Here is a 71,483-nt window from a genome sequence, read left to right on the forward strand (position 1 = left end):
GACTAAAGGGGGTGGATTTAATTTGGTACATCATAAGAATCTGCTGAAGGTTTGGGGTTGGTGTTTGGGGTTGGTATTTGGGGATAGGAACGGGGGTGTCTATATAGTCAGAGCTGAGTTTTAAGACAGATAAGTGAAACTATTTAAAGAGCTAAGTGAAAAAGACACTCATTGGATTTGTTAATATGAAACTTCAGAGGGCCAATGACTGGAAGATCAATAGCAGAAAACGCTAACATAACCACTTCCTAAAGACTAAATTGCTTACTAAATGAAACCTGCTTTTTTGAGATACCCATTAAGGAATACTTAAAGCACAGTCTTGAAGATCAGCTGTCAGCTGTGTTACAGAGGAGATTCCTGAATTGGATAGAAAAGGAAGTTGGAGAGCCTCAAAGTCTCTTCCAAACCAGAAGCCTATTAAAGTGCTTTCTTTGCCAGCATTATAGAAATGCAAAATAGTATTTTCATTTGATGCAGAAATAAGTGAATCTCCGCTATGTAAGTCCAGAAAGGAAAAGCACAGGAGTGCTAAATATAAATAAGATCTGAATATTAATGTAATGAATATGTTTTTGTTATAGAACAGGAGTTGCTCTGGGCTGCTGTCTCCTTCACTTCGCCTCACCCCACCTCCTCAAAAAGGGCTCAAGAACTTTTTCTCTCTTCCATTCCTTGCCACTTGTTTGTTTCTCCCTTAAGTCGTAGTTCTCTGGAAGTGACTGCTGCGCCAGGTTTCCTCAAAACTGCTTTCCTGCATACAAATCAAAGCGAGTTCTCCCCCACCCTCACCCCAGGTTCTTCTGGCAGTGGGTGTCGCCCACATAGCCCTGAAACAAGGAACAAGGGAGCGCTGTTGTTAGTGGGCATCTAGCTTATGTGGCAGCTCAAGGCCAGGAATTGTGAGACATAAAGCTCATGGAGGTGGCTAGAGGATGCTTCCCATCCTCGGGAATAGTGGTCTGGGAGGGTCTCTCCCCCACGGATCCCAACTTGTGCACTATTTCTGGTGAAGAAGATTCACATAAGAATGGGAAGGAGCCCCAAGTATCTCTACTAAACTTTTTAAAAATTTAAGTATAGTTGATTTACAAAATTGTGCTAGTTTCTAGTATGCAGCAAAGTGATTCAGTCATGTATCTAGTCATATATAAATATATATATTCTTTTCCATATGGTTTATTACAGGATATTGAATGTAGCTCTCTATGCAGTAGGATCTTCTTGGTTATCTATTTTATATATAGTTAATTTATATCTGCTAGTCCCAAACTCCTAATTTATTCCACCCCCACCTCCATTTGGTAATTAAACATTTGTTGTCTACGTGTTTCTGTTCTGTAAATAAGTTCATCTGTATCATATTTTAGATTCCACATATAAATGATACCCTATTTGTCTTCCTGACTTACTTCCCTTAGTATGCTAATCTCTCGGTTCATCCACGTTGGGTAAACCCAAAGTATCTTTGCCCTCGGTGTGTCAATCATCCTATAAGACACGTTTTTAGTCCCACCTGGGAGGGGGAAGGAGTGGAACTAGACTAAGACGTCTTCAGTGAACAATCTAGGCAGGTCCTCTGTTTTGTGGGGCTGAACAAATGAGTGTGTACAGCGGTGAAATGTGCACTGCAGAACCTGAGCCAGCCGCAATTCTCCCGAAATTCTGTCACTTTAAAATAGAAGCCCGCTAAGACCGAAAAAGGCCGACACCAGAAGAGCAGACAAAACCAGCCAACAAACAACCCAGCACGAGCCCAGTCCTTTAAAATAGTCGGTGCAGTCATGTGACGGAAGCCCCGCCCCTCCCGCCCAGAGGCGGTGGGGCCGTCGGCGTCACTTCCGTCAGGCCGGAACCCAAGATGGCGGCGCTCTTGTTGAGGTGACTTTAGTTTGGGGCTGGGAGTCCGTGCCGGCGGCCTTCAGGGGACCTGTATTGGCCCCTCACGTCTTGCTGAGAGCCGTTTACCCCGTGCTTGGGCACCGAAAGGAGCCGTGGGTGGCGGCGACGCAGTCTAGAATCCTAGAGACCACTTCCCCTCCCCCAGCCGCTTCTGTACACCGTGGAGAGCTTCGGGGTCACTGGCTTGGTCCTTACTCCGTTTTACGGAGGGGTCACGGGGCTCTCGCTTCTTTTGCTTTCCCTGCTTCTAATAGTTCTTCCCCCGCTTGCTCTCTGGGCCACGGCCAGAGCCGAGCTCCAAGGAAATAGCTTTAACTTTTTTATTTAGGGCTTGGGCTTCGAGGAGGAAAATCTTGGTGTACTTTACTTCTGCATTTTACTCCTGGAAACACCAGCTGCTGGCAGTGGGTGGCACTGCTCGAGTTCCTAACCGGCCCCTGGTAGAAAGTGCAGGAGGCCTGCACCCCCACCGGGCTGACGATTAGTAACAGCGCCTATAGCTGTTGCTCTGCTGCGCCAGAGCAGCCCGGAAATTCAATTTTAGTTTATTTTTTTTGTTTGGTGGGTGAGAGAAGTAGATATCTCAGTTTTTCTCTGCAGTGTCAACTCGTCCAGAGAAATGCCCTGGATTTTCTTCCATTCTGAATTGTCCACTTTTTAAGAGGCCTCGTTCTCAGAGCCTTTATAGCTGTAGCCGCATTGGTGACTTTAGACGCTCTTGGTACAAATCCCAGCACAGTTTCGTGGCAGCACTATTTTTGGAAACTATTTGTTATGGAAAGTTAGCTTAAATGCTGTTGAGATTTAATTCCTAATTTCCCCAAATATCTTCTCCTTCTCTTTCCACTTCAGTCACCCGGCATAAAAATAGACGGACTTTATTTAGTTTTTCTCTGTGACAAAATGATTCCTCTTGGGAGTTGAGATCAGGATTGGTTTATCTTGATCCTTCATTTTTTCCCCTGTCTGTTATTTCCAGTTGTGTCTCTTTCTAAAATGTGTCAGGGCTTGTCTTGCCAGATTGCCTCCTTTATTACAGGTGGTTTGATCATAATTTAATGCTTTTGAATTCCTTGGTATATACATTTTAGTAGATGTCATAGGCTTTTTGGTGGCATTACCGTAGCTCTTGTAATGATCCTGTTGGGTCTGAACAGTTCATTTTAGGAGTTTCATGTTTAGTACTTAGAAAGTGAGGATCACTGTATTCATTGAGTATGTCCAAACTCTAATTTTGAGCTATGTAGGACTGTCATCATTAGGATTCATTAGTGGTAGTACAAAACTCTTATGGGAGGGACACCTCTCTTCATTTCTCACAAGGGCTTTTTAAAAGGAGAAATAGGAGATTTTAAAAAAGTTTTTTCTTGATGGAAGTTCTGGGGTCTACATTTCACTAGAGGGATTTGTTTATAATGTGCTGATTTCACCTCAAAGGAAAATACCTTCTAAGAAATTCTAGGAGCTGGTTTCTAGTTCTAGTAGTGTCACTAATTCCATTTATTTTAGACAAGTGTGGGTCATTGATTACATGATTGTCATTTCTTTGCAAATGAAAATAGTAATAACTTGAACTCAGGAGAAATATTTTCTAAATGTTTTTAATGCTTGGTTAACTAAAAATTATTAGTATGGCAGTACTGTATGTTATGGGTTTTGAATAGTACTCTGTATTTTGTATAGTCCCTGAACAGTTCATAAACTAGCTAGGGATGAATAACCAGCTATGTAGCACAAACTCCATTGATAGTCAGGGAATGATTTGCCAGAGCCAAGAAGACCTAGATGGAGAACTAAGCTAAGAATAGCTAGGCTTCTGTCTAGTAATAGTCATGCAACTTAAGTGCAAACCCTCCAAGAGTCATTAACCCTCTGGGCATTGCCCATCATATTAAATACTACATGTGAAGCCCCTCTAAAAACAAGGCTTAGTTTATTTAAAGTCTGAATTCTTAAGACTAATTTTTATTTTTATTTTTTTCCATTTATTTTTATTAGTTGGAGGCTAATTACGTTACAATATTGTAGTGATTTTTGCCATACATTGACATGAATCAGCCATGGATTTACATGTATTCCCCATTCCCATCCCCCCTCCCAAGACTGCTTTTTAAAATAAGCATACTCATTCACAGACCATTTTTTTGAGCCTGTTCTATGAGTCATGTTGTTATAGGCGCTGTAGATGTAAAGTATTCCATTCTATTTTGGGGGAACTCAAAGTTTAGCAAAGGAGATAATTAATAAGCAACCTAATTTTGATGTAGAGATAGGAACAATTGCTTTGGGAGCATGGCAGGTGCAGCAGGTAAGGCTAAAGAGGTGAAGTTGCCATTTGGGAGTTGCTGGGTCTTGAAGGATGAGTTTATCAGACTGTAAGGGAGGCCCACTCAGAACAGCCTGAGCAAAGGCATGTGATCAGAAGAAACTACTGCTCTGTCTGTGGGTAATGTAACTTTCAGTTTGGTAGTATAGAGGACTGAAGGGAACTTGTGGGGGAATAGTTCTACAGAATTGGATTGGGTCATGTTGAGAAGGACCTTGACTGTGGTATGAACCTTGTAATCAGTGGGGAGCTGTTAAAGACCTTTAGGCAGATGATTGATGAAGTCAGCTTTCTTTTTCAGTAACTTAACTGGTTATATTGAATGATAGGGAAGAAATCGGTGGTGGTAGGAGATAATTCAGGAGTTCTTGCTAGAGTTGGTTGGATGCTCATGCAGCTAATCAGAACTTTTGTGTATAAATGATTGCTCTTCATTGTGTCCTTCAAGATTATGTGTTTTAATGTTGTTGTTAACCTCAGACATTTATGAAACTAAGTTTTTGTGTGCCATCAGATCAGGTGTAGAGGATGTGCAAAAGAAAGTCATCATATTATACTCATATCTTGTTTTGGACTAAAAATGGTTTTTATTTAATTTGATGACATAGCCTTGGCTTTGAATAACTTTTGTTTTTTTCCAGAAGTCAGATCCATTTTCAGCAGATGAAGATTTTTACACCACAAAGAATTTTAAAGAGAATGTGATGTGAATTCTAAAGACCTTTGGGAAACCAGTAAAATATTAATAAACTACATATGTATGGTATAGTGCAGTTTAGAGAGTGCTTTCCTATACATTTTATCATGTTATCCTCCTAGTAATCAATAATGTAGGTTTTATCAATCCCATTTTATAAATGAAAAAGCTGAAGCTCAGTTACCCACTATACAATTTAGGGCAATCTAGACCTCCAGTCTGGCTTTTATTACTTTGTCCAGTGTTCTTTCTACATTACTGTTGTTGCCTTGATACAGGGAAGAGCTTCAGAAACAATTTGAGCAATGATTACATTTAGGGGGAGACATATATAGTGCATTTCCAGCACTAACTGGAAATTATAAGTTCTGGTTTGTTAAAAACAAAACAAGGCAACTACTGTTACTTTCTAGCTGTAACATAAAGTGCTATTCCTGGTTTGGAAAAGAAATCTTTTCGGTTTCTGGTTTCACATGAAAGGTAGGGATAGATTAGATATCTACTCTTGTCATATTTCAAATAAGGTTATGTAGTTGTGCAACCAGATTCTGTTAGGGCCTTGTGGAAACTTTATATTGGTATTTGTCTGGGAAACAATAGCACTAGACAGAGAGTGCTGTAGATTCCAACCCACATCTGAAAACTCTTGCTGGGTAGCTGAGTGACTGGACCTAGCCTGGTGTGAGGAATGTGTGCCCTGCAACTTCAGAGTCACAATTACTTCAATTGATATAAAGAGATTTGTTCCCACTTCTTTCTTTCTGGGAGTCTTGGGTGCACAATGTCTGTATTTACCCCTTGCCTCCAAAGCTGGGAAGAGGGAAGAGCTGAAGGAAGTGTTGGTTGGATTATTTTTCTTCCAGTAGTGGGCCCTTCTAGTTTTCTAGTGTAAAAAAACATAAGGTTCTTGAAATGTTTATGCCTCTAATATCAATGGTGTGAGGGACATCATGCACTTTTTTTAGAAGTGTTGGATCTTAACGTGATCTTGTATCCCCCATGGTACATAGTGGATATATGGTAAAGTTTTGTAGAATCTCAGTATATTTTTAGTTTTGGCCCCGGAGCTTCATTCTGATGCCTTTCTTAAATAAAGATTCGATATAATGTGAATTAAAGGGGTGTAGTGATCATGTGTTTTTCATGATACCATGTAAACTCTGGATCAGAGCCTCTTTAGGTAGAATAGGTGGGCACATTTTAGTCTTGGACTTGAAAAGCAGTTCTGGTATTAATGGCTGTTTAAAAAATAGCAGCGTTTTAGTGGCAAGCTTCTGTGTCCTCTTTAAGTACCTTTTCATGTGGATAGCAGAGAAATCTTCATTCTCATATTTTTTGCATTATTGTATGACGGCCTTTTTCACTTCAGGTTCATCCGGGTTGTCTAGAACCTGATGGTAGTTCCCTGAAAAAACAGTTTAATACTTAAGACCCTCACTCTTCAAACCCCTGTTCTTTAAACCTTCTAAATCCATCCATTTGCAGCAGGTGTCTGCTTTAGCTAAGCTGTATAGTACTTGGGGGGCTTCCCGGGTGGCGGTAGTGCTAAAAGAACCCACCTGCGGATGCAGAAGATATAAAGAGATGTGGGTTCAGTCTCTGGGTGGGGAAGGTCCCATGGAGGAGGGCACAGCAACCCACTCCAGTATTCTTGCCTGGAGAATCCCTTGGACAGAGGAGCCCGGTGGGCTCGGAAAGAGTCGGACATGACTGAAGTGACTTAGCACAGCACAGCACACACACAGTTCTTGGTGTTGCCTGTGGCTTATTCTGTCCGTCTGCCCTTTTTTTTTCTTTCTTTTTTTTTTTTTTTTTAAGAAAAAAACCCTGTCTTTTAACCGTCACCTCCTTTAAGACCTAGCTTGAAAAAAAATTGCTTTCTATATTTCTTTTTTTGGCCGTCCCTTGTGGCATGTAGGACCCTGGTTCCCTAATCAGGGATTGAACCTGTGCCTCTTACATTGGGAGTATGGAGTCTCAACCACTGGACCACCAGAGAAGTCCCACTGTCTATATTTCTTTGTTGAGTATTAACCAACTCTGATTATTCTTTTACCTTGTATTATTTGTGTTTAGCTAAAACCTTATTTTGCATTTGAAAATAATAGTTGTGATTATTCTCAAGTTATTAAAGTTGAAGCTTTTCAACTAGAAGAAAAATCTCAAAATCCTGATATTGTCCTTGTTTTCATCTTATTCCTAATTTTCCCCTCCACCCTAAAGTCTTACACAGTACAAAAATAGAGAAGTTGATATACTAAATATATACTAAATGTATATATACTATATATGTACTAATGTATATATATGTATACTATATATACTATATGTATACTATATATATGTACTAAATGTATATATACTATATATATACTAAATATACTAAATGTTTATTGACTGTTGGTTCTCTTATCTTGCAGACATGTTGGCCGTCATTGCCTCCGTGCCCACCTTAGTCCTCAGCTTTGTATCAGAAAGTAAGTTCCTCAATCTGTGGAGATTATTATTATTATTAAACTTTTTCTCATCTGAGAAAATCAGTAGGTTTTTGACTGAGATTTTGGGGATGTGTGCAAAAGCCAGTAATTGTAGATGGTTGGCTGAAAATTTAGTGACGATGGTCTCTATTTTTCTTATCTGGTAGTAGAAGAAAGAAGGAATTTTTTAATATATCTTTGGTCTTTTGTTAGTTTTCCTCACTTTAAGCTTTTCTGCTTTTTTTAACTTCATTTATTTGCTCCATTTTTTGGTTCCTTTCTTGATATTTAATTCTCTTCTGTCTAGTCTTTCTTCCTTTTGTACTTCCTTTTTCTTGTAACCTTTAATTTTGGGCTGCTCCCAGGAGTTAGTATTTAAATCTGTTTCTTCTTACAATATTTATTTTTAGTCTGTTAACCTTAACAGTTGCCTCTGTATGTTTTTTTTTTTTTTGGTTATAAAAATTGTTTAAATATTTATGGCCACGCCCCACAGCATGTGGAAGTTCCCTGACCAGGGATTGAACCCATGCACCTGCATTGAAAGGGTGGAGTGTTAACTGGACTACCAGGGAAGTCCCCCTTAACTTTTTTTTAATTTACTTATTTTTATCTGTACTGGATCCTCACTGCTATGTGGGCTTTTCTCTAGTTGTGACAAGCAGGGGCTACTCTAGTTGCAGTGCAAGCGCATCTCACTGCAGTGACTTCTCTTAGCACAGAGCACAGGCTCTAGGGCATGAGGGTTTCAGTAGTTGCAGCATAACTTTTTAACTTTTTTTTTTAATCCCCCTTTAACTTTTAATTTTAGAAATGTTTTGTACTTTTAGGGAGTTCCTTGGTTGCCTAGTGGTTAGGATTGCAGGCTTTCCCTGTTGTGGCCTGGATTCAATCCCTGTTCCATGAACTGAGATTCTGCAAGCTGAGCAACGCAACTGGGAAAAAAAAAAAAGAGAGTAGAAATATGTTGTATTTTCAGAAAAGTTGGAAAAATAGTACAAGGAAGTTCTACATACCTTTCACCTATATTCTCAGTTAATGTTTTGCTATGTTTACATATTGCTCTATATTTTTGGTTGTGCCGTATGAAATTATATTTTTGTAGCTCAAAACTTGTGTAATACTGACAATTTAGTGTGGTTCGGCACAATTTAATTATTGTGATTTTCTCTGCATTCTTTGAGATTAAGTTGCAGACATCATGACCTCTTACTTCTAAATACTTCTTCTAAGGGAATTCCTGGCATTCTGGTAATCAGGACTCCACACTTCCACTGCAGGGAGCATGGGTTTGATCCCTTGTCAGGGAACTAAGATCTCACATACCTCACAGCGCAGCAAAATAAACCCCAATTTCTCCTAAGAACAAGAAAATTATTGTATAAAACACAGAATAATTATACAAATGCAGTTATCAAACTCAGGAAATTTAACTTTGACCTAATCTTACTTGATACACAGTCAATTTTTGGATTTTTGATTTGTCCCAAACTGTCTGTCCCCTATCCAGGATCTGATTAGGCTCACATATTATATTTAGTTGTCATATTTCTGTAGTATCCTTTAATCTGGAACTATTTCTTAGCCTTCTTTGTCTTTTATGACATTGACATTTTTCAAGAATATAGGTCAGTTATTTTTCAGAGTTTCTCTCAAGTTAGATTTGTCTGATTGTTTTCTGATGATTTAGGTTATGCATTTTTGGCAGGAGTAATACGTTAATGATGTTTTATCCTCAGTATATCACATCAGGGACATATGATATCATTTGTCTCATTGTCAGTGATTTTAACTTTGGCAATTTGAATATGGAAATGTGTGCTAAGTTTTTTCCAAGTATGGAGTTACTGTTTTTAACTTCTATAATTTATAAGTAATATATGGGGAAATATTTTTCTTGAGGGGGATGGATCATGTTTAATGTAGGTATATAGTAAATTAAATTGTTGAACATAGCTGTCTAAGAATTGGCTTCAGCCTAGCCTCAGTTCAGTTAAGTCGCTCAGTCGTCTGACTCTTTGCAACCCCGTGGACTGCAGTACGCCACACTTCACTGTCCATCACCAACTCCAGGAGCTTTCTCAAACTCATGTCCATTGAGTTGGTGATGCCATCCAACCATCTCATCCTCTGTCGTCCCCTTCTCCTCCTGCCCCCAATCCCTCCCAGCATCAGGGTCTTTTCCAATGAGTCAACTCTTCTCATGAGGTGGCCAAAGTATTGGAGTTTCAGCTTCAGCATCAGTCCTTCCAATGAACACCCAGGACTGATCTCCTTTAGGATGGACTGGTTGGATCTCCTTGCAGTCCAAGGGACTCTCAAGAGTCTTCTCCAACACCACAGTTCAAAAGCATCAATTCTTCTGCGCTAAGCTTTCTTTATAGTCCAACTCTCACATCTGTATATGACTACTGGAAAAACCATAGCTTTGACTAGATGGACCTTTGTTGGCAAAGTAATGTCTCTGCTTTTTAATATGCTGTCTAGGTTGGTCATAATTGTTCTTCCAAGGAGCAAGCATCTTTTAATTTCATGGCTGCAGTCACCATCTGCAGTGATTTTGGAGCCTCAAAAAATAAAGTCTGACACTGTTTCCATTGTTTCCCCACCTATTTGCCCTAAAGTGATGGAACCAGGTGCCATGATCTTAGTTTTCTGAATGTTGAGTTTGAAGCCAACTTTTTCACTCTCCTCTTTGACTTTCTTCAGCCTAGCCTAGTGACAAAAAAAATCATGAAACTATTTAGAGGTACTGAATTGAATCTAGTTCTCAGTTTTTGAGAACTTGGAAAGGAGTCTTGAAGAGCTGAATGAAAGCAGGTGGTAATGTATGAGATATCACACATGACCTGGGTGATATGTAAATGGTTTTGAAATACTGTATTTGCCCTGCTGCCCAACAAGAAAGTTAATCTTCCATTACAGTACTTGGGTGTTGGGGGATTGAAAAGAAGAGTTGCTTTCTAATATGCCTCATTGGGTGGTTGAGGTTATTAGTAGCTGAGTCATACTTGGCAGAAAGATAAGGTGAGTGGACAGACATGTTTTCTTAATATATGGGTTCATCTAGCCCAGCTTACCTTTAACTTTTTATTATGTAAAATTTTAAACCAAGTTTACTTTTAATCATTTAAACCTTTTGGTTTTATTTTAGTGCTGTTCCTTTGGGAACCACAGCCAAAGAAGAGATGGAGAGGTTCTGGAGTAAGAACACTAGTTCAAACCGTCCTTTGTCACCCCATATCAGCATCTACAGGTAAGGGCTCTGGAACCAGGGAATTTAGTAGTAGCAGGTAAAAGTTCTGGAGGTAAGTCAAAATGTAATTCTTATTAATTAAAAATTATTTTGAAATCATTTGAAATTTGCATAAATGTTGCAGAAATAGTGTGCTGTGTTACTGTATACCTTTATGCAGATTCCCAATGTGTTAACTTGTCTGAATGATTTTAAAAGAGTGCAGCGATGATGATACTCCATTACTCCTGTGTTAGTTTTCTATTGCTGCTGTCATAAGTGATCACAAACTTAGTAACTTAAAATGACACATTTATTATCTTATAGTCCTGTAGTTCAAAGTCTGGCTTAGGTCTAACAGGGCTAAAATTAAGGTGTTGGCAGGGCTGCATTCATTTCTGGAGGCTCTGGGGGAGAGTGTTACGTTACTTTCTCCAGCTTCTGAAGGCTGTTTTGAATTCCTTGGCTTGGAACCTGTTTCCTCCATCTTCAAAACCAGCAGTGATGTGTCAGGTTCTACCATCATATCACTTTGAACTTGCTTCATTGTCACATTTCTTCTCTGACTCCCTCCTTCTGCCAGCCCCTTCCACTTTTAAGGACCCTTTGTATTATATCTGGCCCATCCAGATAATCCAGGATAGCCTTCTTATCTTAAAGTGAGCTTATTAGCAACTTTAATTCCACTTGCAACCTTAATTCCCCTTTGCTATTTAAGGTAAATATTCACAAGTTTCAGGAATTAGAGTGTGGACATCTTCTGTCTGCTGCAGTCCCTTAATACTTGAGTGTATGTTTCTTAATTCGAGGAAACTCTCCATACTACAGCCATCACAGTCAGAAAATTAACATTGATCCTGTGTTAATCACGTAATCCTCAGATCCTATTCAGATTTTTCCAGATGTCCCAAAATGTCCTTTATAGGTCCAGGATCCAACTGAGGATCATGTATTACATTTAGTTGTTTAACTATTTGGAGTTAGCACAAACCCCACAGGTAGGGGTTCAGTTCCACAAGACTGCCTCCCACTTCAGATGCCAATCCCAAATCCCAGCTTTTCATTTGTACTTCTAACTGAAAGTGTTAGTCGCTCAGTCGTGTCTGACTGTACATGACCCCATAGACTGTAGCCCACCAGGCTCCTCTGTCCATGGGGTTCTTTAGGCAAGAATACTGGAGTGGGTAGCCTTTCCCGTCTCCAGGGGTTCTTCCTGACCCAGGGATCGAACACATGTTTCTTAGGTCTCCTGCATTGGCAGGCAGGTTTTTTTTTTTAACCACTAGCACCACCTGGTACTTCTGGCTAACCATCTATAAATCAAGAGTTCTCATAACCTCCTCCTTGGGTTCAGTGATTTGTTAAAATGGCTCAAGAAACTTGGAAACATTTACTTAAGTTTACTATGATTATAAAGGGTATTACAGATGCTACAGATGAATAGCCAGGTGCCCTTTTAGGTCCCTCTGTGTCTAGAAGGATCCTGAGCACAGGAGCTTCTGTCTCTATGGAGTTGGGGTGCATTATCCTTCTGATATGTGGACGTATTTACCAATCTGAAAACTTCCCAAACCCTGTACTTTGGAAATTTTTATAGAGGCTTCATCATGTAGTCATGATCAGTTATTAACTTAATCTCTAGCCCTTCCTTCCCTGGAAGGAGGTGGGGTTGGGGCAGAAAGGTCTAAGCTTGTGGTCATGGTTTGGTCTTTCTGGTGACCAGCCCCCATCCAGAGTCACCTCATTAGAACAGAGGTCACTCTTACCTCCCAGGAAATTCTAAGGGATTTAGGAACTGTGTGTTGGGAGCCAGAGTCAAAGACCAAATAAAAAGATACTCCTAGCACCCATATCAGTGAGGAGATTGATAAGGGTTTTAAGAGCTCTGTGTCAGAAACTAGGAATAGATATGTTTTATACACACACACACACACACACACACTCCTCCCCCACCACATTACTTCACAGTTCTTTTTTTACCCAGAGTTACACTGTTACTCTGATTTATTTTGATGTTCAGATTGTCCCAGACTTGGCTGGTGGAAATTTTTCAAGATGTCTCCTGTGAAATCAAGATCTGGGTGCTAGATGTGCTCACTGCTAACAGGATATCATTGCTTTAGACTTTTTCTGACAGAGCTATGATATATATGTATGAACACACAGACACGTACAAATACATGTACATGTGTATATATGAGTATATACATATATGTACATCTATTTCTGTTAATTTGTTGTCCTCAGAAGTAGCATTGATGGCTGTTATGCTAGTGTCTTCCCAAAAAACTCCTAACCCAGCAAAGCATCTTGAGTCCTGCTACCGTATTTTCTTGGGTTCCTGCCAGGGAAGCTGGTCATTTTTTAACCACCTCCACAAATACCACAACCCTTCAGATTTTTTCCAAACTAGATTCCTGAAATAATTCTGATTGTAGAAATTGGACAGTCTACTAAAACAGAAGAAGACAAATAAGTGATCTCAATCTTTGCTACTTTGTGGTAAAACTTTTTTTTAAGAGATGAAAGATTTGAGGGAGGATTATAATGAAGAAGAACTTGTCAAATTATGCTGAGTCTATATTTAAAGCTCTGGCCTTTTTTCACAAGTCATATTAACAAATGATAATAAGCTAGTGGGATGAGACTTAAACTACTTTGTTTGCTCTTCTGATTATGAAGCTCTGGACATACTCATGGGAAAAAAAAGAAAAGAAATAGCAGGAACCATGGGGCTGTTTCCAAGGTGATATGTCTGGGTAAGATATCTGAGATATCTGGAGTCATATTTTCTGTTACTAACTTTTATAAATTTTTGGAGGTAGCATGGAAATATATGGTTAAGTTAGCCTTTCTGAAGTATTCTTTATCTCTTAGTAAATTGTCACTATCAAAGCAAAAGTATATATAGGGAATTACATTTTCAGGAAAACAAGTCATTTTAAAAGATGTTAGAAAAATATTTTAAATATTTAGAGTTGGAAGAGTTCTTAGGTTTTAATTTAATTTTCAACCACATTGGTTTTAAGAATACTGCTTGGGGCTTGGGATACTTCATTAGGTATCACAATTACCCACTTCTGTGAGTAGTTGTGTGGGACTGGCCAACATGCAGATTGTACTGTAGGCCCTTAGACCTGGCTGTAACCAAAGCAACTTGACAAAGGATTTTGTTTTTGAAGAAAGGGTGCTACTCAAAAAAAGAAAAAAGTTTAAAAGCCACAAATGAGTAAATTTCCTCTGCAATATTTTTGTAAACAAATGTCTACTTATGCTTGCATACCTCCAGTGACAAGAAACTCACATCACCCTTTTCCAGTTTGGAAATTTCTCTTACTATCAGAAAGACCCTTATTTTATTGAACTTACTATAACTTATATCTTCTGCACAGTGGCTTTAGTTCTACCATGAACTATGTAAAATAGATCTAAGCCCATTTTTTTCCCCCCTGACAACTTTTATTGATGTTGAACATCTTTTCATGTGTTTGCTGGCCATCTGTATATCTTCTTTAGAGAAATGAATATTCAAGTCCTATGCTCATTTTTATGTTGGGTTGCCTTTTAACCTTGTTTAAAATTTGTGGTAAAATATACATAACAAACTTAAGCAGTTTATTGATTTATTGATTTTTAAGTGTACAATTCAGTGGCATTAAGTACATTCACATTGTTGTGCAACCATCACTACTATTTATCTCCAGAATCTTTTAATCTTCCCGAACCAAAACTCTGTACAGTAATTCCTATTACCCCTGCCACTGGCAACCACCATTCGCGTTTCCGTCTTTATAAATTTGACTGCCCTGTGTGCTGTGCGTAGTTACTCAGTTGTGTCTGACTCTTTGCGACCCCGTGGACTGTAGCCCACCAAGCTTCTCTCTCCGTGGGGATTCTGCAGGCAAGAATACTGGAATGCATTGCTATTTCCTTCTCCAGGGGATCTTCCCAACTCAGGGATCAAACCCAGGTCTCCCACATTGCAGGCGGATTGTTTACCCCCTGAGCCACCAGGGACCTCATAAAGTAGAATCATATGATGTTTGTGTTTTTGTATCTGGCTTATTGCATCTGGTATAATGTCCTCAAGGTTAACCTGTGTTGAAGAATCTATCAGAATTCCGTTTCTTTTTAAGGCTGAATAATATCCCATTGTACATATGTGCCACTTTTTGCTTATCTATTCATTTGAATTGTTTCTATCTTTTGGCTATTGTGAGTAATGCTGCTACGAACATGGGCACACAGATATCTCTTTGAACCTCTGCTTTCAATTCTTTGGGGGTATATCCTAGAAGTGGAATTGCTGGATTATGGTAATTCTATACTTAATTTTTTGAGAAAACAATGTATTGACCGTAGGGGCAGTAGCACTTTTTACATTTCCACCAGCAGTGTGCACAAGGGTTCCAGTTTTTCCACATCCTCACCAACACTTGTGATTTACTGTTTTTGTTGTTGTTTTAATAATAACCATCCTAATGAATGTGAAGAGGTATTTCATTGTGATTTCGATGTGCATTTTTCTAATGATTGATGATGTTGAACATCTTTGCATATACTTACTGGCCATTTATATATCTTCTTTCCTTTTTGCTTTTTTGATGGTATTGTTTGCAGCATGATTGTTAGATCACTGGCTGAAATTCGTATAGCCTATGTCTCTAGCTTTTTCTTGGTTAACATTCTACTAACAGTCAAAAAAAGGGGAAAAATCAACACTCTTCAAATCAGGAGCTGTTTGTTAATTGCTCAGTGCACTTGGTACTCTTTTTGAAGTTGAAATACAAAGGTGAATAAGAGAATAAGATATAACCTGTGTTGAAAAGGATCTCAGTATTTCCTGAAAAAAAATTTTCCTAAAGGAAATCTTACTGGCTTCTAGTCGTCACTTTTCTCTAACTGAGTTAAATCAGTCTTGATTTTCTGTGCTAGATTCTTACATGTGTTCAGAAGGAAATACTGGTGGTGACCTATTAGTCTCTGCCTCATGATGTCTGAGGCCTCAACGAAAAAACACAAACTGGGGCTGAAATAATTTGAAGATTCATTTACTCACATGTCTTGGATTGATTCTGGCTTTTAGAGTTGGCCTTCATTTTCTCTCTGCATGGATCTTTCTACTTGATCTCTCTGCATAGACTATTTCAGGCTTCCTTACAGCATGAGAGAAGGATGGAGCGATGGAAGGAGCGCAAGTGATTTGGAAGTCGTGCAGTGCCAGATCTGCTGTGCTCTGTATCATGAGGTAGTCGGTCATGAAGTCCTGCCCAGAGTCAAGGGGCTAAATATAAATACGGTGTGATGAGGAGTGACAAGATTCTAGAAGATCATATGGGACTGGAAATACTATCATGATTATTTAGAAAATAAAATTTCCTTTAGCAGCTCTGTACTAGGCTAACCAGCCTATGATTTTAACCATTTTTTAAAGTTAGGTTAACATTTGACTTCATATCATTCCGGTTTTCCATTCAGTATTTCTTAAAGATTACAAGATCAGTGGTTATATTTCATGTGTTAGCCCTTGGGGTTTAATTCATCTGGCCAGGAGTCCTAATTGCATTTGGAATGCTAAGTAGTGTCTTATTATTTCCCCACTTTTCCCCTCCCCGGTTCTCTCAAATCAATATTTGTTCTCTCTTTTTTAGTCTAATAATCATTCTCTTTGACAAATAAAGTAGTTGAGCAATCTGCTTTGCACTCTGTTATCCATTAACATAAAATTGTCAACCCTAGTTAGGAGGCTTTCTTTCCCTGAGTACAATCTTAAAAGCCCCTTTTTGTTGTCCTTGACATTTTTGCAAGCCTCAGCTCATTCTGGGTTTTAGTCTCCTGATTCTTCTGATCAAATTATGCCATTGTTCTCTCCTTGTCCTTTGTTATGAGGCTCTTCTTCTGCCTTTTATATTTATCTTGTTAGTCTGAGTTAATCTAGAGTGGTGTCTAGCCAGTTTTCTTGGTTTCTTTAGACATTATTCTTTTTTTTTAAATACTGTAACCATTACATAGAATTTTTTTTACATAGACATTATTTATTACACTTATTATTGTGATCATTTTTATTACATAGACATTGCTCTTTTTTTTACTGTGGCCATTTTTATTACATAGAATTTATTTTCATGATCTTTTCAATCTACTGGAATTCCTTTCCTTTAGAGTGTGGATTATATGGTCTGATTATGCTCAACATTCTCTAAGCTGACTTTTCAGGATGAATGTTAACTTTATTCAAAGATGCCTGTTCTTCCCATTTTACTAATCAATTCTCTCTTGAGCAAGAGAACTAGGTCCAGAATATAGAAGTATTGCTTATCCTTCTAAGGAAAAGCATTGGCAGATAGACAGATGAGAACATGATTTTTAAAAGGGTTTGATGACAGAGTATTTCAAAACACTTGTGGATTTAAGAAATATATACTAAATCCAGCAAAATTAGATTTTAAATTTGGGATAAGTAATTTATTAGGGAGTGAATGATATGCTCAATTTGAATATTTTTGGTTGTATAATAATAAAGTTCATGGATGACTATGTTATGTGAAACAGTAGATAAATAAAACTCAAGTTTTCTTCTACTTCTGTCTTAATACTGGAGGAAAGGAACGCCCCAGATGGTTGTATTCTAGTGTTTATTTTCTAACTGTATGCAACTTTAATGTTTTTGACACATGTTATTTCTTTTATGAAAGGAATTTGAGTCTTAATTAATTTCTCATCTCTGTTAGTGATGCAGTCTAGAAAAGGGAGGGACTTCTTAAATAAATCATCTTCTTGCTTTTAACCTGGAGAGTGGAAACACAGAAATATGAAAGCTGTTTGGTTTTGCTTTGTGATAAATAGTTGCCTGTTTCCAAAGTAGTTTATGTTTTCTTTTCCAAGATGGATTCTCTACAATGGTGTCCTCTGTTCCTCTTATAAATTGCCTTTGTGTGTTTCTTTTCAGCTGGTCTCTTCCCATGGCGATGTCCATTTGCCACCGTGGCACTGGTATTGCCTTGAGTGCAGGTATGTATGTGTGTTTTTATCTGCACATGAACACACAGACACATACACACACATTTCTTTGAAAAGCTTTGCTATTTCTGTGACTCTTGATAGTGTCTCCTTTGCAACTCAGCAGCTTGATATAGAGAAAACGATAAGTCCACTGAAGCTTGTTGTTCATTCATTTCTTTAACAGTTAATTATGAGTTCCCCAATGCTCAGGTTCTTTTCTTAACCAGTTTTTAATTTTCTTTTTAAAAAATTTTCTTATCCAGTTTTTAAACTATTCCTAGCATGTCCTGATATTATATTTATTGACATTACAGAGAACAGATACAGAAATATAATGGAGATAGCCTGGCTGACTGAACATTGACCAAACACAGTCTACGATTAATCATCAACCTTATTCTTTCAGAAAATCCATTTTAGCACCCATTTTTCGTCACCTGGGATTGATCAAATACAGAAATAGTAACTCATTCTCCATTCTCAAAAGATCCTGGTAACAAACCACAATTTCTGTTTATTTATATAATATGAAATACAGCTGCAGTATTTGTTTTTCATAATATCCTTTGGGGTCCCTCCTAGTCTTCCATAGAGTATGTTTTTACTGAAGTGGTCATCAACAGGACTCAAGTATAGGGCTCCTGCATTTAGGAAGCTACTGCTGAGACATTGGAGAAATTATCTAAAACTAAGTCTGTGATTCAAAATTAGATTAGTTTTGTTGGTAATCAAGTAAGGATAGGAACTCCTATCTTAAGATCCAATGTTATTATTCCTGTGTTGCCTTTTCTTTGGTTGGTAAAGTAATAATGGAATCCAGGTATAAGGATGATTGGTGTTGTCTGAGAATGGGTACAGTTTCTGATTTTTAACGTACTTGCACTTAAATAATAGGATAAATTTTAGGATTCAGTTAAGTTCAGTTGCTCAGTCGTGTCCGACTCTTTTCGACCCCATGAATCGCAGCACGCTAGGCCTCCCTGTACGTCACAAATTCCCGGAATTTACTCAAACTCATGCCCATCGAGTCGGTGATGCCATCCAGCCATCTCATCCTCTGTCGTCCCCTTCTCCTCCTGCCCCCAATCCCTCCCAGCATCAGGGTCTTTTCCAATGAGTCAACTGTTTGCATGAGGTGGCCAAAGTATTGGAATTTCAGCTTCAGCATCAGTCCTTCCAGTGAACACCCAGGGCTTATCTCCTTCATGATGGACTGGTTGGATCTCCTTGCAGTCCAAGGGACTCTCAAGAGTCTTCTCCACAGTTCAAAAGCATCAATTTTTCGGCACTCAGCTTTCTTCACAGTCCAACTCTCACATCCATACATGACCAGTGGAAAAACCATAGCCTTGACCAGACGGACCTTTGTTGGCAAAGTAATGTCTCTGCTTTTTAATATGCTATCTAGGTTGGTCATAACTTTCCTTCCAAGGAGTAAGTGTCCTTTAATTTCATGGCTGCAGTCACCATCTGCAGTGATTTTGGAGCCCAAAAAAATAAAGCCTGACACTGTTTCCACTGTCTCCCCATCTGTTTCCCATGAGGTGATGGGACCAGATGCCATGATCTTAGTTTTCTGAATGTTAAGCTTTAAGCCAACTTTTTCACTCTCCTGTTTCACTTTCATCGAGAGGCTTTTTAGTTCCTCTTCACTTTCTGCCATAAGGGTGGTGTCATCTGCATATCTGAGATTATTGATATTTCTCCCGGCAATCTTGATTCCAACTTGCTTTAACTATAAATTCATAGTTACTTTATTTTTTCTTACTTAGAATCTTACAATTTTTAGATTGATACTTTTTGCTTAGTGTGGTGGTGTTTATAAACAGATTGAGTCCTAAAAATCATTGGAAGGACAAGAACAATTTATTTATTAGGCTATAGTTTCAATTATTGGGCTTCCCGGGTGGCTCAGTGGTAAAGAATCCACCTGCTATTGTGGGAGACGTGGGTTTGATCCTTAGGTTGGCAGGATTCCCTGGAGTAGGAAATGGCAAGCCATTCTAGTATTCTTGCCTGAAAAAGTCCATGGATAGAGGAGCCTGGCTGGCTACAGTCTGTGAGGTTGCATAGAGCTGGACATGACTCAGTATGCAAACAGTTCCATATTATCTCAGTATATTTATCGCTACTGAATGAAAAAAGAGGATATTGAATCTTTCATAGACTATAATGTAAAGAAGTATTAGTTTGCTAAGTATGGCTAAAGTTGTATGTTTTTTTTACACAGCTGAACTTAATAATTATTTTTTTTTCTGTTTTTCCCCTTTGAATGACCGTGTATTTGTTCGTATGTATACTCTTCTTCCCAAACTTTTTCCCTTAATTCTGTAACGGTAGTTGATTGCTGTAGAATAGTAGTTAGCATGTTTCCCTTAAATTCTGAAAGTCCCTACTTCAAAACTGGAACAGATTTTTGCTAGGTGGATGATTTAGGCAACTTAGTTACCTCTCTAAGCCTCTGTTTATTCCTTGTTTTAAAATATTAATGCCTATTCCAGAGTTGATGGGATTTCAAGAAACTACACTCTGGATGTTGACTTAGGAAAACAGGGATGAGAAGCACAATAAATTTGATAGCAGTAGTCTCTTGGAAGATGGTGTGTACTGGACCAAATGGCGAGAAGAATTTGATCATTTGACCTGAAATGAAGTCAGTCCCAGCAGCTGTGATCTTGTGGCGCTCCTCCAATCTATTTTTCACACAATAGCAAGAACAATAAAAATCTCTTGAAAATAAATTGAATCAGGTCACACTTAGGATCTTCCTCTTACAGTGTTTGCCTTTGCACTTAGATTAAAATTCAACTCTGCACCATGACCTAAAACACTCTGCCTGATCTGGCCCTTGCCTGAGTCATGCTGCCGTTTATCCCCGTGCTTACTCTGTTCTGGCCACACTTGTCTTTGAATTCTTTGGAACAGGTAAAAACTCTTTCTCTTCCCAGAGCCATTACATGTTTTATTCCCTTGATCTGAAATGTCCACCCCTTCCTCTTGCTACAGTGTGTGGTTAGTTCCTTCTTATTTCTTAGATCTCCACAAAATTGTCAGCTCAATGTATACTTTACTCACCACCATATCAAAAGTAGTAGCTCTGGTTTGTTTCTAGTTCTGTTATTACTTTTCAATTTCACAACACTATTCCTTCATAGTTCTTATTGCACTGTTTCTTCACAGCTTTTTATAAATCGGTCTCTTTTATTAGACTGTAAACTCTTCAGAGAGTAGGACTTGCATCTACCTTATTTACCATTCATATCCTCTAGCACTCAATGGGTGCTTGTATGAGTGTCTTAGTCACTCAGTCATGCCCAGCTCTGTGACTCCATGGACCATAGCCCACCAGGCTCCTCTGTCCATGGTAAGAATCCTGTAGTGTGTAGCCATTACCTTCTCCAGGGAATCTTCCCAACCCAGGGATCAAACCTGGGTCTCCTTAATTGCAGGCAGATTCTTTACCTTCTTAGCCACCAGGGAAGCCCAGTAATGGAAACTATTAACCTAATAAACTGCTCTCGTCCTTCCAGTGATTTTTAGGCTAAATGAATGCAACCATGTCAGTCACTTTGCTTATGGTGGTCAGTTCAGAAATGTTTGTTTCTCCTCAGTCAGTTTAGTCACTCAGTCGTGTCTGACTCTTTGCGACCCCATGAACCACAGCACACTAGGCCTCCCTGTCCATCACCAACTCCCAGAGTCCATCCAAACCCATGTCCATTGAGTCGGTGATGCAATCTAACCATCTCATCTTCTGTCGTCCCCTTCTCCTCCTGCCCTCAAATCTTTCCTAGCATCAATGTCTGTTCAAATGAGTCAGCTCTTCTGATTAAGTGGCCAAAGTATTAGGAGTTTCATCTTCAACATCAGTCCTTCCAATGAACACCCAGGACTGATCTCCTTTAGGATGGACTGGTTGGATCTCCTTGCACTCCAAGCGACTCTCAAGAGTCTTCTCCAAGACCACAGTTCAAAAGCATCAATTCTTCTGTGCTCAGCTTTCTTTATAGTCCAACTCTTACATCCATACATGACCACTGGAAAAACCATAGCCTTAACTAGATGGATCTTTGTTGACAAAGTAATGTTTCTGCTTTTAATATGATGTCTAGGTTAGTCATAATTTTTCTTCCAAGGAGTAAGGATCTTTTAATTTCGTGGCTGCAATCACCATCTGCGGTGATTTTGGAGCCCAGAAAAATAAAGTGAGCCACTGTTTCCACTGTTTCCCCATCTGTTTGCCATGAAGTGATGGGACCAGATGCTATGATCTTAGTTTTCTGAATGTTGAGCTTTAAACCAACTTTTTCACTCTCCTCTTTCACTTTCAAGAGGCTCTTTAGTTCTTCACTTTCTGCCATAAGGGTGGTGTCATCTGCATATCTGAGATTCTTGATATTTCTCCCGGCAGTCTTGATTCCAGCTTGTGCTTCCTCTAGCCCAGTGTTTCTCATGATGTACTCTGCATAGAAGTTAAATAAGCAGGGTGACAATATACAGCCTTGATGTACTCCTTTTCCTATTTGGAACCAGTTCCTCCTAACTTCTAATTAATCTTCTGTTAAGCATTAGAAATTGGATAGTGATAAAAGTGTCTACCCTCAAGGGTAAAAGAATATAAGGAATAAGACAAATATTTATAATGCATTGGGATAATTTTTTAATAGAGATACGAGGTCCCAGAGGTGAGACCACCTGTGCAGGAGTTGGAGATCTTGAAAGAAGAGCGGGCGGGAGAATTCATGGAAAGGAGGTAGAGGAGAATGTTCCAACAGAGAAACCACCAGATGCAAAGGCCCAGGGTTTGGGAAGCATCCAGAATCTTGGATGATGATAAGTAGGTCTGCTTGTTTAAGAGCTGTGTTACGGAAGTGGCAGAAGATAAGGTTGGATAATGATAACTAGATTGTTTAAGAGTTGTGTCATGGAAAAAGTGGCAAAAGATAAGGCTGGAAAGTGTCCTGGACTCTAAAGGACTTTGACTGCTGTGTTGAGATGTTGGAACTTGATCCCATCGACCATAAGAAATCAAAAAAAGTTTACGTTCTCATTTGTTTCAGTAACAGAACAAGCTGGGCTAGACAAATCCATGATGAGGTGTTTATTCATACTGTAGAGATTTTGTGGCTGATACTCTAAAAAGCATGTTGAACTAAAAAAGCATGATGACACTAGTTTGACTTTAAATAGAATTTATTGAGGAAGAACTTTACAAGCAGTTCTTTAAAAGACGGAAAAAGAAGCCAGTAACACTTTTCCATTGCTTAGATTCTGTATGGGATTAAAATACTTGTGATTTTTCATAGCCACAGTGTAAAAATCTAGGTGAAATTAGGTAAATTCCTTGAAAATGGCAGGTAGCTGAAGCTGCAGTGTGAATAAGACTGGGAAAGGCTGATCAAAATGCAATGTACAACAATGAAAAGAATGAGATTTGAGGGACTCCTCTGGTGATCCAGTGGCTAAGACTCCATGCTCCCATGCAGGGGGCCCGGGTTCTATCCCTGGTCAGGGAACTAGAGCCCACATGCCACAACTAAGACCCAGCACAGCCAAATAAAATTTTTTTTTTTTAAAGAATGAGATTCGAAAAATAAAATGTGGGTGCCAAACAACAGATACGTTAGAAGTGAGTGAAGTCGCTCAGTCATGTCCAACTCTTTGCGACCCCATGGACTGTAGCTTACCGGGCTCCTCCATCCATGGGATTTTCCAGGCAAGAGTACTGGAGTGGGTTGCCATTTCCTTCTCCAGAGGATCTTCCCAACCCAGGGATCGAACCCAGGTCTCCCACATTGTAGGCAGACGCTTTACCATCTGAGCCACCAGGGAAGTCCTAATGTAGAATGCAGCTGTAAATAAATTGTACAGTTAACTTGAATGAGAAGAAGAGTGGTCCTGAATGTTCTGGGTAGTCTTTAAAAACAGGTCGGATTGAAAATCAGAACTTCAGTGAGAGGTCACTTGACTGTATAGGCAACCTGCTCAGGTAGTCACTTCTTTTCTAGAAAAGCCAAAGAACTGACAGATTATAAAGTAACTAATGGAACTCTGAAAACCCTGTTTTTCTGGGCTTTTCATGAGGTAGGACATGAGTTACTGATTCTCAGATGTGATGTGTTACACCCTGGTCATTCCCAACTGAGGCAGTGTAGAGAAAAAGCACAAACTTTGGGTATTTCTGAGTTCAGTTCCAACTTTGTCACTAACTAGCTACTATATCATCCCTTCCTTTTCTGCTTATAATGCCTAGCTAGGACTTTGAGAATTATATACATAAAGTTGCAGCTGTAAACCAGGGTTCACATGACCCCTTCCTCAGTTTTGATAATTTAATAGAAGAGCTCACCATAACTCAGGAAGACACTTTATTTAGACATATTGGTTTTCAAAATAAAAGGCAATGGAGGAGATTACAAAGGGCAAGGTATACGGGAACAGAGGGGAAAGTGTGTTTGAAGCTTCCATGCTTCTCTGGGCACACCACCCTCCCAGCACATCCTTGTGTTCAATAACCTAGAAGCTGTCCAAATTCTGTAGTTTATGGTGGCTTCAGTGCCTAGGCAGTATTGATTAATCATTGCCCATTGGTCATTAGCTCGATCACCAGCCACTCACAGGTGTGTGTATGTAGTGAGAGGAAGCGGGGAGTAGACAGGGAAGGGGAGGGATGTATGGGACTAAAAGTCCCAATCCTCCAATCATGCTTTGCTCTTCCTGGCAGCTAGCCCCCCATCTCGAAGCTGTCTAGGCGCCCCCAGCTACCAGCCATCTCATTAGTATACAAAAAACTCACTCCAAGAGTTTTAGGAGCTGTGTACCAGGATTTGGGAAAAAGACCACATGTGTATTTTTTATTGTGTCACATCTTCAAACACAGAATATCAATTAGTTAATTCAGTCACAAATTGGCCAAAGCTTTCTCTTTACAAATGAAAAGTATGTGAGAAGAAATAAGTATGGAATTTACCAAGTCCTCTTCTTAATGTTTAGTATACTGGGAAGCAGAAAATAGACTCTCCTCTTAGAACCTGAGGAGAGACTTTTTAACATCTAAACAATTTAAATTGGGAAAACAAAGCCACTGAAGCTGTCCCATCTAATCACTTAGAAAAATTAGTGCTTTCTATTGACTGCCAAGGCCAACTTCAGCCTGCTCCTCTGCAGTTAAGTGCTACAACACAAAGAACTGTGCAGATTGTCAGTAAATCCTGTTGGCACTTCCACAAGCCATTGTAAACTTTGATACTTCTTCCCAGCAAACCCCTGTAGATGTCACTGCAAAAGAAAATGAAAACATCTAAAAGGGCCTTGGTGAATCTGTTCAAATGATGATTAAAACTCAGGTTGGCAGCACCTGATTGCTGTTTTTTTATCTAAAGTGTTGTCAAACTCATATCATGATATACTCTGCCTGTCTGCTCCCCTGCAGCCTCTAGGGGGTGGGGTGGCAGGAGTATTCATGCCCTGAGGGAAAGCAAAACATTTCTGAGCAGCATTTTCTGGTATCTCAGGTCTTCCCGGGCCAGGGGTTGAACCCATGTCCTCTGCATTTGTAGCTGGATTCTTAACCACTGGATCACCAGGAAAGTCCTGGAATCTTTTTTCTAATATTTTCCATTCAAATTCATTTGGATGCAGAACCCATGGGTATGGATCACTAACGGTATAGCCTAGTGGGTACGAAGTGGCTTCTCATAGTTTTGATCTGCATTTCCCTAGTGGCTAATGGTATTGAGCATCTTTTCATATACTTATGGACCTTTTACTTACCTTCTTTGGAGAGAGATTTATTCATATCCTCTGCCCATTTTTAAACTAGGTTGTCTTTTTAATTATTGAGCTGTAAGAGTCTTTAATATATTCTGTATATAAGTCCCTTATCAGACATAACAATGTGCAAAAATTTTCTCTCATTGTATATGTTGTCTTTTTACTTTCTTGTTGGCATTGCATTTTTATTTTTTTCCATAGTATTTGTTGATTTATCAACACATATTATTCCTTATTCCATTATTCTTATGTCGTAGTTTCGTAGTTCAGATTACAGTTCACTGACAAACTTCCATGGAACTCAACCTGAAGAAATTCTTCACGTTGTGAAATCACTTTGCACTGTGAAAGATACCAGCCTTCCTCATCTCCTCAAAAATCTTTCATGGAATCATAATTTCTGTAGTAGTCTGCATATGCTTGCTTTCTTGGTTCAGCCACAGCAAACTTAGAGAAAGCTGCACCCCCGGAATACAGTGAATGCTCCAACAATCTGAAGTTTCGTCAAAGAACTGAAAGCCATGGTAGCTTTCTCAGCATCAGCGTCCTTCCAGACTAACGGAGAAATGGACGGCCCCAAAAAGTGTTTAGTTTTGATGAACTCCAAGTTATTATTTTGTTGGTTCTGGTTTGGTGTCGTACCTAAGAAACCACTGCTGATCCAAAGTCCTAAAGATTTACTCATGTGTTTTCTTGGTTTTATGGTTTTAGTTCTTACATTAAGGTCTCTGATTCATTTTGAGTTAAATTTTTGTGTGGTAGAGATTTGATTGATTTAAATTTTTTTTTCTCAATCTTTTTCTTGAACTGAGTATACTGTTTTTATTTTTTCTTAGTGAGAAGATATAGATACAGCAGAGGTGACTTCTAAAGTGGTAGTAAAAGTTTTTATAGAGAGCAATGTTGGATGAAGGATTAAGATGCTAAAATATATATTCTAAATTTAAGAGATTGGAGTCAGATTCCATGGAACCTATCTCCTACTACACATGTGAGCATTAGTTTAAATCTTCCCCATTTTAAATTGGTTTAGAATTGTGTGAAGTGCTAGGGACTGTCATAGAAACCAGTTTTATGTGTTTTATTGGTTGTAGCTGATGGACAGCTGTGATGGGCTTATTTTGTTTCTCCTCAGGAGTCTCTCTTTTTGGCTTGTCGGCCCTCTTGGTCCCTGGGAGCTTTGAGTCTCATTTGGAATTTGTGAAGTCCCTGTGTTTGGGGCCAGCACTGATCCACACAGCCAAATTTGCACTTGTCTTCCCTCTCATGTATCACACCTGGAATGGGATCCGACACTTGGTAAGTTAATTGTAGACTTGTATATTTTCTAGGTGAAAGGAGTGGAGAGGCTCAGAGTATTCTCTTTCCTGGTCTGGGTTTAGTACTTTTCTTAAAGTTAGTTGTGCTGGGTGTTTGCTCAAGGGCCTCTTGGACAAAGCTAAACTAGATTGCCTGGGCACTGCCAGGCAGCACAGCTGGTGATGTAGCTGAGTATGGACATAGACCTGGCAGATGCTTTCAGGGTCTCAGGGAACTCTGCAGTTTTAAAGGGTCAATACTAAAAGAGAGCCCTGAAGCCGGGCCACAGTCTGGCATAGAAGGCATGTTTATCAGACAGAAATTGTTACCTGTTGTGTCAGGCACTGTTGTAGACATTGGAGGTTCGTTTATGAACTAGATAACATAGTTTCTGCTTTCAGTCTTAATCTTCCCATCAGGACAAAGTGACAAATCTGGAGTCAAGTATACTGATTATTATTAACTTGATATTGGATTATGTTAACTGCTTTTGTTTTTTATTTGTTTTGAACTACTAGAATGGGGCCAACTTCAACAAGAAACCAAGTGTCTAGGATCTCAATATTGGGTCTAGAAATCTTTTGACAGCCTGAACTCTGTCCAAGTTGCCTCCTATATGAGCTTGGGGTCAGTTCAAACTGGTGTCCCCCTCTTTTTATTAAGAAATCAAACCTGCCCCAGGTCAGGGATCAGTCTCTCCTACAGCACTTTAAGATTTATATTTTGTGGTCTCCCTACCCCTGGTCTTGCTTCCTTTGTCAGGAAGATAATTACAGCTTCCTTCTTTATGGTTTTCCATTATCTCTCGCCCTGAGCCATCTGTCAGTTGGATGTTCTTGCCTTAATTTGACCTTTTGTAGCTTCCGCATTAGAGCTCAGAGACAAGCACTTTGTGAATTTTACTCTGGTCCAGTAGACAGTTTAATGGAATCAGAACTAAGTGAGAGACTAAATGACCTATTAAATTAAGTGTATCTATTAACTGTTCCCTGGGGCAGTGTTCAGTTTGATTCAAAATGACTTCATTTCCCTCAGGGGGAAGGGAGGCAGAGGGAGAGCATTTCCATTAATGACTTCTTATTCCAAACAGAATAAGCTTTATTGGAACAAAGCTCTCCAATAAAATCAGCTGATCAGCTTCCTCTCTTGGCATCCTGGCTCAGGCAGGGACTTGCCATATATTTGCTTTTGTCTCAGAATGGGGGGAGGGATGGGGAAGAGATTTTATAAAATGTCAGAACTCAGTCAGGGCTTTTCTTAAGCCCTTAAATCTGCTTTTGTTTGTTCTAGCAAGTCCTGGCTCTGAGTGTGGGACAGGATTTTGTTCTCTGTGACAATCCATAGTTCTTGCACTCTGAGCTTGATAATTGTGCTGTCAGAAGATCTAATGGAGCTCTATCCCCTGGTGGTCTGGTGGCTAGGATTCCTGATTTTCATCTAGGCTACCTAGGTTCAGTTCCTGGGCAGGGAACTAAGAACTTTTCTCTAGGACTGCTCACTGCTGTCTCTCCAAGATCACATCCAGAACTTTCCCTGTACATTCATATTCATGTAAATGCACATCTACCCATACGTTAAAAGAAAAAAAAAAATCTAATGGAGTGGAGGGTGGAATTGATGAAAGAGAGTAGGAAGTGACAGGATCTCTGATATGCTAGAGAATATCCCCCTATCACCACCACCCAGTAGAACTCAATATTTTTGTAAAGCATTGTACCTTTATTTTTTTGAAAGCACTGTGCCCCATGAATAGTATAAAAAGGCAAAAAGATATGACATTGAAAGATGAACTCCCCAGGTTGGTAGGTGCCCAATATACTACTGGAGAAGAGTGGAGAAACGACTCCAGAAAGAATGAAGAGCTAGAGCCAAAGCAAAAACAACACTCAGTTGTGGGTGTGATGGTGATGGAAGTAAAGTCCGATGCTATAAAGAGCAGTACTGCGTAGGAACCTGTACTGTTAGGTCCATGAATCAAGGTAAATTAGAAGTGGTCAAACAGAAGATGGCAAAAGTGAACATTGACATTTTAGGAATCAGTGAATTAAAATGGACTGGAATGGGTGGATTTAATTCAAGTGACCATTATATTTCCTACAAGAAAATATATGGGCAAGAATCCCTTAGAAGAAATGGAATAGCCCTCATAGTCAACCAAAGAGTCCAAAATGCAGTACTTGGGTACACTCTCAAATATGACAGAATGACCTCTGTTTATTTCCAACGCAAACCATTAAGTATCACAGTAATCCAAGTCTATGCCCCAACCAATAATGCTGAAGAAGCTGAACAGTCTATGAAGACCTACAAGACCTTCTAGAATTAACACACAAAAAAGATGTCCTTTTCATTATAGGGGACTGGAATGCAAAAGTAGGAAGCCAAGAGATGCGTTGAGTGACAGGCAAATTTGGCCTTGAAGTAAAAAAAAGAAGCAGGGCAAAGACTAACAGTTTTGCCAAGAGAACGCACTGGTCACAGCAAACACCTTCTTCCAGCAACCTAGAGAAGACTCTATACATGGACATCACCAGATGGTCAATACTAAAATCAGATTGATTATATTCTTTGCAGCCAAAGATGGAGAAGCTCTATACAGTCAGCAAAAACAAGACCAGGAGCTGACTGTGGCTCATATCGTGAAATCCTTATTGCAAAATTTAAGATTGAAAAAACTAAGGAAAGCCACTATAACATTCAGGTATGACCTAAATCAAATCCCTTATGATTATACAGTGGAAGTGACAAATAGATTTGAGGGATTAGATCTGATAGAGTGCCTGAAGAACTATGGATGGGGGTTTGTGACATGGTATAGGAGGCAGGGATCAAGACCATCCCCAAGAAAAAGAAATGCAAAAAGGCAAAATGGTTGTCTGAGGAGGCCTTAGAAATAGCTGAGAAAAGAAGAGAAGCTAAAGGCAAAGGAGAAAAGACAAGATATACCCATTTGATTTCAGAGTTCCAAAGAATAGCAAGAAGAGATAAGAAAGCCTAAATGATTAGTGCAAAGATACAGAGGAAAACAATAGACTGGGAAAGACTAGAGATCTCGATCTCTTCAAGAAAATTAGAGATACCAGGGGAATATTTCATGCAAAGATAAGCACAATGAAGGACAGAAATGGTATGGACCTAACAGAAGTAGAAGATTCTAAGAAGAGGTGGCAAGAATACACAGAAGAACTGTACAAAAAAGATCTTCATGACCCAGATAACCATGATGGTGTGATCACTCATCTAGTGCCAGACATCCTGGAGTGCGAAGTCAAATGGGCCTTAGAAAGCATCACGATGAACAAAACTAGTGGAAGGGATGAAATTCCAGTTGAGCTACTTCAAATCCTGAGAGATGATGCTGTGAAAGGGCTGCACTCAATATGCCAGCAAATTTGGAAAACTCAGCAGTGGCCACAGGACTGGAAAAGGCCAGTTTTCATTTCAATCCACAAGAAAGGCAATGCCAAAGAATGTTCTAACTACCACACAATTGCATTCATCTCACACACTAGCAAAGTAATGCTCAAAATTCTCCAAGCCAGGCTTCAATAGTACATGAACCAAGAACTTCCACATGTTCAAGCTGGTTTTAGAAAAGGCAGAGGAACCAGAGATCAAATTGCCAACATCCATTGGATCATTGAAAAAGCGAGAGAGTTACAGAAAAACATCTACTTCTGCTTCATTGATTATGCCAAAGCCTTTGTGTGGATCACAGCAAACTGGAAAATTCTGAAAGAGATGGGAATACCAGACCACCTTACCTGCCTCCTGAGAAATCTGCATGCAGGTCAAGAAACAACAGAACCAGACATGAACAACAGACTGGTTCCAAATTGGAAAAGGAGTATGTCACGGCTGTATATTGTCGCCATGTTTATTTAACTTATATGCAGAGTACATCTTATGAAATGCCCGGCTGGATAAAGCACAAGCTGGAATCAGAATTGCTAGGAGAAACATCAATAACCTCAGACAGGCAGATGACACCACCCTTATGACAGAAAGTGAAGAGGAACTAAAGAGCCTGTTGATGAAAGTGAAAGAAAAGAGTGAAAAAACTGGCTTAAAACTCAACTTTCAGAAAACTGAGATCATGGCATCTGATCCTATCACTTCATGGCAAATAGATGGGGAAACAGTGGAAACAGTTAGAGCTACTTTCTTGGGCTCCAGAATCACTGCAGATGGTGACTGCTGCCATGAAATTAAAAGATGCTTGCTCCTTGGGAGAAAAGCTACGACCAACCTAGATAACATATTAAAAAGCAGAGACATTACTTTACCAACAAAGGTCTGTCTAGTCGAAGCTATGGTTTTTCCAGTAGTCGTGTATAGATGTGAGAGTTGGACCATAAAGAAAGCTGAGCACTGAAGAATTGATGCTTTTGAACTGTGGTATTGGGGAAGACTCTTGAGGGTCCCTTGGACCGCAGAGATCCAACCAGTCTATCCTAAAGGAAGTCAGTCCTGAATATTCATTGGAAGGAGTAATTCTGAAACTGAAACTCCAATACTTTGGGCCACCTGATGTGAAGAACTGACTCATTGGAAAAGACCCTGATGCTGGGAAAGATTGAAGGTGGGAGGAGAAGGGGACGACAGAGGATGAGATGGTTGGATGGCATCACTGACTTGATGGATATGAGTTTGAGCAAGCTCTGGGAGTTGGTGATGGACAGGGAGGCTTGGCGTGCTGCAGTCCATGGGGCTGCAAAGAGTTGGACACGACAGCACCTTAATTGAACTGTTCCTTTATAAGCAAGCAACTGTTTGTCTCTTTGACTCCTAATCTTATGTAGGTAGAAGCTGTTTGACACCTGAGATAGGGACATCTTCTCATCTTGAGTTTTTTCCAGGTTCTAATTTTTCTCTGAAGCATTCTTAAAGTTTGGGCTCATTTGTGTTGATGCAGTCATGTGTGGAAAGTGTGAAACCTGAAGACTCTGCTTTAGCCCTAGGGGAGCTTTTAGAATACGATATGTTGATATCCCTAGGGCACAAGAGAGTCTAAGTCAGTGTTTAAACTGTGTTTTTTGACTCAGTGGGTAGAAAATCTATTTAGTGGGTTGCTACCAAGAAAAAAGAACTTTAAATAGAATATACCATACAGAATATATCAACAAGGTGTTGATAAATATTGCTTATTGTTTCATGAACTTTTATATATAAAATATATATGCACAGACATTGGGTAGTAACTAAAAAGATATTTCTTAGTCATGGGGGTGTGTCACAGTCAAAACAAAATTGGGTCTAGATCCCAAGAGGTTTTTTTGGCCATGCCTTGAATCACGTGGGATTATTTCCCCACCAGGGATTGAACCCCCTGCATTGGAAGTGTGGAGTCTTAACCACTGGATCACTAGGGAAGTCCCAAAGAGTATTTTTTTAAAAAATACTCATTCCCCTAGTGGACAAATGTTGCTTTCCAGAGAGGATTCAGTGGTTGAGTATATCTAAAAAACCATGTAGTATATCCCCATTTTGGAGATTTAACAGTGTGCATTAGTAAATTGTTCAAGATGTCTTGTATTTAAACGTTTGCCAAATTTATTTGACCTCAGAACTTAAGTAATGCCTTTTAACATTCTGAGGAACTAGTTTTTGGAGAAACACACTCTGGAAAACCTTGATCTGGTTTTGTTGTCACGAGGGAAAGTTTTATCTGTTTAGTCTGAAAGTTCTTATATAGGGACTGAGGATCGATTCCCTTTACTGTCATTGGGATAAGAGGGTGGCAGGTACCGTATTGTGGGTTTCGAGGAAGGCGAAGGTCACGAATAAGGGGGAAGTGCTTTTCTCTAGAATCGTGCTGAGAGAAATTGCCTGTTTCTAAGTGGAGTTCTTTTCTGAGAAAGATACCATGAGTGACCAGGACCCTGATTGCTGACACTTTTTTCCTTACTTTTACAGATGTGGGATCTAGGAAAAGGCCTGACGATTTCCCAGCTACACCAGTCTGGAGTGGTTGTCTTGGTTCTTACTGTGTTGTCCTCGGTAGGGCTGGCAGCCATGTGAAGAGCCGAAGTTCCCAGCGTCATCATCCTGCAAATGATCACACTGACCTGTCTTCCTGTTTGTTACTCTTGTCTTTGGCCGGGGCAAAGTTATCCTGATTTGTTTAGACCCTTCTTTGCTTGCAGATCCCCTTGGAGCTCAGCAGTAGAGTATGTTACATAACCAAAGTGGTGGAAAAGGGTCCAGTTTTCCCCTTATTTATAAGGATGGAATGACTGCAAAAAACTCCCTTTTCTTGCCCCCAGCTTGCAGCCTACTCTGGGCTTGGGAGCCTTCTTTCTCTCTCCATGTCAGGCCTTGATTTATGCTGAGGGTCAGCCTTTGGCTCCTTCTTCCTGAGACAGTGGAAACAATGCCAGCTCTGTGGCCTCTGCCATGGGGACTGGGAGTGGGGATTCGGGTGCCACTGCCTGTGGGATGCTGGCTCAAAGGACAATTCTGTCCATTGGTCAGAGCCCAGGGTCTTTAGCACCCACACAGTGTGACTGACTGAAGGAGAGGGGTGGGGGTGGAGGAGAATTAGCCTGTCCCAGCTAGCGGGAGATAAAAGAGTTAAGTTGGCTCTTGAAGCAGGTCTTGGGGAGAAGATATATAGCTTTTGATGCAAGAAGAAGATCCAGAAAATTATCATTGAATCTATTGCAGGTTATTTCTTTTCTTTGTGTTTCCAGAAAAACCAAACCTCTTACTGTCGTGTAATCCAGAATCACATGACATCTTTTTCTGAAACTGAATTAAAATTATTATTTTGCCTTTGACTCTTGTTGATATTTTGAGAAACCAAGACAGTGGCGATTGGGGAGGAGGAGCCAGTTTCCTCCGTCCCCCGTCTGGTCTCCCTCTGGTCTGCTCCTCTCAGGTGTTTGCATCCCTCAATCCTACCTTCCTCAGGAGAGAAGCAGTTTGTCTTTTAAGTGAGCACTGGAAAAATTATCAGGGAAGCAAATAAAAGTAGCTAGGGATTTAATATGCAGAGACCTCAGAGAAGAAAGGAAGTTAAGCTGCGGAGAGCTTTTAGTTTGTTATAAACTCCAAAATCCCACTGAGAATGGATTATAAACCCCAAGGTACAGATCAGCAAGTTACAATCCAGTGGAACAATGGAAGGGATGGCCAAGGGACCATGAGCTAAGTATGTAAATCAGGGGAGAGTAGAGGTAAGAAAGAGATTGTTGGAAAGCTGGCAGACATTTATGGTTTTATGAGAAAACTTGCTACTTCCTAATCTATATAGGCTGGGCTTTTGGGTCCCTAATTCCCTGTGGCAGGAGTGGTATTTTAATAGTCTCTGGACACTGGGTGACTGATCTCCTTAGTTTGTCACTCTCAGCCAGCCAGTCACAGCTGTGGGTTGTAGAGAAGGAGCAGTGACTGTGATTGGTGTCAGTTGGAGAGGAAGACCTTGCTTGGTGCCTCGTCAGTCTTCATTCCAGCTCCCAGTAGTCCTTGGCTTTAAGTGAGGATCTCTTCTCCCTTTTTGCCATCCTGGCCCTGAGAAGTCTTTGGAGCCTTTTCCAGCGCACACCGGGGCTTCTCTTGCGGCTCAAACAGTAAAGAATCTGTCTGCCATGCAGGAGACCTGCGTTCAATCCATGGGGCGGAAAGGTCCCCTGGAGAAGGGCATGCTAACCCACTCCAGTGTTCTTGCCTGGAGAATCCCATGGACAGAGGACCCGGGTGGGCTACAGTCCAGGGGTCACAAAGAGTCAGACAGGACTGAGTGACTAACACGCTTTCCAGGGTACAGCAAATGTCCTCTGTGCTTGTCCTGAGTGAGGCGTCCATGTTCACAAGGGAACAGCTGGGTACTGGAAGTGGGAAAGGTTTGGCAAGTGCATTAAGTGTAACGGCCAGTGCCAGGAAGGTGCAGAACAGGGATAAAGAGAAACAAATTAGAGGCTGGGAAATGGATAGGGGACTTTTTTGGTGGCTTCTTAATCATTCAGGGGAGTGGCAGAGTGGTCGTCATATATGTAATTCTGCCCCAACTTTCTACTTAACTGTCACCCTTTATTTTTCTTCTCTGTCTTCTAATCACTTCTGTATCTTCAGTTTTCAAATTATATTTGTATTTTTGCTTAGGTTTTGCTTTTACAACTCTTAGTTCCCCTGTGTGTTTTGTCAGATCAGATAAGATCTCTTAGACAAGGGTCATGTCTCCTACCCTGGCATCCTGTTGCTTTTCTTGCCCACCTTCAAATGCACATACACCTGCTCTACTCTAAATGGTTGTACTTCTGACTTTGAAGTTATAGTTCATGCTCGGGATGAAAAGTGAGGGGGGTAGGAGTGACAGACTGGTTATTTGAGGTTTTGTTTAATATAATTCAGACCATCTTCCTCCTGGTCTTGTCTTTTCTGGAGTAAAATCCTTGTTCTACCCCGAGCCACTGTCATGTTGCTTTCCCTACTTATTTCCTCCAACCCTTCTAATTATGGGTTAAAAGAGGCGGCCAGAGTGATCTTGGATGGCCTCGGCCTGCAACAGCTTAGAGCAGGGCTTGGTACCCCAGCCAGAGATTGAGGCTGGGCCGCAGCGTTGAAAGCACCAAATCCTAGCTACTAGACCAGTGGTCACTGGCAAGGGCCCTGGCCCTTCGACTTTGCAGAAAAGAACTCCCACAAAGAAAGTAGTGAAGCAAGTAAGGTATTTATTAAGAGGAAAAAGTATAATACATGTGGATAGGCACACAGGCAGACTGCCCCAGGCTTGCGCCCTCAGAGCAGTTTGAATTACTTTTATGAGGCATTTCTTGTTGGTTTCCTTTGGCCAATCATTTTGATTTGTCTGGTTCACAGTCCATATGTGGTATCAGGATTCTCTCATGTGAGTGCACACATCTCTTAGCCAAGGTAGATTCTACTGAAGAGGTGTTATGGGTAGAGCATCCCTTGACATTGCTCCCCGCTTTTGCCTGCAAGGAGCCTAGGCGCATGTGTGATCGGGGAGGTCTCCTGACTTCTGGAGTGAGAAATAAGTGGTTTGAGCAGGGCCCAGCCTCCTCTTTTAATTGTCCTGCTATTCTCATCTTGGAGTGGAGTTTCAGTTTATTGGGAATGAATCTCCAATCGCTTTACCTTGGGGGAGTTGCGGGGGCGGGGTGCCCATCTACCTCCTACCTCAAAAGCTGAAGAGAAAAATTTGAATTCAAGTCAGTAAAAGATTCAACATACAATGTTACTAACACAAAATTGTGAAGCAACTATACTCCAATAACAAAAGTTTTATTTTACAAATTTGCCTTTATTCCCATCTGTAATTTCCCTGATTAAGGCAGGATCTTCCTTAAGTCACTCAGTCTTTAGTCCCTTATGGAGTTGCAGGTTTGCATTTCTGGATCTCGGCTACATTACGGCCTGCACAGGGCAAACACGGGCTTCCAGATGGGCACTTTGGAGAGTTGAGTGGGCTTTGGGGACCTGGAGTGTGACCTGCAGAGGGATGTGAGCTTCGGAGTTGATCTGGGGAATTGAGATTTGAGGCTGGGGAGTTTGGGATTATGGTGGGACTTGGTGCTTGTTGTACAGTCTTTGTGATAGACTTCCTGAGTTTCTTCTGACTGTCTGGATCATGGGGCTGTCAGGGGTAGAACAGAAGAGACAATTATGTTTCCAGTTAGGCCTAGATCATTCTCAATGCATCTCAATTCTAAGTCCCCTTCTCCCTATCCCGTGGGCAAGAAGTCAGGTTTCAAATAAGAGTTAAACTGGTACCGTTAACCTCCCCTTGAGATCAGATCACTTTATACTGTGTGGAGGGGGAGATGGGTTGGGTGGAGAAGATGTCCTTAGCTTATCCCTTCAGGCCGGAGAGGTTGCTTAAGGACTAAACAGGATAAGACAGTTGGTTAAAGGTTCCCCCTGCTGGGATTGTGGTAGTATAACAGTAGGCATTTCTGAGGTTGAAAAGAAAATAGGATTGAGGTTAGTTAAGTGGAAGAAGTAGATACCTTGCCTAAGATTTCAGGACGCAACCCATTGGAGGCCTTAAGTAAATCAGGATTTTTCTGTATCCATTTGGTGAGGGAGGCCGCACCAGCAGCTGTACGGGAGGTCAGGATCGCCCGAGCAGGGGGTATCTTCAGAGGCATTTGCCAGGTGCCCATGAAGGAGCCCCAAGGACTTGCCTAAATGGAAAAAGATGGGATTCCTCAACAGGGCTTCTCACTCCCAGTAACTGGCCTATTGGCAGGTCTGTTCTATTCATCTTGGTTCCATCTTTTTACCTTTGGGATTGTCATGATTCAAGACTGAAAGCATAACTTACCCAATCTCTTCCCCCTTTCTCATTTAGATGGCCCTAATTTTTTAATCCCCTTTACCCCCACTGGCTTAAACTCTACATTCTTAGCCTAAGTTTGGCAGGGTACCCACTATATAAGTGTTTTCACCTGAAGGTGTTCATTTTATACCAATCATTCATCAACTTAAGGAGTTCTGGGTGTTAAACCTATCTTATTGGCTGGAAGTTTGAGAGCACTCTTGTTACAATGTGAATTAGATTGCACTTTAATTTTCCAAGCAGTGGCTGCAGGAGATTACAAGTCTTCCCTGTTACTCCAGTTCTATGCCTTGGTTCTTTAACTTTCTAGATGAGAATGGAGATGAGTATCTCACCTTGGAACGGGGCACTGAAGGCAGCAGATGACCACGATCATTGGCAATAATCTGAGTGTAGCCTTCATGGGAAGAAATCCTCTGGGGTAGAGGTGGAGAGAAGAGTGCTTGTAAAGATGGAGTGGAGAAGTGGGAGAGAGTATCTGAAGGGCTTAAATTTGAATTAAGGGCTGAGGGAGAGGAGGCTATGGGAATCCAAAGGATGCTGAAAGAGTTTAGGTGCCAGTGAATTACACAGACTGTGACATAAAGAGGGTGCACTGAAGCTGGAATACCTCTTTTGTTGGCTTGGCAAGAGACCAGTTCTGCAGATACTTGGGTGAGAAAGGTTTTTCGTACTGTGGAGAGAAAGATGAGAATCCCTGAGACTCAGGTCCCAAGCCCAGGAAATGATAGCTAGACACAGTTCTTTAGATTTGAAGACCAAAGGCATGAACAACCATGCTAAGGAAGCTTTAACTCACTGCAGAGAGGATGTAAGTCGTTTTGTCTGTGTGCTGTTCACCATGAAGCCACTAGCCACATGTGACTCTTGAGCCCTGGAAATGTGACCAGTCCAAATTGAGGTGCTTTGTATGTATAGTCGACCCTTGAACATCATGGGTTTGAACTGTGCAAGTTAACTTACAGATTTAAAAAAAAAATATGTACTATAGTACTACATGATCAATAGTTGGTTGAATCTGTGAATGTGGAACCCTGGATATGGAGGGCCGACTGTTAAGTTAGATGCAGATGTTCAATTGTGTGGGGATCTGTGCCCTAATCCCTGCCTTGTTCAAGGGTCAGCTATATAAAGAACACTGGATTTTGAAGATTTGGTACCAAAAAAAAAAGGGAAAGTGAAACATCTAATTATAATGTAAAATTTTGATTAAATGTTATAAATAATATTCGGACTTACAGGGCTAAATTAAATATATTATTAAAATTAACTTTCTTTTAAATGTTTCTCATGTAGCTACCAACCCACTCCAGTACTCTTGCCTGGAAAATGCCATGGACGGGCCTGGTAGGCTGCAGTCCATGGGGTCGCTAAGAGTCGGACATGACTGAGTGACTTCACTTTCACTTTTCATGCATTGGAGAAGGAAATGGCAACCCACTCCAGTGTTCTTGCCTGGAGAATCCCAGGGACGGCGGAGCTTGGTGGGCTGCCGTCTATGGGGTTGCACAGAGTCAGACACAACTGAAGTGACTTAGCAGCAGCAGCGTGTAGCTACTAGAAAATTTGAAGTTACATTTGTGATTCACATTATCTTTTTATTATGGTGCTGGTCTAGACCAGGGGTCAGCAAACTCTGGCCCATGGGCCAAATCTATCCTCCTGTCTGTTTTGAGATGGCCTGAGAAAGCTAAGAATTGTCTTTAATAGATGAACATTTGCAGTTGATTTGATAAAAGGGAACACTTTGTATCCCAATTAAGCAAAAATATTTTCTCATCCTATAAGAATTTCATTCTTTTCATTAATAATATAAAAAAATTATACTGTTATTATATTTTGAATTTTTTCAAAAATTTTATGGAAAATGTTTTCTTTCATACCTATATAGTATCTTTGATTTTATCACTTGGCCCACAGAGCCTAAAATATTTCCTCTGTGGCCCTTTACAGAAAAAAATTTGCTGACCTCTGGGTTAGAGCCTACAAACTTGACCCAGAAATACTTATTACTTGTCCTTTGGGCCCTCCCTCCCTTGAGAGCCAAGGAGGTTTAAAAAAAAAAAAATACTATCACATAGCACTTTTTTTTCTTTTGGTCTATTCAGTAATCAGAATCCTATGGGAGGGGTCAGGCAAAAGGTGGACTCTGGAAGGCAAAATTAAATGTTAAAGAAATGGAAAAAAAGTGCTTACCTGGTTGGCACTGTAGTTAGTGGCCATGATCCTGCCACTTCCTGCTGTTTACCTTTGTTGCCTGGCAACCGCAGAAGGCAGCCCTTCCAAGACCGCCTCGCAGTTAGCAGGGGCTGCCTTTTGCTTCTTGTTATTCATTTTATTGGCTGATAGTGCCCCCAGTATTCTCCCCTGAAACTTAGGTGCATTTTCATTTTAGAGATGTGAGGGACAGAGTAAATAAATATGGGAAAATTGGTTGAATAGCAGCCCTGACTTTTTTCTGGCATAACTTCCAGGTTCTTAGCATGCTTAAGAACTTCCAGGTTGTCTTTGACTGGGCTCTTTAACCACCCTTGCAAATCATGGAGCCCCAAGAGCAGTATTTGTTCATTGGGTGGAGTGGTGTAATGTACAACATACTTTAGAGCCAGAGACTGCGGTTTGAGTCCTTATTTAACACAGGAACATAGGAGCTGTGTGATACAAAACAATTGACATCCCTTCACTGAATTTCTGTAGTCATTTATATTGTGAAGATAATATAATAGAACCTTTACAGGGGAAATAAGGTAAAGTGAATAAAGTATCTAGATATTGTCATAGTATGGTAGGTGCTCAGTGCTGCCAAGACCCTCTTTATAGGGTCCACTACTTCATTTTCTCAGACAGAAGGAAGAAATGATGTTCTATAAAGCAGTTGATTCAGATTTGTCCCTAGAAAGAAAAACGTATCTTATCCTTTGTCCTTAATTGACTCCTGTCTCTGCCATCACTCTCTAGAATTATAGGGCCTAAGTATACAGGTGCTTGATGTTGGCTGGGTTGAGGTGGAATCCGGAGTTGGTGCCATGAGATTGAGCAGGGATGATGAAAGAAGGCTGTAGTGTGGAAAGTAACAGATTTAGAAGATTAAGTGGTGGCGCTAGGACACAAACTTAATACCTGTTGGATTAGGCAACCTCTCTGAGACTCATCTAAAATGACATTATCAGACCCATCTACTGGATTGTTAGGGAGAAAGTGGAATTGTGCTTTCTGAATTATAAAGTTTATGTGTAAGGTGTTAAGATGAAAGGAAAAACACTAAGAAATAAGTTGTCAAAAAAAAAAAAAGATCATTGAGAACCAGGAGAGCATTTTAACAGATGATTGTCAATCCTTCTCCCTTCCTTCTTCCCCCAAAATCCTTATCCCAATCAATACACCAAGTACAAGAACACTCATACACTTCTAGGGATGGAGTTAAAAGCAGCTCGTATTTTAGAGCTAGTTAACAGATGGACAATATGAACTCTGGAAACGAGACTCATGTGTTTAGTCTCTGTGGTTCTTGTCACTCTCTAGAGTGATAATATTTTGGTCCCTAAAGCCATGATTATAGTTAAGCAAGCATCATCTCTCTTAGAACTTCTATCTTTAGCTGGTATGCTTTTCTGATAGAGATGTAATGTTATATGTTGCACTCTTATTTTTTTAATTAACTAGTTTTTGTTTCATTAAAAAAATGTACATGGGGAAAAAAGTTTCATATTTACAGAAAGGTATTTAATGAAAAGCAAATCTCCATCTGACTTCAGCTCCCATTCTTGCTCCTCAGAGGCAACTACTGTTATTATTTTCTTGTGTCTCCTTCCAGAAATGTTATATGCATTCTTAGACTAATGGGAGTAAGCTGTCCACATTGTTTGGTGATTTGCTTTTTTGACCATTTTGGGGAATGTTTTCATAGCAGTATATTATTTCATTTTAGGGTATATCGTCATGTATTTTTTAGTCTAATTTGGATGATATTTAGGTCATCTCCAGTCTTTTGCTGTTACATACATTGCTGCAATGAAAATCTGTATCTACCTATATATCATTATGAGTATAAAAATATATATATAGAGAGAGAAGCATATGTCTTTATGAATGTATGTGACTAGTAGGATAAATTTCTAAAAGTGAACTGCTAACTCACAAGGTTTATGAACTTAGAACACTAGTTCATTTCAGTTCAGTTCAGTCGCTCAGTCGTGTCTGACTCTTTCTAGTAGACAATATCAAATTGCTACTCAAAGACACTGTGCCAGTTTATACATCTGCCAGTGGTATACTTGAGTGCCTAGTTCTCTACTCCCTTTCCAACACTATACCAATGGTCTTCCTGTTTTTGTCCACCTGATAATAAGAACTGATGCGGTTACTATATGCCATGCACAGTCTTCTTTACTTTTTATTATATTTTCTCATTTTATTCTCACGAGAACCCAGGCCTAGGAAACAAGAGAATGTACAGTAAGGAGCAGAACCAGGATTCACTCTCAAGTATTCTAACTCTAGAGCAATCAGTTTTAACCATTATACTGTATTGCTTCTTAAACTGTAGCTGAAACATGGTGTTTCATTTTTTACATTTTCGTTTCTTTAATTATGAGGTTTTTTCCCCCCTTATGTTTATATGTTTTATTTCTTTTTTTTCCCTGAAAATAGCCTTTCATGTTTTTTGCCATTTGCTATTGGGCTATTGATCATTTATATTAACTGTTTGAAACTTTATTGAGGAAATCAGCCCTTTGTCAACTATGTTACAAACACTTTCCTGGAGGTTTTCATTTAATTTTTGTTTGTGGCTTTTTTTTTTTTTTTTTTTTTTGCCACAGACATCTTCTTAATATTTATGTAGTCAAATATGTTACTCTTTCTTTCTGTGCTTCCAGATCTTATGCTTTGAAAGCTTTTTGTAAATTCCAGTATTTATCCCTGATTAGTTTTTACATTTAAATTTTTGTTCTGTTGGTATTTGTTTTGGTGACTAAACTGAGGTCAGTCTCTAGATACCTAACTTGTTGTCTCAGCATCATTTACTGAATAAGCTGTCTTTTCCAACTGACTTGAAATACCACCTTTATTGTATTCCCTAATATTTGGGTCTGTTTTTGGATCCTCTAGCCCATTCTTCTGTGGAGAGAGGTGACCATTTTAGGTGATTTGTGTCCCTTTAACATCCATGGTTCAATCCTGCCTGAGTCCTATGTGAATTCTCCACTTAGTATTTCACAGACACTTACAGGAATTGTAATATAATTAGTAACAGGCATTTACAGGCTTCTAATAAAATTGTATTAAATTTTAGCCTTTCTTCTGATTGACTGGTTGACTTCAGGTACAGCTGTTGTTCTTTCATCAAACCAACTCTTTCAAAGTTGGAAGGGCTCATAAAGGCCCCACTGAAAAAATATGCCTCACAATATTTTCATGATTTAATTCAGTTCTCTAATGCCTGAAATTAGACCGTTCAGTTCAGTTCAGTTGCTCAGTCATGTCAGACTCTGCGACTGCACAGACTGCAGCATGCCAGGTTTCCTGTCCATCACCAACTACCAGAGCTTACTCAAACTCATGTCCATCAAGTAAGTGATGCCATCCAACCATCTCATCCTCTGTCATCCCCTTCTCCTTCGCCTTCAATCTTTCCCAGCATCAGAGTCTTTTCTAATGAGTCAGTTCTTCACTACGGGTGGTCAAATATTGGAGTTTCAGCCACAGCATCAGTTCTTCCAATGAATATTCAGGACTGACTTCCTTTAGGATGGACTAGTTGGATCTCCTTGCAGTCCAAGGGACTCTCAAGAGTCTTCTCCAACACCACAGTTCAAAAGCATCAATCCTTCGGTGCTCAGTTTTCTTTATAGTCCAACTCTCACATCCATACATGACTACTGGAAAAGCCATAACTTTGACTAGACAGAACTTTGTTGGCAAAGTAATGTCTCTTGCTTTTTAATATGCTGTCTAGCAATGGTATGGACCTAACAGAAGCAGAAGGTATTAAGAAGAGGTGACAAGAATACATAGAAGAACTGTACAAAGGGATCTTCACGACCCAGATAATCACGAAGATGTGATCACTCACACTCACCTAGAGCCAGACATCCTGGAATGTGAAGTCAGGTGGGCCTTAGGAAGCATCACTATGAACAAAGCTAGTGGATGTGATGGAATTCCAGTTGAGCTATTTCAAATCCTAAAAGATGATGCTGTGAAAGTGCTGCACTCAATATGTCAGCAAATTTGAAAAACTCAGCAGTGGCCACAGGACTGGAAAAGGTCAACTTTCATTCCAATCCCTAAGAAAGGCAGTGCCAAAGAATGCTCAAACTACTGCACAATTGCACTCATCTCATACGCTAGCAAAGTAATGCTCAAAATTTTCCAAACAAGGCTTCAGCAATACGTGAACCGTGAACTTCCAGTTGTTTCAGAAAAGGCAGAGGAACCAGAGATCAAATTGCCAACACCCACTGGATTATCGAAAGAGCAAGAGAGTTTCAGAAAAACATCTATTTCTGCTTTATTGACTATGCCAAAGCCTTTGACTGTGTGGATCACAATAAACTGTGGGAAATTCTGAAAGAGATGGGATACCAGATCACCTGACCTGCCTCTTGAGAAACCTGTATGCAGGTCAGGAAGCAACAGTTAGAACTGGACATGGAACAACAGACTGGTTCCAAATAGGAAAAGGAGTATGTCAAGGCTGTATATTGTCACCTTGCTTATTTAACTTATATGCAGAGTACATCATGAGAAATGCTGGGCTGGAAGAAGCACAAACTGGAATCAAGATTGCCGGGAGAAATATCAATAATCTCAGACATGCAGATGACACCACCCTTATGGCAGAAAGTGAAGAAGAACTAAAGAGCCTCTTGATGAAAGAAAAGTTATAACCAACCTAGACAGCATATTAAAAAGCAGAGATGTTACTTTGCCAGCAAAGGTCCTTGACTATAGTCAAGGCTATGGTTTTCCAGTAGTCATGTATGGATGTGAGAGCTGGACTATAAAGAAAGCTGAGTGCCGAAAAATTGATGCTTTTGAACTGTGGTGTTGGAGAAGATTCTTGAGAGTCCCTTGGACTGCAAGGAGATCCAACCAGTCCATCTTAAAGGAGATCAGTCCTGGGTGTTCATTGGAAGGACTGATGTTGAAGGTGAAACTCCAATACTTTGGCCACCTGATGCAGAGAGCTGACTCATTGGAAAAGACCCTGATAGGGTAAAGATTGAGGGCAGGAGGAGAAGGGGACGACAGAGGATGAGATGGTTGAATGGCATCACTGACACAATGGATGTAGGTTTGGGTGGACTCCGGGAGTTGGTGATGGACAGGGAGGCCTGGCGTACTGCGGTTCATGGGGTCGCAAAGAGTCAGACGCGACTGAGTGACTGAACTGGAACTAGGTTGGTCATAGATTTCCTTCCAAGGAGCAAGTGTCTTTTAATTTCATGGCTGCAATCACATCATCTGCAATGATTCTGGAGCCCCCAAAATAAAGTCTGTCACTGTTTCTATTGTTTCCCCATTATTTGCCATGAAATGATGGGATCAGATGCCATGATCTTAGTTTTCTGAATGTTGAGTTTTTTTTTTTCCATTTATTTTTATTAGTTGGAGGCTAATTACTTTACAACATTGCAGTGGTTTTTGTCATACATTGACATGAATCAGCCATGGATTTACATGTATTCCCCATCCCGATCCCCCCTCCCACCTCCCTCTCCACCTGATCTCTCTGGGTCTTCCCAGTGCACCAGCCCCGAGCACTTGTCTCATGCATCCAACCTGGGCTGGTGATCTGTTTCACCCTAGATAATATACATGTTTCAATGCTGTTCTCTTGAAACATCCCACCCTCGCCTTCTCCCACAGAGTCCACAAGACTGTTCTATACATTTGAGTCTATTTTTCTGTTTTGCATATAGGGTTATCATTACCATCTTTCTAAATTCCATGTATATGTGTTAGTATACTGTAATGGTCTTTATCTTTCTGGCTTACTTTGCTCTGTATAATGGGCTCCAGTTTCATCCATCTCATTAGAACTGATTCAAATGAATTCTTTTTAATGGCTGAGTAATATTCCATGGTGTATTTAAGCCAACTTTTTCACTCTCTTCTTTCACTTTCATCAAGAGGCTCTTTAGTTCTTCTTTAGTTTCTGCTATAAGGGTGGTGTCATCTGCATATCTGAGATTATTGATATTTCTCCTGGCAATCTTGATTCCAGCTTGTGCTTCGTCTAGCCCGGCATTTTGCATGATGTACTCTGCATATGAGTTAAATAAGTAGCGTGGCAATATGCAGCCTTGATGTACTCCTTTCCAGATTTGGAAACAATCTGTTGTTCCATGTCCAGTTCTAATTGTTGCTTCTTGACCTGCATACAGATTTCTCAGGAGGCAGGTCAGGTGGTCTGATATTCCCATCTCTTTAAGAAGATGGTATTCCAATCTCTTTCCACAGGTTGTTGTGATCCACATAGTCAAAGGCTTTGGTGTAGTCAATAAAGCAGAAGTAGATGTTTTTCTGGAAGTCTCTCATTTTTTTGATGATCCAGTGGATGTTGGCTATTTGATCCTCTGTCTTTTCTAAATCCAGTTTGAACATCTGGAAGTTCTCGGTTCATGTCCTAATATTGAAGCCTGGCTTGGAGAATTTTGAGCATTACTTTGCTAGCATGTGAGATGAGTGCAATTGTGCAGTAGTTTGAACATTCTTTGGCATTGCCTTTTTGGGAGTCGAATGAAAACTGACCTTTTCTAATCCTGTGGCCACTGCTGAGTTTTCCAAATTTGCTGGCATATTGAGTGCATCCCTTTCAAAGTATCATTTTTTAGAATTTGAAATAGCTCAACTGGAATTCCATCCCCTCCACTGGCTTTGTTCATAGTGATGTTTCCTAAGGCCCACTTGACTTCACACTCCAGAATGTCTGGCTCTAAGTGAGTGATCACACCATCATGGTTATCTGGGTCATGTTGATCTTTTTTGCATAGTTCTTCTGTGTATTCTTGCCACCTCTTCTTAATATCTTCTGCTTCTGTTAGGTCCATACAATTTCTGTCCTTTATTGAGCCCATTTTTGCATGAAATGTTCCCTTGGTATCTCTAATTTTCTTGAAGAGATCTCTAGTCTTTCTCATTCTATTGTTTTCCTTTATTTCTTTGCATTGATCACTGAGGGAGGCTTTCTTATCTCTCCTTGCTATTCTTTGGAACTCTGCATTCAAATGGGTATATATTTCCTTTTCTCCTTTGTCTTTACTATTTCTTCCATTCTCAGCTATTTGTAAGGCCTCCTCAGACAACCATTTTTCCTTTTTGCATTTTTTTTTTCTTGGGGATGGTCTTGATCACTGCCTCCTATACCATGTCATGAACCTCCATCCATTGTTCTTCAGGTACTCTGTTTATCAGACCTAATCCCTTGAATCTATTTGTCACTTCCACTGTATAATTATAAGGGATTTGATTTAGGTCATACCTGAATGGTCTGGTGGTTTTCCCTACTTTCTTCAATTTAAGTCTGAATTTGGCAATAAGGAGTTCATGATCTGAGCCACAGTCAGCTCCCAGTCTTGTTTGTGCTGTCTGTATAGAGCGTCTCCATCTTTGGCTGCAAAGAATATAATCAATCTGATTTTGGTATTGACCATCTGGTGATGTCCATGTGTAGAGTCTTCTCTTATGCTGTTGGAAGAGGGTGTTTGCTATGACCAGTGTGTTCTCTTGGCAAAACTCTGTTAGCCTTTGCTCTGCTTCATTTTGTACTCCCAGGCCAAACTTTCATGTTACTCCAGATATCTCTTGACTTCCTACTTTTGCATTCCAGTCCCCTATAATGAAAAGGACGTCTTTTAGTTTTTTGTGAAGGTCTTGTAGGTCTTCATAGACTGTTCAACTTCAGCTTCTTCAGCATTACTGGTTGGGGCAGAGACTTGAGATTACTGTGATACTGAATGTTTTGCCTTGGAAACGAACAGAGATCATTCTGTCATTTTTGAGATTGCACCCAAGTACTGCATTTCAGACTCTTTGGTTGACTATGAGGGCTATTCCATTTCTTCTAAGGGATTCTTGCCCACAGTAGTAGATATAATGATCATCTGAGTTAAATTCACCCATTCCAGTCCATTTTAGTTCACTGATTCCTAAAATGTCAATGTTCACTCTTGCCATCTCTTGTTTGGCCATTTCCAATTTGCCTTGATTCATGGACCTAACATTCCAGGTTCCTATGCAGTATTGCCCTTTACAGTGTCAGACTTTGCTTCCATCCCCAGTCACATCCACAACTGGGTTTGTTTTTACTTTGACTCCGTCTCTTCGTTCTTTCTGGAGTTATTTCTCCACTGATCTCCACTAGCATACTGGGCACCTACCGACCTGGGGAGTTCATTTTTCAGTCTCCTATCTTGTTGCCTTTTCATACTGTTCCTTAGACCATGTGGAAATCTTTTATTTGGATTGGGATCATCTGCCGTTGAACAACAAATTTACTTTGTGTCTAGAGGAAGTGTATAAACTGTATAATTGAGGGCAGTTACCACCTTGAGCACTGGAATCAGATTGCCTGGATTAAATTCTAGTTCTGCCTAAATGTGTGACTTTGGATAAGTTAGTTTATCTTCCTGGGTCTGAGTGTCCTTATGGAGTAAAATGAGCATAATTTTAGTTTTGAGCATTAAACATATGTAACATGTCTAGTAGGTGCTTGATGCATAGTAAGTGTTCAATAATTTTAGCATTATTATTGGCTCAAGACTGCCCAGTAAAAAGAAGTACATATTCAGGTTACCTGAAACAGAAAAGGGGGGAGTTTATTATAAAGTTATAAGATATTTATAACAGATTTCAAAAGTAGAAAGTATAGTTTGGACCTCAGAGAGTATTAGAATCTGGATGATAGAACATGATTAGGAAGGGAGATTTTTTTCCTCCATCTCTTTTTTCTCTGTAAGTCAGTCAACTGATTTGCTCCCTCACTGACAGCCACCATCCTGAGATAACTCGGGTTCATACCGTTGTTGCAACCTTATAAGAAAGGGTCTTAACTAACACAGTAGGAGAGAATGGGAAGAACAGAAAGCATGCTGGTTAGTTTCAGTGGAGAGAGACCATAGAAGGTAAAACTTTTGCTTTGAAGCAGTGGCTCTTCTTTTAAAAAAATAGGTAATAACTTTCCCACAGTCAGTTATCAGTTTTTGTGTAGTTTCCCATGCTTTTGTGCATAATCAAAAATAGAAATAATAGGGATTTCCTGGCGGTCTCGTGGTTAAGACTCCATGCTCCCAATGCAAGGGGCACAGTTGTTCTTTGATCAGGGAAGTGAGATCCCACATGCTTCACAAAATGAAATAAAAATAAAACAAATTTTTTAAAGGATAGAATAATACATAGAAAAATATATTTTATTCATTACCTTTTGCATATATTATAGCATACATACTACTTTGCTTTTAAGATCAAAAGATATATTTTGAATATCATTAAGTATTAGTGCATAAAGAGCTTCCTTGCTTTTTTACAGCTGCATAATATCACACTCATGATTTATTATAATTTATCTAACCAGTTTCCTGTTGTTGAACATTTAGTTTGCTTTTAAACTTTTGCTATCACAATGCAGCAGTGACTAACTTTGTACATGTGTTGTTTTTCATTGTGTAAGTATATTTGTATGATAAGTTTATAGAAATAAAACTGTGAAGTCAAAAGTTATGTGCAATTTGATAGATACTGCCAAATTGCCTTCTAGAGGTCATACCCTCTCCAACCATGTATCAGAGATCTTGCAGCCTTGATAGATTGGTTAGATCTCCAAGTTTGCTTTTATTCTGCATCTCTACCCAGACATTAAAGAAAAATTTTCATTGTTAGGTAAACTATCTCATTTAGTGCTTTCTAATTGGTAACAGTCAAAAGTTTCTATTTGAACTATCAGTGTATTTTACTTCCTATGGCAATTCCCCCACCCCTTTTTTTGTCATGCAGCTTGCAGGATCTAAGTTCCCCAACCAGGAATTGAACCCAGGCCCTTGGCAGTGAAATCTCGGAGTCCTAACCACTGGGTGGCCAGGGAATTCCCCCATGGCAATTTTTAAAACCAGAAGAATCATTAGTAGCCTCATTAGTAAAAACTTGGTTGTTGTTGTTTAGTCTCAAGTCATGTCTGGCTATTTGAGACCCCATGGACTGCAGCACGCCAGGAATCCCTGTCCTTCCCATCCCCCAGAGTTTGCTCAGGTTCATGTCCATTTAGTCTGAGATGCTATCTAAACATCTCATGCTCTGTCGCCCTCTTCTCCTTTTGCCCTCAGTCTTTCCCAGCATCAGGTTCTTTTCTAATGAATCAGCTCTTCGCATCAAGTAGCCAAAGGATTGGAGCTTCAGCTTCTCAAGAGTCTTCTCCAGCACCACAATCCTAAAGCATCAGTTCTTCGGCACTTAGCTTTCTTTATGGTACAACTCTCACATTTATACATGACTACTAGAAAAACTATAACTTTGATTATATGTATCTTTGTTGGCAGAGTGATGTCTCTACTTTTTATTATGCTATCTAGGTTTGCCATAGCTTTTCTTCCAAGGAGCAAGCATCTTTTAATTTCATGGCTGCAGTTACCTTCCACAGTGATATTGGAACCCAAGAAAATAAAATCTGTCACTGCTTCCACTTTTTCCCCTTCTGTTTTTTTCTTGAAGTAATGAGACCAGATGCCATGATCCTAGTTTTTTGAATACTGAATTTCAAGCCAGGTTTTCACTCTCTTCTTTCACTTCATCAAGAGGCTTTTTAGTTCCTCTTCACTTTCTACCATTAGAGTAGTATCATCTCATCTATTACATAGTTTAGCAAACAGCTCTTGAAGGTTTCTTCCAGATGGCTCCAAAGTGCCCTGCATGCTGTTTCACTGGGGCAGGTGATGGTGGGTCTTAAGAGTGGAGGCTTGTCTTGCTTCTGTTTTCCTGAGCTAAGAGGATCTTATCCAAACAGCTATTGGCCCAACTTTGAACTATTTAAACTTCCTGTTTTCTATATATTCCTTTATAGGAACTGAAGAATAGATCTGTACACAGTAAACACTGAAGAAATGGATGGCTGCAAATATAGAAATTATTTCAAAAATTCTCTATAGATTACAAATTTCTGACCCTATTTTCTTTCCTGCAATGGGGTCGAAAAGAGTCGGACATGACTGAGTACACACATACTAAGTACCACATATGAAGATGCTAGAGGAAAGCAATAGGTGGGCAGGTGGAGGGGTGGGATTAAGAGATTCCTAGGTAGTTTTTCAGTGTTGCTCTATATTAGGAAAAACTCCAGTCCTCCTTTACTCTCACACTACTATCTCATTACAACACTTCTGACACCAGATGTGGGGGGGTTTACCCATACAAGTAATTCCATGACACAAGCTGGGTATCCTACAATTTAGCTCAAGGAGATAATATCTGGTTATAACATCAGATCCCACAGGTTAAGGGCTCAGTCCCACAAGACTGCCTGCCCTCCTACCCTTCAGATGCCAATTGCAAGTCCAGGTTGCTACTTGTGCTTCTGATCAATCAGCTCTAAATCAGAGCTTCCCATAATTCCCTCCTTGAGCTTAGGTAATTTGCTAGAATGGCTCATGGAACTCAAGAAAGTAATCTTTACTACTTTTTATAAAAGGCAATGAGAGGGGACTTCCCTGGTGGTCCAGTGGTTAAGAATCCACCATGCAATGCAGGGGACCTGGGTTCAATCCCTGGTCGGTCAACTAAGATCCCATGTGCCACAGAGCAGCTAAGCCTGCGCAGCACAAAAGGAGAAGTCTGAACGATGCAACAAAGAGCCTGTGTGCTGCCACAAGGACCCAGGACAGTAAAAAAAAAATTTTTTTTAAAGAATATGATAAAGGATACTGATGAACCTCCAGATGGAAGAGATGCTCAGGAAATGTGTGTGGGAAGCAGTGTGGAGCTCCCATATCCTCCGCAGGCCTGCCACTCTCCTTGGAAACTCTCCAAACCTTACTTATCTTATTGGGATTTCCATGGAGGCTTTATCACACAGGCCTAATCCATCATTAACTCCACTTCCAGCACCTCTCCCTTATACAGAGAATGGGGGTGGGTTTGAATTCTAAGTCTCTAATCATTATTTGGCCTTTCTGTGACCAGCTTTCATCCAGGAGCCCACCAAGAATCACCTCACTGGGAACAAAAGCACCCCTATTACCCAGGAAATTCCAAGCACTCTGTTAGGAACCAGGATCAAAGACCAAATGTTAGCATAAAGCTAACATGTTAGCATAAATGTTAGCAAAGACAAATGTTAGCATAAAAGATGCCCCTAGAGCCTTTATCACTTAGGTATTTACCAGGGTCAGGAGCTGTGTGGGAAAAATGTGGGCAGAGACCAATATATACATTTTCAATCATCTCACATGATCATATAGACCATAGCCAAAAAGAGACAGAACTTACGTATTGTACAATAAAAGTATTAGGATAAAGTTAACCACTAGAACAAAAATAAAAACTCTTTTAAATATCAGAAGATATGTTTAAAAAGGAGGGAGGACACAAATGACATAGATCATATGGTGAGAGACCTAAATATACAAAAAATATGTAAGATAAAACCGTATGGCAGGACTTCCCTGGTGGTACAGTGGATAAGAATCTGCCATGGAATGCAGGAGACACTGGTTCGATCCCTGGTGGGGGGAGATTCCACATGCCGCACAGCAACTAAGCCTGCTTTTACCGCAGAACTACTGAGCCCGCATGCCACAGCTACTGAAGCCTGTGCAGCTACTGAAGCCTCTTAGAGCATATGCACCACAACAAGGAACGCCGATGCAATGAGAGGCCCTCAGGTCCCGATTAAAGGGTAGCCCCCACTCTCTGCTGCTAGAGAAAGCCTGCACACAGCAACAGACTCAGTGCAACCAAAAACAAATAACTTTTTTAAAAAAGTAAGGCGGCTCTAAGGCCAGACATATTGACTACATCAATAAATATATAAATAAGCTTACCTCACCTGTTAAAATGAGTTTCATATTGACTACAAAAGCAAATTCCAACACTATGCTGTATAAAAGAAATATATCTAAATTGAAGAGATTCAGGAAGCCTAAAAATAAATGACTAAAAATGTGCCAGAATTTTTTCTGTAATTTAAGCAGGGGTTGCAATTGTAATTATCCAAGAAAGTAGGATTCTGACTTAAAAGGTTTAAAAGAAATTTTTATCACAATTAAAAAATCAGAAGAATTATACTTAAAATGGGGAGAAATAGAAACACACTAATAATAATAGGAACTTTAACAAATCTGTCAGATCTAGGGAGAGAAAGTGACAAGAAATTAGTACAGATACAGACAACCTAAAGAACACAATAAATAAGGCATATTTAAAATATATTAAACTATGAAACTTGGTAATAGAGAATATGACTCCCCTCCACCAAAAATGCATATAAAGGATTCACAAAAATCACAAAAATGTGGTACATTCATATTCTGGCATGGGATGTGTGTGCTCAGTCATGTCCGACTCTGTGACCCCACAGACTGTAGCCCACCAGGCTCCTCTGTCCTTGAAATTTTCCAGGCAAGAAATGCTGGAGTGGGTTGCCATTTCCTTCTGACACAGTCTCCTACACTGGCAGATTCCTTACCACCTGTGCCAACTGGAAACATTTTTGGCCACAGAAAAAAATCTCAATAAAGTCCAATTTAAATTTCCAAGTGGGAAATTAAAAAACTTGCTGTTAACCACTTCTGGGTCAAAGGAAAAATGGAAAACAAATTGAAAATATTAATAATGAAAACAAGAACTATGGGAAATAGTTAAAACAGCTGTCAGAGAAAGATTTATAATAATGAATAAAAGTTTAAAAGCAAAAATTAATGAATAAACATTATGACTCAAAAAACTAGGGGGAATAGCAAAGCAAACCAAATAACAGCAAAAGGAAGAAATTAGTCAAAAGAAAGTCAATGACTAATGGGTTTGAAAACAACAACAAAAAGTAGAACTAACAAATAAACCCAAAATGTTTCTTTGAAAAAATTAAATTGACAACTTCTTAGCTAAACTATTCAAAAAACATGGAGGGGGAGAATTTCAGCACAAATACATAAAACTAGAAAGAAAGAGATAGAAGAGGAATTTTTAAAACAGCCTATGTAAATACATTTGAAAATCTGCATTAAATATATAATTTTGTGTAAAACCCCAACTTAATAGAATTGATTCATGTGGAGACAAAGTAAAAACAGACCATTTAACATAAAAAAATTAGAGAAATTGATTAGAGTTACCCCACAAAACAAAACAGATCCAGATAGTTTCACAGAAGATAATATCAAACTTAAAAAAATAAATCCTTAGCTTTTCAAGCTATTTTAGAACATGGCAAAAGAGGAAAATTTTTAAATTCATTTTCTGAAGTGAGTGTAATATTGATCCCCAAACCTAAATTTTGGAATCATGACAAAGACTAAACAAAAACCACTATAGATCAACTTCACTTGTTAACACTGATATAAAAATCTTAAATAAGACATTAGTAAACAGAAGTCAATAGTACATAAAAAAATTTGTATCATAAACAAGTGGATAATACTCCATGGATGCAAAAATGGAGAGTCAAAGGAAATTCATTAATGTAGCTTATCATATTAATTGATCCAGGGTGAAAAAAAAATGTATGGTCATCTCCACAGATGAATTGATAAAATGAGCCTATCACAGAGAAAGACATACAAATTTCTGTTAACCATATGAAAAGTGTTCAGTATTACTCATAATTTTAAAAACATGGAAATTAAAAGTACATGGAAATAGCAATCTTACCCATGAGACTGAATAAATCCAAAACTTTGATAACATACTCTCTTGATGAGTCTGTGAGGGAACAGGCATTCTCATATGTTGAGTATGGAAATGTAAAATGGTACAGCCTCCACAATGGAGACTTTGACAGTATCTAACTAGCACGATTATCACTGCCTTTTGATTAAGCAATCTGTTTTTAGAAATCCATCCCTTCACTCTCCCTGGGCTCTGTCCAGGTGGCATACGGGAGCATAGCGCTCTGCCCAGTGATGTACAGTCCCTTCTCACAGTGTTGGAGATGAAGCCGGGCCTTGAGTCTGCGCCTGCATACTCCTACGTCTTCTCAGAGTCCTGTGGACAATGACTGGGGAGAAAAACCATGCAGGAAACAGCTCTCTATAGCAGTCTGTCTGGATCTGGGTTGATCCGAAGTGAATTTTTTTTTAATCATTTTAACCTGTTTTGCTGTGCAGTTGGGTTAAGGTTTTCCCTCTTTTGCAGCACTTCATTTGGGACTCCAAATACAATTGGATTTGAGGAGAGACGAGGAGCCTCACCAACTTCGCAGTTAGCAATGCTTTGGAGTCTTTCTTTGACAGGGAGATTAGTAAAGTAAAAATTAATTCTCCAGCCAAGAATACTGGAGTGGAACCCATTCCTTTCTCTCTGGGGATCTTCCTGACCCAGGGATTGACCCTAGATCCTACTGCATTGCAGGTAGATTCTTTACCTCCTGAAACACCAAGGAAAGTAATACATTAATTGAAGATAAGCCTGGGAGATTTGGAAGTGTATAGGTATGATATTTAACCCCTGGAACTGCACCTTAAAACCCAGCAGAGTTATAGTGTTCTGTTGCCCAGGCACTTACTGAAATTTACAAGAAATGCCAGAGACCATATGGGCAAGTCTTAGAGAGTATAGTGACCTGGAAGACTCAAGAGACATTTTCAGGTTTCCTACCTGGGGAAAACTTGATGTAATGACACTAAGATATTGACCTCTTTATCTATCAGTCTTAAAAGTGGAAAGTAGGTGCCCATGAGAATCTGCATGTCTTAAAGAAATCCATCTATTTCTAATGTAATCGTGAACTTTAATAAAGATGACTATATATGTTAAAAAAAATAGAAATCCATCCCAAAGATACTCTAACAAAAGTATGAAAAGTGTACACTATTGTATACAACATTATTTATAATAGTTACAAACTGGAAACAACTCAAATGTCTGTCAGTAATATAGTACCTCCACTAAAAGGAGTACTATACAGTACTTTTTCACTGTAAAAAAGTAGTGAGCAAGATGTTGTTATGGAGTGATCACCAAGAAATACTTTAAAGTGAATAAAGAAAGGTGTACGACATGTGAATAGTGCACTATTGTTTATATTTAAAAGGAGATATATAAAAAAAGGCAGAGGAACCAGAGATCAAATTGACAACATCCGTTGGGTCATTGAAAAAGTGAGACAGTTCCAGAAAAACATCTACTTCTGCTTTATTGACTATGCCAAAGCCTATGATTGTGTGGCTCACAACAAACTGTGGAAAATTCTTCAAGAGATGGGAATACCAGACCACCTGACCTGCCTCCTGAGAAATCTGTATACAGGTCAGGAAGCAACAGTTAGAACCGGACATGGAACAACAGACTGGTTCCAAATCTGGAAAGGAGTACGCCAAGGCTGCATATTGTCACCTTGCTTTAACTTATATGCAGAGTACATGATGAGAAACGCTGGGCTGAGTGAAGGACAAGCTGGAATCAAGATTGCCAGAGAAATATCAATAACTTCAGATGTGCAGATGACACCATATTTAGGGCAGAAAGTGAAGAGGAACTAAAGAGCCTCTTGATGAAAGTGAAAGAGGAGAGTGAAAGAGTTGGCTTAAAACTCAGCATTCAGAAAACTAAGATCATGGCATCTGGTCCCATCACTTCATGGCAAACAGATAGGGAGACAATGGAAACAGTGACAGACTTTATTTTCTTGGGCTCCAAAATCACTGCAGCCTTGAAATTAAGACACTTGCTCCGTGGAAGAAAAGCTATGATCAACCTAGACAGCATACTAAAAAGCAGAGGCATTACTTTGCCAACAAAGGTCCGTCTAGTCAAAGCTATGGTTTTTCCAGTAGTCATGTATGGATGTGAGAGTTGGACTATAAAGAAAGCTTAGTGCAGAAGAATTGGTGCTTTTGAACTGTGGTGTTGAAGGAGACTCTTGAGAGTCCCTTGGACTGCAAGGAGATCAAATCAGTCAGTCCTAAAGGAAATCAGTCCTGAATATTCATTGGAAGGACTGATGCTGAAGGTGAAACTCCAATACTTTGGCCACCTGATGGGAAGAACCGACTCACTAGAAAAGACCCTGATGCTGGGAAAGATTGAGAGGCGGGAGGAGAAGGGGACAACAGAGGATGAGATGGTTAGATGGCATCACTTACTTGGTGGACATGAGTTTGAGAAAGTTCCAGGAGTTGGTGATGAATAAGGAAGCCTGGCATGCTGCAGTCCATGTGGTCACAAAGAGTCAGACATGACTGAGCGACCGAATTGAACTGAACTGATAAACATGTGTGTTTCTAATAGAAAAAATAACTTTGGAAAAATAAGTGGTATGATTAGTGATTACTCACTGGAAAAGACCCTAATGCTGGGAAGGATTGAGGGCAGGAGGAGAAGGGAACGACAGAGGATGAGATGGCTGGATGGCATCACCGACTCAATGGACATGAGTTTGGGTGAACTCTGAGTTGGTGATGGACAGGGTGGCCTGGCGTGGTGTGGTTCATGGGGTTGCAGAGTCGGACACGACTGAGCAACTGAACTGAACTTAGAGAGAGAGGAGAAATAATTCAGAAAAGACAGAAGATAAACTTCTTTGAATATACTTTGTTTTGTAGAGTTATTTTAGAACCATGTAAATATTTTGTATATGTGCTTAGTCACTCAGTCGTGTCCGATTCTGTGACCCCATGGACAGTAGCCCACCAGGCTTCTCTGTTCATGGAATTCTCCAGGCAAGAATGTTGGAGTGGGTAGCCATTCCCTTCTCCAGAGGATATTCTTTTTTTTTTTTTTTTTTTAGTATGTTTTATTTTATTTTTTTTTCTAGGCTAATTACTTTACATCATTACAGTAGTTTTTGTTATACATTGAAATGAATTAGCCATGGATTTACATGTATTCCCCATCCCAGTCCCCCCTCCCACCTCCCTCTCCACCTGATCCCTCTGGGTCTTCCCAGTGCACCAGGCCCGAGCACTTGTCTCATGTACCCAACCTGGGCTGGTTATCTGTTTCACCCTAGATAATATACATGTTTCAATGCTGTTCTCCTGAAACATCCCACCCTCGCCTTCTCCCAGAGTCCACAAGTCTGTTCTATACATCTGAGTCTCTTTTTCTGTTTTGCATATAGGGTTATTGTTACCATCTTTCTAAAGTCCATATATATGTGTTAGTATACTGTAATGGTCTTTATCTTTCTGGCTTACTTCGCTCTGTATAATGGGCTCCAGTTTCATCCATCTCATTAGAACTGATTCAAATGAATTCTTTTTAATGGCTGAGTAATATTCCATGGTGTATATGTACCACAGCTTCCAGAGGATATTCTTAACGCAGGAATCAAACCCAGGTCTCCTACATTGCAGGTGGATTCTTTACCAACTGAGCCACCAGGGAAGCCCCCCAAATGTTACATGTAAAAAATATGTAAATATTTTACATAATTATAAAATTAAGTTAAAGAAAAGTGAAGTCACTCAGTTGTGTCCAACTCTTTGCAACCCCCCATAGACTGTAGCCTACCAGGCTTCTCCATCCATGGGATTTTCTAGGCAAGAATACTGGAGTGGACTGCCATTTCCTTCTCCAGGGGATCTTCCTGACCCAGGGATTGAACCCAGGTCTCCTGCATTGTAGGCAGAGGCTTTTACAGTCTGAGCCACCAGGGAAGTAAATTATGTAAATATTTAAGTAATTATGTAAATATTTTCCATAAATATAAAATTAAAAACAAAAAGTAATTTCTACATAAAATGAATTATTGTGAAAATAATGTGGAAATAACAGGTGTTTTTTTTTTTAAAGAGATATTTGGCTAAATGCAACAGCTGTATAAATTAATTATATACTTCCTCTACATGTTCTATACTTTACTTCCATTAAACATCACAAATTTCATATTGTTTTCTTTTTTAAGATGAAGTCTCCCTCTAGTGGAGATTAGTTTTCAAACTAGTCCCCCTACACTACAAAGGAAGAAATATTTTGCCCGTTGTCTCCAAATCTTTAAATGACGTCAGTATTAAAGTCCAGAGTCAGGAACAAAGTCAAGTTTTAAAAGGAAGCTGGTGATTCATGTCAATGTATGGCAAAAATCACCACACTATTGTAATTAGCCTCCAATTAAAATAAATTAATTTTTAAAAAATAAATAAAAGGAAGCCGGGATGGGGTTGGGGGTGGAGTGGGGAGACATGAGAGACTCTAAGAGCCAAGAAAATCTGGATGTTCAATCCAGAACAGGGAAGGAACCTCAGCTTCCTGTAGGAGGACTGCCAGCACCTCCTCCCAGAAAGTGATTAACAAGGCAGTGTCGCTGTGTACTTGGGGAAATAGCTCCCCCCAGGGAGTTGCTTTAGGGGAAAACCTGGGTGAGAAATAGTGATGTGTAGATGAAGAGTGATTCTCCTGAGCCAGATAAGGTGTGATGAGGGTGAACTCCAGGCAACTCTCCCAGAGACCCACTGACCCTGGAGGTCAGAGGTGTGAAAGCTCTGTCTCCTCAGAGACCGATCCTGGGGGAAGGTACTGGCACAGGCTCTTCGGTTCCGGTTCCTGGTCGGGAGAGGAGAATCAGAGACTAGCCCACACTGACAGTGGTCTGTGGGGATGTGAAGGGAGGGTCCTTGTGTTCTGGGCTGTCCTAGGTCTCAGCTGATCTCACAGAATGGAAATGACTCAGAGGAGAGCTCCTTTAGAGTAGAAAGTTTCCTAGCATCTGCTCCAGTTGCTAAAAGTGTGTGCCGTCCTCCCCTCTGTCACACGGAGGCCTGTAGAGAATGTTCAGTGGTTGCTACCTCAGCATGTATCTCCACTCTCCTTTACAGTTTTAAATAAGAATACAAAAAGAAGTGAACACTTAGTTTAGTTTCCTAAATTCATTTTCTGGTCCTATAAAATCTAACTCCTTGCCGGAGAAGGATAAATTAGGAGTTTGGGATTAACGTGTACACACTACTACACACACACACATATAAAAACAGATAATCAACAAGGACTTATTGTATAGCACAGAAAACTGTACTCAGTATTCTGTAACAACATATATGGGAAAAGAGTCTGAAAAAGAAGGGATATATGTATAACTGAATCACTCAGCTGTATGTCTAAAACTAACACAACATTATAAATCGACTCCAATATAAAATAAAAACATTAAAAAAAATCCACCCCTAGGTATATACCTAAGAGAAATTAAAACATAGGTCTACATAATTTATACATGAGTATTCAAAGCAGCACTACTCATAATAGCCAAAAAATAGGAACAACTCTAATGTCCAAAAACTGATGAGTAGATAAAATGCAGTATAATCAACAGAATAGAATATTATTGAGTAATAAAAAGAAATGAATTCCTGCTATTATTTCTTTCATCTAGTAAACAAAGAAATGAATTATCAATACACGCTACAACATGGATGAACCTTGAATGAAGTGAAAGAGGCCAGTCACAAAAAACCACATGTTATATGATTTCATTTACATGAAATTTTGAGAATAGGCATCTCTGTATGGACAGAAAGTAGATTAATGGTTGCACAGGGCTGAGGAGGGACCTGGGGATGATGGCAAACTGGTACAAGATTTCTTTCAGGGACTATGAAAATTTTCTAAGATTTTGTGATAACAGCTGTACAACTCTGAATATGTGAAAAGTCAATGAAGTTAAGCGACTGAATTAAATAACATTAAATGAATGGATTGTATGGCCTATGAATTATATCTCAATAAAGCTTTTACCAATAAATATATGAGTCAATAACCCCCTGCCCCCAAATCTAACTCCTTAATTTAGCTCTGGGGGCCTGCTGTTTTACATATCTAGCCGGGAATACTCTCCAGGAAATAATTACTCATTTGAAAGATTATTTTAGTCCGTTCCCACTCCTGTCTTTGTTCTGCCTTCACTTCCTCCCTTTAAAAGGTGAACTGAAATCCTAGAGGGAAAACACTGACCTGACTATGTATGGTGACCCTTCCTGTGTGCAAAATATAAGAAACATGTTTAAAGGGCCAAAGTTCTTGATATAACAAAAAGTAATGTGAAGTACAATGAAATATTACTAGCCTTAAAAAAGCATGAAATTCTGACATATGCTATAACATTGAATGAACCTTGAAGACATTATGCTAAATGAAATAAGCCTGTCACAAAAAGAAAAATACCAAAAATACTGATTTCATTTATATGAGGTAGTTAATGATCAAACATCACAGAAGCAGAAAGTAGGTGGGAGCTGGGGGGGCAGGTAGTGGGGATGGGGAGTTATTGTTTAATAGGTACAGAGTTTCAGTTTTGCAAGATGAAAAGAATTCTGGAAGTGGATAAGGGTGATGGTCACACAACAATGTGAACTGTACACTTAAAAAGGGTTCATCTAAGATGGTAAATTTTATGTGTATTTTACAGTAAGAAAATTTTTTTTAAGTAATGTGTAACATGAATTCTACTGAAGACTGCCAAGAAATAATGAAACTAGGTACTAATGAATGATGCTAGGATTAGATCTCAGGTCTAATTTTAAGTACCAGGAGGAACACATCTTTCCACAGTTCTGTGTCCCTCCTTTTCACATGCATGAATCACTCAAATGTCCTCTTCTCCAAGAACATATTGCCTCAGACCACTCCCAAATTTTATCCTCTCCTTCTGTCAGAAATCAGGCCAAGTCACTGATTTCCTAAAAGTCTAGATCAAAGTTTTCACTCTCACAATTATCAAAATTTTTGAGCTATTAAAGCCAAAGTTTCTAAACTTAAGTTTTGCAAGCCCCATGTAAAGTGAGAATAATATTAGTACATTTTGTGTATGAGAAAATTGAAACATAGGAAGCTTAAACAATATGTCCAAGATATACAGCCAGTAAGATGAAGAATCAGTTTTCCAACTCTCAAATTGACCTGTTCCTAAAAGTCAAGATCCTAAAGTTGATAGCTTAACAGTGAATGGTGTCGGATTCATGATCTCTGAAGAAGCAGATTTAGCTTCGAGACCAGGGACCAGGCTTGATCACTCAAGAGCTTTTGTGTAGCAGAGTTTTATTAAAGTGAAAAGAGACAGAGAATGCTTCTAACACAGACATCAGGAGGCGGATGGAGAATGCACCCATCCCTAGGTCTAAGCAAGGGAGTCATATACTTTTCAAATTTCTTACTAAAATAAATCAAAAGAATGTCTCAAGATTGTAAAGATCTTACTAGACCCACTCCTACAATTTACATTTTAAGATAGCAGGATTAGCCAGAAGGTTTTCAGGAAGGGGAAGCTGTCCTCAAACAGGATACATTGTTGTTATATAATCCTTAGTATAGAGTTTAAACTGAATTGTTTGTTGTGTAATCATCAGTTCTGGGCGTAAAGAAAAAATGTTTTATGTGGCTAAGACTAAGGAATGTAGAGAAGAAAAAAAAAGTTTGTCTTTTCTCCTCCTTGAGAGCTTCCAGACTCCTCTCTCCTCCTCAGGGACCCCGGACTTTTTATCAACCTGCCTAGGAATTGACTCTCTCAAAATCTGAAATCTCAAGTCCTCATTTTTTTTTTTTTTAATTTTTATTAGTTGGAGGCTAATTACTTTACATCATTACAGTAGTTTTTGTTATACATTGAAATGAATTAGCCATGGATTTACATGTATTCCCCATCCCAGTCCCCCCTCCCACCTCCCTCTCCACCGGATCCCTCTGGGTCTTCCCAGCACACCAGGCCCGAGCACTTGTCTCATGTACCCAACCTGAGCTGGTTATCTGTTTCACCCTAGATAATATACATGTTTCAATGCTGTTCTCTTGAAACATCCCACCCTTGCCTTCTCCCAGAGTCCACAAGTCTGTTCTATACATCTGAGTCTCTTTTTCTGTTTTGCATATAGGGTTATCGTTATCATCTTTCTAAAGTCCATATATATGTGTTAGTATACTGTAATGGTCTTTATCTTTCTGGCTTACTTCGCTCTGTATAATGGGCTCCAGTTTCATCCATCTCATTAGAACTGATTCAAATGAATTCTTTTTAATGGCTGAGTAATATTCCATGGTGTATATGTACCACAGCTTCCTCATCCATTCGTCTGCTGATGTCAAGCCCTCATTTTAACTGGTTGGATCTCCTTGCAGTCCAAGGTACTCTCAAGAGTCTCCTCCAACACCACAGTTCAAAAGCATCAATTCTTCAGCGTCCCGTATTCTTTAAGGTCCAGCTCTCACTACTACATGACCACTGGAAAAACCATAGCTTTGATTAGACAGACCTTTGTTGACAGAGTGATGTCTCTGCTTTTTAATACACTATGTTTGTCATAGCTTTCCTTCCAAGGAGTAAGCATCTTTTAATTTAATGACTACAGTCACCATCTGCAGTGATATTGGAGCCCAAGAAAGTGACTGTTTCCATTTTTTCTCCATCTATTTGCCAAGAAGTGATGAGACTGGATGCTATGATCTTAGATTCTTAAATGTTGAGTTTTAAGCCAGGTTTTCACTTTCCTCTTTCACCTTCATTAAGAGGCTCTTGAACTCCTCTTCATTTTCTGCCATTAGGGTGTCATCTGCATATCTGAGGTTATTGGTATTTCTCCTGGCAATCTTGATTCTAGCTTATGATTAATATGGCCTGGCATTTTGCATGATGTATTCTGCATATAAGTAAAAGAAAACAGGGTGGCAATATACAGCTTTGACATACTCCTTTCCCAATTTGGAACCGGTCCATTTTCCATGTCCGGTTCTAACTGTTGCTTCCTGACCTGTGTACAGATTTCTCAGGAGGCAGGTCAGGTGGTCTGGTATTCCCATCTCTTGAAGAATTTTCCACAGTTTGTTGTGATCCACACAGTCAAAGACTTTAGTGTAGTCAAGGAAGCAGAAATAGATGTTTTTCTGGAATTCTCTTGCTCTTTCTATGAGCCAACGGATGTTGGCAATTTGATCTCTTGTTCCTCTGCCTTTTCTAAATCCAGCTTGTACATGTGTAGTGGCTCACAATTTACTCATTACATTCAGAGAGGGCACAAGGAGAAGTGGGCAACAGAGGATGAGATGGTTGGATGGTATCACTGACTCAATGGACATGAGTTTGAGCAAACTCCCAGAGATACTGAAGGACAGGGAAGCCCGTCATGCTGCAGTTCACAGGGTTGAAGAGTCAGACATGTCTAAGAGACTGAACAACAACAACAATGCATGGGAAAAAATGTAGCTTATTTTATAATTGGTCTAACCTGTTCTCAAACCTATAGCCTACAAGATGTGGAGAAATGGGAAAAATTTAACTGCCCAGTTAAAAATCTGTTTGTTCTTGTTTAAGTAGTAGTGGTGACTGTGTTTCTAAAGATGACAACAACATCTCTCACCCCATAAACTCTTTTGAAATGCGACCTGGAAAACTACCCTTCAAGAGGCAGAGTCTATTTCCCCTCTCTTTAAATCTGAGTTGACCCTGTGACCTGTTTTGACCAACAGAATGGAATGGAAGTACTCATATTTAACTTGCAGGGGAGAGCTTTAACAGATCTGTAACTTCTGTTTGCCTTGGTTGAAGCATTCCCTCTTGCTACTCCATGCCATGCAAGAAGACCAGTTACTCTGCCAGAGATAAAGGCCACCTGGAGAAAGCCTTAAGGCTAAATTGACCATTCTGGCTCCAGCCGAATTCACATCTGAGCCCCAGCTAACCAAGAGAACCAGGAGAAATAATAAACTGTTATTTTAAGGCACTAAATTTTAAAGTGATTATGCAGAAATAGATAATTTTTCAGATGATTCCAGACCCCAGTCATCAAGTCACCTCTGGCCTCCAAGTCTTCTCACCTGAAATTTAGAAGCAGAGATAAACTGCCTCTCCCCTCATACCCTTTCCAAATTCCTGACTCTGGAATAGTTTGTTATACAGCAATAGACAACCAGAACACTCTCTTATACTTCTCCAGGTGGCATCTAGGTGAAGCTGGTGCTACCATGGCCTAGAGGTAGCAGAAAAAGGAGGCAACCTCAGGTCCCTGTGGCTGGCATCTGGGGCCTAACTGCTCTCAGATGTGTTGGGGTGGCCTTGTCCCTAGGTACTATGTGCTAAGTTGCAGGTGATTCCGTTGGGTCTTTTGCCAACCTGATAGTAATTGCTCAGGTCCATGGACCCACCCCATTCATTTGCCTTTAGCTGCAAAATCTCTGTCTTGTCCCATTCCCGGACTTCTATGAAAGATATTTGTTCTTGTCCAGGTGTCTTTCCTTGGAAGGAGATGGGAATTAAATCTATTTGGAAACCATTCCTCTCTCTATCCACCCTCCCCCCAACAACTCCCAGTATGACTGGATTCAACCAGATTGTGGGTCAAGTTCTCAGTTCCTCCTCTTAGGGGTTTTTTTGTTTGTTTTGTTTTTAAACCCATTCCTCAGAAATGGGAAGCTCAGATTCCCTTCCAGCACTAGCCCCACCTTCAGAGTTTCATTAGAATATCTGGGAGTGTTCTACAAGGGCTACAGCCAGAGCAGCTGTGTTTAAGGGGCAAGAAGTACTGCTGGCACCCCAACCTCAGTCTCCCCTCGGCCTCAGTTTGTTGTCAGAAGCCAGGCAATCCACCTCTTCCATGGTAGGGCTGGGACTCACATTCCCTTGTTTAACTGGAACCTCACAGTCACCCCCCTCCGAGGACTCCAAGACAAAGTATATTTTTTGTAGGCCTGGTCTCAAGCGATGCTCTGATTTAAAAAGGAATTTGTGGACAGTCGGTATAAATGACCTGGGTGTGGGTCTAGCTCCATCACTAGAACTCAGGCATGTTGCTTTACAACTCATTTCCTCACCTGTAGCATTTTGACGCGTGACCTGGAAAACTACCCTCATGATTCTCTCATAAGATTATTAAAATGATTAAATGACATTGTAAATTACTGTGATAGCAAAATGACTGCAGCCTGTAAACAGCAGCTCAGATACCTCTGAGAAACTGCTCCAAAGCAGCAGGGAGAAATGTCAGTATACACGTGATTTCGGTGAAAGGGGAATACATGCAATTGAGTGCATATTTTTTTTCCCGGTTTCTGCTAGTCTCATGAAGCTTTCTGCTAATCATGAAAACAGTCATCACCCTGAAGGAGTTCAGTGATTCTCTAGATATGAGGAGGTTCAAGAACTGGGTTCATGAGACTTTCCTGGTGGTACATTGGATAAGAATCCGCCTGCCAGTGAAGGGAACCTGGGTTCAATCCCTTGTCGGGGAGGGTCTCATGCCAAGGAGCGACTCGGCCACCACCACTACTGAAGCCACGTGCCACAGCTACTGAAGCCGGCGCTCCTCAATGAAGAGCAGCAGGAGCCCCTGCTCTCCACAACCAGAGAAGGTCCATGCGCAGCAGCAAAGCCCTAGCACACCCAAAAGTACATAAATAAATTTAAAAAGAGAACTGGGTTCATAAAAGCGCCTCCTGAAAACGTCTATTTAAAGAACTGTCCTGCCAGTTTCCTTTCTCCACCCACCCCACCCCACTCCGCCCCAGCGCAGAGGCCTCACTCCTGCTCTCCATTCCTGCTCTCCACATCAGGGGGTGTTGATGGTCAGCAGCCGCAACAGCACATGATTTAGTCCTTACAGAAGTAGGTGGCAAGTGCCCATGGCAAGTCGCTAACACTGGGATTGGGGTGGAGACGGAGGAGCTGGGGTAAACGGGGCCCGGCGGGAACACCGCACGAGTGAGAAGCGTTCAGACCCATGGGCTTACCCCTGGCCTGGGAGCAAGCACACGGCCGCGTCATCCCCCGCTCCTGGGGCCTAGCGGGGGCAGCAACAGGAGGCTGCTGCGCAGTACTCCGTGTCCCTCCCACCGAGGCGTGGTGGGACATGCCACCGTGTCATGCTGACCCCGTTGTCGGGAAACCGCCGCTCCTTCCCGGCCTCCGCGCCCTGACTCAGGCCTGACGAGCCGGAAGGCTCCGACGCCGCAGGCCCGCACGGGAGCGGGGCGGGGCGCTGCGCGGGCTGCGGCGACGGGCCCTCTCAGACTTCCGGGAACCTGGGCCGCTTTTTGCCCAAGTCTCCGGCTTCTGGTCTTGGGTTAGGGGTCTAGGGTGGAACAGTGACGGCGACGAAAGTGGCTCTTGTGTAGAGTTCCTGCCTCGGAGTCGGGCTCTCCTCCTCCTCGGCGCGCCTGGCCCAGGGGCCCGGAGTTCATCTGTCCCGGCGTCCCGGGGCGTCTCGGCTGACTCGCGCGCCGCCCAGCTGCTGGTCCTCCGAGCCTTCGGAAAAAACGAGGAAGGAGGGGTTAGGTGGAGCTTGAACGCCCCCAGGAGTAAGAAGGCGAAATCACGCTACCAGTTAATTTTTGGAGAAATTCGCGTTTTTGTAATTTTGTTAATGTGTCCATATCTTCTTTGTCTGTGTAATAAAAGTTTATAATTTCGCTTTTACGTAACTGGACTACGCTCTTCTCAAGATATTATGTGTCTTTTTCTTTTTAGCATGCTTGAACTCGGCTACCCATTCCACAAAATATCCACTGACATTTTCACTTAAAGTTAGGTCGCATACACTTCTATTTAGTCTTAATGGTATTTTTTAATTTCATAAACATTTGATAATTATTGAATAGGTAATATATAAAAGTAATCAAAATAAATTCATACCCTAAGAAAGCTAATACTGAGACCAAAGGGGCGGTAGCCCAGAGGAGAGGAATAGGTGAGGCAGGTTAAGTGGCACAAACTTCCAATTACAAAGTAAATGAATTAGGAGTGTAAATATACAGTGTGATGCTTGTGCATGCTAACGGTGGGGAATATAGTAAATGACAATGTAGTATCTTTGTATAGTGACAGATGGTAATCATTTTGAAATGTATAGAAATACTGACTATGTTGTGCATCAGGAACTAACATAGTATGGTATATCAAATATACCTCGAAAACAAGCAAACTAATAGAAAAAAAAGATCAGAGACTTCCTGGTGGGTCAGTCGTAAAGACTCCACCCTTCCAATACAGGGCCCCCCGGTTGCATCCCTGATTGGGAAACTAAGATCCCACGTGCCACACCTCCTGGTGTATAAAGTAAAAAAAAAACTATAAATAACATTTTTAAAAAGTAACCTAAAGAGAAAGGAAAATATTAGATTTGCAGTCTGGGGAGAGGCAGAATTGGATGAAGATGGTCAAAGGGTACAGACTTCCAGTTATAAGTTAAATAAGTACTAGGGACATAATGTGCAATATGATAAATATAATTAATACACATGGACATCACCAGATGGTCAATACTGAAGTCAGATTGATTATATTCTTTGCAGTTGAAGATGGAGAAACTCTATACAGTCAGCAAAAACAAGACTGGGAAATGACTATGGCTCAGATCATGAACTCCTTATTGCAAAATTCAGACTTAAATTGAAGAAAGTAGGGAAAACCACTAGGCCATTCAGGTATGACCTAAGTCAAATCCCTTACAATTATACAGTGGAAGTGACAAATAGATTCAAGGGATTGGATCTGATAGACAGAGTGCCTGAGTCACTATGGATGGAGGTTCATGACATTGTACAGGAGGCAGTGATCAAAACCATCTCCAAGAAAAAGAAATGCAAAAAGGCAAAAAGGTTGTCTGAGGAGGCCTTACAAATAGCTGAGAAGGGAAGAGGAGCAAAAGGCAAGGAGAAAAGGAAAGATACACCCATCTGAAGGCAGAGTTCCAAAAAATAGCAAGGACAGATATGAAAGCCTTCCTAAGTGATCAATGCAAAAAAATAGAGGAAAACAACAGAATGCTGAAGACAAGAGATCTCTTCAAGAAAATTAGAGATTCCAAGGGAACATTTCATGCAAAGATGGGCACAATGAAGGACAGAAATGGTATGGACCTAACAGAAGCAGAAGATATTTAGAAGAGGTGGCAAGAATACACAGAACTATACAAAAAAGATCTTCAGGACACAGATAACCACGATGGTGTGATCACTCACCTAGAGCCAGACATCCTGGAGTGCAAAGTCAAGTGGGCCTTAGGAAGCATCACTATGAACAAAGCTAGTGGAGGGGATGGAATTACAGTTGAACTATTTCAAATCCTAAAAGATGATGCTTTGAAAGTGCTGCACTCAATATGCCAGCAAATTTGGAAAACTCAGCGGTGGCCACAGGACTGGAAAAGATCAGTTTTCCTTCCAACCCCAAAGAAGGGCAATGCCAAAGAATGTTCAAATTACCACATGGTTGCAATCATTTCTCATATTAGCAACGTAATGCTCAAAATTCTCCAAGTGAGTCTTCAACAGTACATGAACTGAGAACTTTCAGATGTTTAAGCTGGTTTTAGAAAAGGCAGAGGAACCAGAGATCAAATTGCCAACATCCCTTGGATCATGGGAAGAACAAGAGAGTTCCAGAAAAACATCTACTTCTGCTTCACTGACTACACTAAAGCCTTTGACTGTGTGGATCACAACAAACTGAAAAATTCTTCAAGAGATGGGAATACTAGACCACCCTTACCTGCCTCCTGAGAAACCTACATGCAGGTCAAGAAGCAACAGTTAGAACTGGACATGGAATAACAGACTGGTTCCAAATTGGGAAAGGAGTATGTCAAGACTGTATATTGTCACCCTGCTTATTTAACTCATATGCAGAGTACATCATAAGAAATGCTGAGCTGGATGAAGCACAAGCTAGAATCAAGACTGCTAGGAGAAATATCAATAACCTCAGATATGAAGATGACACCAGCCTTATGGCAGAAAGTGATGAGGCACTAAACAGCTTCTTGATGAAGGAGAAAGAAGAGAATGAAAAAGCTGGCTTAAAACTGAACATTCAAAAAACTAAGATCATGGCATCAGGTCCCATCACTTCATGGCAAACAGATGGGGAAACAATGGAAACAGTGAGAGACTTTATTTTCTTGGGCTCCAAAATCACTGCAGATGGTGACTGCTGCCATGAAATTAAAAGACACTTGTTCCTTGGAAGAAAAGCTATGACAAACCTAGATCGTGTAATAAAAGGCAGAGACATTACTTTGCCAAAAAAGCTATCTATTCGAAGCTATGGTTTTTCCAGTAGTCATGTATGGTTGTGAGAGTTGGACTATAAAGAAGGATGAGCACCAAAGAATTGATGCCTTCGAATTGTGCTGTAGAAGAAGACTCTGAGAGTCCCTTGGACTGCAGGGAGATCAAACCAGTCAATCCTAAAGGAAATCAATCCTGAGTATTCATTAGAAGGACTGATGCTAAAGCTGAAGCTCCAATACTTTGGCCACTTGATGTGAAGAGCAGACTCATTAGAAAAGATCCTGATGCTGGGAAGGATTGAAGGCAGGAGAAGAATATGACAGAGGACAAGATGGTTAGATGGCATCACTGACTCAATGGACACGAGTTTGAGTAAGCTCCAGGAGATGGTGAAGGACAGGGCGGGGCATGCTGCAGTCCATGGGGTCACAAAGAGTCCGACACAACTGAGTGACTGAACAACAACAAGGGATGTAATGTACAATGTGATAAATATAATGAATACTACTGTATGTTATATATTAAGGTTACTTAAGATAGTAAATTCTAGCAGTTCTCATCACAAGGGAAAAAACATAATTTTAATGTTATCTTATTTTGTATCTATATGAGGTAATGTATGTTCACTAAACTAATTATGGTAATCATTTCATTATGTATATAAGTCAAATCATTATGCTGTACACCTTAAACTTATACAGGGCTGTATGTCAACTATTTCTCAATAAAACTGGAAGGGGGGAAATTGTTAAATTAAAGAACAAATGAAGACTGGCTTTGAAAATTTCCTGAGCAGCTTAATTTATCTTATTTTGCAAGACAAGGGAGACTAACTTGACTTGGTCACTTCTTGCTTATGCCTCTGGAAATCATAGGCACAACTTAAACTCTTTACCATGTTGGTATGAGGTAACCACTAACCAATTCCTTATCATTTCAGAAAATTCTAATTTTTTAACCGATGCTGTAAAGAATAAGCAGTCTCTGCATCCTCACTAATACAAGCAGTTTTATAACAATACAGTTGGCCCTCCTTACTCATGCATTCCACATTCTTGGAGTGAACTAACCAAGAATCAAAAATAGTTGAAAAAAATTCCAGAAAATTCCCAAAAGCAAAACTTGAATTTCCTACAAGCCAGCAACTATTTACATGGGATTTATATTGTATTTACAGCTATTTACATAGCATTTGGGCTTCCCTGGTGGTTCAGTTGTAAAGAATCTGCCTGTAATGTAGGGGACTGGGTTGGTCCCTACATTGGTCCGGGTTGGTTCCTTCCCTGGGTTGGAAAGATTCCCATGGAGAAGAGAATGGCAAGCCACTCCAGAATTCCATGGATAGAGGCCCCTGGCAGGCTACAGTCTATGGAGTTTCGAAGAGTGGAACACGACTGATGGACTGACACGCACACACACACTCACACATACAATAGAAAGAAAAAAAGAATCTATGATGGTGTTGTTTGTCATCCATTGGAGGGGGTCACAATCTAGTATCCATAATGGGGGGAAGAAAAGTAAAATGAGTGGGTACCCACTGTGAAATTATTTACATCAGCTAGAAACAAAGACTAAATGTGCATACAGCAACCTGGGAAGACCCTAAAGTCACATACTAAGTGAAAAACATATGCAAGATTAGGAAACAATTACACACAAAACAACTACATAGCCTATGAGGATACATATGAATTCATAACAAACACATCAGAGAGGGGGTGGAAGTAGGGAATAGGATAAAAGAAAGTAATAAATTGACATAAACAAAGCAGAAGACTCTTGCGCCCATCCATGTGAATTAAGGGCAATGAATTGAGATTAACACTGTACTCAAGGTCCACCCCCAAGTTATTCAATGTTGTGAATACATATTCTAATTTCATACAAAAATTTTAATAAGAAACAAAAATATATATTTGTGTGAGTATCCAGAACAGACTTTAAATATATGGTTTTTTTTTCTGAGAAATTTTAAAACAATCATGAATAGCTGTATTAGGACATACTTGACATACAGCAAAGTGAACATATTCAAAATGTACAAGTGGTTAAGTTTTGACAAAATGTATAGATCTGTGAATGCATCTTTACAACGGGGGACTGACTTGCCTATTAGGTACAGTAGGCATACACCTTCAAAACTGTGTCAACTTTTTAATTCAAAATGTTTTAATTTAAAAAATTCATTTAAATTTAAAAGAACATAATGAAATTTTACAAATGTTTTTATATAATATTAATGTACTATGCTCAGTTGCTTCAGGCGTGTCTGACTCTTTGTGACCCTATGGACTATAGCCCTCCAGGCTTCTGTGTCCATAGGATTCTCCATGCGA

The 71,483-nt window shown here is 40.0% G+C and overlaps 2 protein-coding genes and 1 non-coding gene across 10 annotated transcripts; 2 read left to right on the plus strand and 1 right to left on the minus strand.

Moving 5' to 3' along the window:
• The first annotated feature begins 1,800 nt into the window (after window positions 1-1,800).
• Window positions 1,801-33,490, plus strand: SDHC (succinate dehydrogenase complex subunit C). Of its 6 annotated transcripts, XR_011487732.1 has the most exons (7): window positions 1,801-1,881; window positions 7,346-7,402; window positions 10,557-10,658; window positions 17,587-17,648; window positions 26,548-26,711; window positions 29,286-29,412; window positions 32,628-32,784. XR_011487732.1 is itself a non-coding variant. In XM_020907069.2 (6 exons), the coding sequence occupies exons 1-6, from the start codon at window positions 1,862-1,864 to the stop codon at window positions 32,730-32,732; spliced, it is 510 nt and encodes a 169-aa protein (XP_020762728.1). In that variant the 5' UTR covers window positions 1,810-1,861; the 3' UTR covers window positions 32,733-32,899. The 6 variants fall into 6 exon arrangements, 5 of the variants coding, with proteins under 5 accessions (XP_020762728.1, XP_070323770.1, XP_070323769.1 ...); XM_020907069.2 differs by lacking the exon at window positions 29,286-29,412 and having other exon boundaries at window positions 1,810-1,881; window positions 32,628-32,899; XM_070467669.1 differs by lacking the exons at window positions 17,587-17,648; window positions 29,286-29,412 and having other exon boundaries at window positions 1,812-1,881; window positions 32,628-32,899.
• A 1,873-nt stretch (window positions 33,491-35,363) lies between these two features.
• CFAP126 (cilia and flagella associated protein 126) lies at window positions 35,364-44,706 on the minus strand. 3 transcript variants are annotated; one of them, XR_011487731.1, is made up of 6 exons: window positions 39,211-44,706; window positions 37,625-37,687; window positions 37,350-37,430; window positions 36,683-36,859; window positions 36,447-36,558; window positions 36,223-36,309 (listed from the first exon to the last, which is right to left on the minus strand). XR_011487731.1 is itself a non-coding variant. In XM_020907070.2 (5 exons), the coding sequence occupies exons 1-5, from the start codon at window positions 39,235-39,237 to the stop codon at window positions 36,043-36,045; spliced, it is 615 nt and encodes a 204-aa protein (XP_020762729.1). In that variant the 5' UTR covers window positions 39,238-44,028; the 3' UTR covers window positions 35,364-36,042. The 3 variants fall into 3 exon arrangements, 2 of the variants coding, with proteins under 2 accessions (XP_020762729.1, XP_070323768.1); XM_020907070.2 differs by lacking the exon at window positions 36,447-36,558 and having other exon boundaries at window positions 35,364-36,309; window positions 39,211-44,028; XM_070467667.1 differs by having other exon boundaries at window positions 36,216-36,558.
• Window positions 44,707-54,062: 9,356 nt separating this feature from the next.
• On the plus strand, window positions 54,063-54,247 carry LOC139035345 (small nucleolar RNA SNORA73 family). The gene has a single exon (XR_011488010.1). It is a non-coding gene; the product is annotated as a small nucleolar RNA SNORA73 family (small nucleolar RNA).
• Window positions 54,248-71,483: the final 17,236 nt, after the last annotated feature.

The sequence above is a fragment of the Odocoileus virginianus genome, chromosome 5 (genome assembly GCF_023699985.2).
Source record: "Odocoileus virginianus isolate 20LAN1187 ecotype Illinois chromosome 5, Ovbor_1.2, whole genome shotgun sequence".
Taxonomy (NCBI): domain Eukaryota; kingdom Metazoa; phylum Chordata; class Mammalia; order Artiodactyla; family Cervidae; genus Odocoileus; species Odocoileus virginianus.

Excerpts from the sequence above, each read along its gene's own strand:
- SDHC (XM_020907069.2), top strand. The coding sequence starts at position 1,862 with ATGGCGGCGCTCTTGTTGAG. Across the intron at positions 10,659-17,586 it reads CCCCATATCAGCATCTACAG|CTGGTCTCTTCCCATGGCGA; the intron begins GTAAGGGCTCTG and ends GTTTCTTTTCAG. Across the intron at positions 17,649-26,547 it reads TGGTATTGCCTTGAGTGCAG|GAGTCTCTCTTTTTGGCTTG; the intron begins GTATGTATGTGT and ends GTTTCTCCTCAG.
- CFAP126 (XM_020907070.2), bottom strand. The coding sequence starts at position 39,237 with ATGGCCACTAACTACAGTGCCAACCAG. Across the intron at positions 36,860-37,349 it reads CTTCAGTGCCCCGTTCCAAG|GCAAGTCCTTGGGGCTCCTT; the intron begins GTGAGATACTCA and ends TTTTCCATTTAG. Across the intron at positions 36,310-36,682 it reads GTCCTGAAATCTTAGGCAAG|CCCCATGATCCAGACAGTCA; the intron begins GTATCTACTTCT and ends TACCCCTGACAG.